This window comes from Ipomoea nil, unplaced genomic scaffold (genome assembly GCF_001879475.1).
Source record: "Ipomoea nil cultivar Tokyo-kokei standard unplaced genomic scaffold, Asagao_1.1 scaffold0268, whole genome shotgun sequence".
NCBI lineage: Eukaryota > Viridiplantae > Streptophyta > Magnoliopsida > Solanales > Convolvulaceae > Ipomoea > Ipomoea nil.
Window position 1 is genome coordinate 1,283,585 of NW_017616696.1, and position 53,931 is coordinate 1,337,515.

The 53,931-nt window shown below is 41.5% G+C and overlaps 3 protein-coding genes and 2 non-coding genes across 5 annotated transcripts; 3 read left to right on the forward strand and 2 right to left on the reverse strand.

The window, feature by feature from the left end:
- Positions 1-20,249: 20,249 nt before the first annotated feature.
- Positions 20,250-23,666, forward strand: LOC109147786 (probable glycosyltransferase STELLO1). The gene is made up of 4 exons (XM_019295448.1): positions 20,250-22,273; positions 22,750-22,876; positions 22,956-23,424; positions 23,538-23,666. Exons 1-3 carry the CDS (start codon positions 20,577-20,579, stop codon positions 23,421-23,423), a joined length of 2,292 nt encoding a protein of 763 aa, XP_019150993.1. The 5' UTR covers positions 20,250-20,576; the 3' UTR covers position 23,424; positions 23,538-23,666.
- Positions 23,667-25,799: 2,133 nt separating this feature from the next.
- On the reverse strand, positions 25,800-37,859 carry LOC109147795 (alpha-N-acetylglucosaminidase). The gene is made up of 19 exons (XM_019295455.1): positions 37,493-37,859; positions 36,686-36,759; positions 35,938-36,149; positions 35,097-35,218; positions 32,370-32,458; positions 31,955-32,049; positions 31,527-31,608; positions 31,199-31,305; positions 30,825-30,855; positions 29,849-29,966; positions 28,940-28,990; positions 28,059-28,168; positions 27,860-27,962; positions 27,599-27,697; positions 27,407-27,517; positions 26,957-27,204; positions 26,486-26,723; positions 26,316-26,394; positions 25,800-26,211 (listed from the first exon to the last, which is right to left on the reverse strand). The coding sequence occupies exons 1-19, from the start codon at positions 37,742-37,744 to the stop codon at positions 25,976-25,978; spliced, it is 2,457 nt and encodes an 818-aa protein (XP_019151000.1). The 5' UTR covers positions 37,745-37,859; the 3' UTR covers positions 25,800-25,975.
- Positions 34,063-34,135, forward strand: TRNAR-ACG. Its single transcript has one exon. It is a non-coding gene; the product is annotated as a tRNA-Arg (tRNA).
- Positions 34,487-34,561, forward strand: TRNAR-ACG. Its single transcript has one exon. It is a non-coding gene; the product is annotated as a tRNA-Arg (tRNA).
- Positions 37,860-39,219: 1,360 nt separating the features above from the next.
- On the reverse strand, positions 39,220-43,693 carry LOC109152193. Its single transcript, XM_019299771.1, has 2 exons — positions 43,274-43,693; positions 39,220-42,792 (listed from the first exon to the last, which is right to left on the reverse strand). Exons 1-2 carry the CDS (start codon positions 43,691-43,693, stop codon positions 39,220-39,222), a joined length of 3,993 nt encoding a protein of 1,330 aa, XP_019155316.1.
- Positions 43,694-53,931: the final 10,238 nt, after the last annotated feature.

Below are 53,931 nucleotides of genomic sequence, written 5' to 3' on the forward strand. Positions count from 1 at the left end.
AAATCCCGTAAAAGAACTTCGGTTCTGGTTCATGTTGAATGATGAGGATTTCAAGGATCAAATTTGTCAAAAATTAGAATAACCATACAATCGTAAGCGTCACAGCTCGAGTGTTGAATATTTTAAATAATATTCTGAGAATGATAATATGAGTTTGATTCAACTAGTCTGAAATTTGGTTGATTTGATAATGTTAATTATGTTAAAATTAACTTGATCAAAATTCTAAATTATACTAGTATGAAATGTGATTTGAGACAAATTGTTGGAACGTCAAATTAAGCTTGAGCTTAACAAAAAATGCTAATTAAACTTAGCATTGTTGAAGTGCTAATTGTAATGCTTAATAGCACTGGACGTCTAAAATGTCGAATTAGCACTATACAAAAGGCTAATTAAATTTAGCATTGTAAAATGTGCTATGTGATTAGCACGAAAGGAGGTTTGGTTAATTGTGTAATTAACTAATAATCCTAGTGCGAAGTAGCATTGTAATTATAAATTAAGCAACCGAATGTTGCTGTGAGTTTATAGTTTAAAGCAATAGAGATTGCTTTGGAATCGGTGCGTTAGGTTGGCAGCAATGATTCGTGCTTTGTGTAGCATGTTTCGTGCTTCACCACTAAGCACTGATTCGGGTTTGTGGCCTTTCAATCAAAAACCGAATGGATTTGTAAAGGCTAATCTGTTAGCTTCTACGAGATGTGCTAACGAGTAGCACATGTTTATTCTTTATAAGAATAAAGGGGGAAAAAACAAATTAATCGTGGATTAATGCAGTTACGAACAATCGATGTGGTGAAAAAGAAACACCTATTGGTGATTTATGCGAAAACATTGGTATCGTACTCGAGCGTACGGTACGGTATTCACCTCAATCGAGCGTTGGTACCGAACATAAATATCAAGACGTTGATAAGTTCGGGTCTACCTCAAAGTATGTAGGGGTGAGACAATACTTTGGACAAGTAAGTACCTTTTAAATAAGGTTACCCGCATGAAATTCTTACGAATTGTGGGTACGTAGGAGGTTTTCCTACTAGTGCCTGAAATGTGGGGGCGTCTTGCTAAAGGTGTGTATTGGTTCTTAGTACACGAGTCCTATTGTTTGGATGTACATAAGAACGCAATAAATTGAATCAAGAAATTCATCGTTCTTAAAAGATGCAATTTTTGAGAAAGTTCAATAAAAAGGACCTAGCACGTTGAAATGAACTTTCGACGTAGTTATAGTTGAAGGGTATGAAAGAGAACCCGAGCTCAAAGCTAGACGTAGCAAGAGAGCTAGGATTGCAAAATCCTTTGGTCCAGATTTTCTAACGTACATGTTAGAATGTGATGCGCACAGTCTAACTTGTTTACTAGAAAATGAACTGAATTTTCTAACAAGGTTGTTAGAAAACGAGCCTCAAACATATGTAGAAGTGGTGAGTTCTACGGATGGACCAACTCGAAAGAGGCTACTAAAAGTGAAGTAGATTCTATCTTAGAGAATCATACTTGGAACTGGTTGTTCTTTCTCCGGGTTGTAAAACCTCAGGATCCTAAATGGATCACGTATCGGAAGATAAAACCGGTTGGTTATATTGAAGTAAATGGCCGGGCTTGTAATTGTAGATTACATGCAACGCGAGTGCAACGATTACTTCAATATGTATTCTCTGGTGATGAGAATGAAATCCATTAGTATGACACTTGCCATAGCCGTCTAACGAGACTTGGAAGTTCATCGAAATGGATGTATCGCTTTCTTAATAGACATGGAACAACCTGAGGGTTTTGTGGTTCCACGCTGTGAAAAGAAAGTGAGTGAGTGGTGAGATCATTGTCTGGTTCAAACAATTGCCTTAGTGTTTGGCATGTGAGTTTGATCATACAATGATGACCAACGAGTTTAGTATAAACGAAAGTGAAAGTATGTCTACATAATGGATACGATAGACGGTGATATCACTATTTGTTTATACACGATAAACTCATCGTGGGTAGTAACGATCAGTTGGTCAAATCTACCCGGAACATGTTAAATTTGAGATTCGACATGAAGGATATGGGGTTGGCAGATTTAATCCTCGGGATTAAAGTCGTGAGAAGACCGTATGGTCTTGTGTTAAGCCAATCTCATTGTTTTGATTGAATCATTGTAAAGGACGATAATCAAGTGGCTTGGACACCGGTAGATACTAACGTACAACTAGCCAAAAATCACGGAAATTGTACTTCTCATGGAGAATACATTTAGATTATTGGTAGTTAAACTGTATCCAATGGGTTTTACTAGGCCGGATATTGTCTTTGCGGTTAACGAACTCGGTAGACATACGAGTAACCCTAGTGTTGTACACTAGAAGGCAATAGTAAAACTTATGAGATACTCAAGGTATGCTCGTGACTTTAGACTGCACTACGAAAGATATCTAGCTGTACTTGGAGAGTATAGCACGTTAACGGGATATCAAAGGATGCTAAATCCATTAAGGGCTACGTGTTTACGTAGGCCAGTGCAGTTGATTATATAGAAACTCTCGAAATGATTTGTGATAGCTAAGATCCATGACGGATCAAAGCTGAGAGCCTTACACTTGTGTCGCGAGCGAGTAGGCCTAATGACTATGCCATTATTTCGAGAATGTTCCTAGTGGTAATTCGTACCTCCAATTTGTGTGCATTGCGATAGTCAAGCCAAAATTGGTTAAGTACAGAATTAGATGTGGAATGGTAAGTCTAGACTTATAAGTCGTAGACAAAATACCATTAAACAATTTCTCACAACAGGGGTTATCTCTATTGACTACGTGATGTCAAAAGATAACGTAGCGGTCGCTAACTCGCTAACCCGAGGGTAAGCAAATGGTTGTGGAGAAATTGGAACGAGGAATGGGTCTAAAGCCCTTGGACTAAAAGTTCTATAGTGGATTACCAACCTAGCTGGCACCTAGGTTCAATGGAACAACTAAATTATGGAACGGAGCGTGTCACTGTGGGGGTCTCGGACTCCCTACCACTCCTCGTTAGAAACAGTGACTCCCGCACGAGGCTAGCACGTTGATGCTTTAATGATTCGAATGTCGGTTGACATATGTGAGTATGCGGGATACTCGAGAAAGAATCACCTATGTAAGAGAGAAGTGAGGGTCGCTTCAAAGGAGAATTGTTGGGCACAATTCTTTAGAAACTCTCGCAGAACCAGGAACGGTGACCCACGACCAAAATGGGCACACTCATGAGAACATAGCATGGTTGGGAGGTTCTTGTGTGAGATATGTCATCGTCTACACAAACGGCAGTCGGTTCAAAGACATCGCGTTCTACCGTACAGCCAGTAGAGTAAACATGTCTTCACAAGGGAAGGTTCAAAGGGTATAGTGACTCCCTACATATCCTATGCAGGGATTGACCGTTTGAACACAGTTGTTTCCGATTTCAAAATACCCTGAAAATCAATTTTTCATTCATGTGGGGGATTGTTAAAAAATAGCATTAAAATGGCATTTTAAGTGGCTATTTTGTAGTACAATTATCAGTGGGGTCCATTTCCGATTTGGGTCGGGTCAAAGTGGATTCGGGTTCTTCGTAGTGAGACGAAGAGATTGATATATTGTACGCTCAAAACGGATAATGGGTGAATGAGATATTGATTCTCAAAGTAGACCCATTTGAGTTGGAAAATGAAGAGAAAAAGTGAGATTTTGTCCCACATTGGTTTGGAAAGAGGATTTGACCCCCCTTTTATAAAAGAGCTCTTTTGGAGCTTGTAGAATTATATAACATAGAGGCTCTCTCGCGCCGGGGGGTGGGGGATGGGGGGGGGGTGCAAATCAAATTCCAACGAGATCGAAGAAGCTTGGTTCAAGCCTGATCTCGTGTGCGTCGGCACTTGCGGACACGAATGTCGTCCGGAAATTGGCTTGGCCTTGCAGGCTAAGTTATGCCAACTTTCGGTATCATTTTCCAACACACTATAGCCACTGGAGTTGTGTTGTTTCAGCCTTGGGCCGAAACTTGTTGTCTTCGGCCTTGGGGGCCGAAACTTGTTGTCTTCGGCCTTGTGGCCGAAACATCTTGTTGTTTCGGCCTTTGGCTGAAACTGATGTTTCGGCGATGGCCGAAACATGAAGCAACATGGGTTCGGCCTTGGGGGGTCGAACCAGCAACAGGCTACTCTGCTTTCTGCTTTAAAACCGTTGTAAGATTAAATTCAACAGGAATTAAATCCTCATTTAATTCCAATTTTTAATATTTGAATTTAAATCTTAGATAATGGCCATGTTGTTTCAGGAGTTACAAAGTTGGTTTTAATACCAATTTAAATGCCATGATGAATGCTATTCATTCTTTGATCCCTATATAAGAAGGGGTAGAGGACAAAAGTTTTTTACAACAAGAAGAACAAGCACAAGAGCTCAAATTCCAACGAGATCGAAGAGGCTTGATTCAAGCCTGATCTCGTGTGCGTCGGCACTTGCGGGCACGAATGTCGTCCGGAAATTGGCTGGCCTTGCGGGCTAAGTTATGCCAACTTTCGGTATCATTTTCCAAAACACTATAGCCAACTTTCGGTATCATTTTCCAACACACTATAGCCACTGGAGATGTGTTGTTTCGGCCTTGGGCTGAAACTTGTTGTCTTCGGCCTTGGGGGCCGAAACTTGTTGTCTTCGGCCTTGTGGCCGAAACTGATGTTTCGGCTATGGCCGAAACATGGAGCAACATGGGTTCGGCCTTGGGGGGTCGAACCAGCAATAGGCTACTCTGCTTTCTGCTTTAAGACCGTTGTAAGATTAAATTCAACAGTTACGGAATTAAATCTTCTTTTAATTCCAATTTTTAATATTTGAATTTAAATCTTAGATAATGACCATGTTGTTTCAGGAGTTACAAAGTTGGTTTTAATACCAATTTAAATGCCATGATGAATGTTATTCATTCTTTGATCCCTATATAAGAAGGGGTAGATGACAGAAGTTTTTTACAACAAGAAGAACAAGCACAAGAGCTCTACACGAAATTTTGTTTTCAAGCTTCAAAATACTTCTGCTTCTTCTCCTTTCTTAAGCCTAACTGTGTTCAAGGTTGTGCTCTAGTTCGCCGGGTCCGTTGGTTTGGGTGCTCAAACGTCGAAGAGCGTTTTATCCTGGGAAACCTAGGCCACGACGCTCCTAGCACTTTTGGGAGGTGGCAAATAAGGTTTTAAGGAAAGAGTGGTCTCTTGACTCACGCTAAAAACCCTATACCTATACACGAGCCATCTTTTTCCTTCTTTCGGTTTTGGATTATGCTTCAAAGCAAAAACCTTCTCTCTATTTGTTTCAGTTGTGGATTGGATTTATAATTTGAGGATTATTAGTTCCAATTTCGGTTGATATATATTGGTATATCTTTTTCGTATATATATATATATATATATATATATATATATATATATATATATATATATATATATATATATATATAGGGTTGAGTTCAAATGAGGACAACAATATATAGAGGACTGTGAGGACAAATTATGGGCACACAACAAATTAATACCAAGCACACAACTTAATACAAAATGGCACACAAGAATAAATGTAAACATCAGGTTTCGAACCCAGGCTCTATAAATTAACAAATCTAGCACGCGTCATACAGACTTTGGCACACGACTACATTCGGTCATGCACACGACATACCGGCTAATGGCACACACTACATTTGTCCTCACAGTCCTCTATAATATACTTGTCCTCATTTGAATACACACATATATATATATATATATATATATATATATATATATATATATATATATATATATATATATATATATATATATATATATATATATATATATATTATTTTAATGATATTAAATCGATTTTGGTTCATTATCACCAACAGTCAAGACCTGCGCGATCAAACTACAAAGTTGTTGATCAGAAATACAACTACACATGGACTCTAAATGGTAGGACCATTGTCCAAAGAATCGAAAATGTTAACATCCCAATTGAACAATTTTACACATCATTCTCAGAATTTTATTAATGCATGAAAACTTAGCTTCTAAAGAAATTTGTAAGTTAATTTTTACTATATCATTATAACAATATCTATTGTAACCATATATTTCGAATTATTTATTATCATCATCTATTGACAACAATTGTAGCAATTGTCATTTACGAACTCTCAAAACAATTTGTCTCAACAACGAATGGAAATAAAAAATCAATGACTTCATTGTTGTGGATGAAAAGTAAGTAACCCACTTTATTACTCTTATTAAATTAAATAAATTAGTAGCTATAATAAAAAATAATACATATGGATTTCGTTAATTTAGAATTAGATGTCTATAATGTCTGGTCTTTATTCAAAAAAAAAATTATTCATTATCAAAAATTTTAAAAAGATATAATTTAATTAGTTATATTATCTTTATTTTCTATAATTCAAAATTCATTAATTAATTATATTCAGTACATTTTTCATTGTCTTTTTTTTTTTTTTTTGCACTATCTTGTAATTAAATATCAAAGTTATAATACAAAATATGTTATATATTTATTTACCAAGTATTTTATTAATATGTAAGTCAATCATATTAACTACTTGAGGTGAATTTGTTGACAAATAGGGTATTCTAATAACCCAAGAAATTGAAGCAAGAAACTAGCACGTAATATCTTAATTTGGATTACGTCACAATTGTTCACTTTAAAGGTAAATCATATTTCTTTATTAAGATAATTTAAAATTGATAGTGCTAATTGCCACGTAAAGCGGTAATTAAATAAATACGAGACCAATTAAAGCAAATAAACAACTCTTATTGATCACAGTGAAGGCCCTAAGTACAATCTACTTGGTTGCTCTGAGTACCGATTGACTGCGGTCGGGATTCTCTAACAACAACCTATCGATCGTCCAAAAGTCCTTCACATTGTCGCCACGTAAAGCGGTAATTAAATAAATACGAGATCAATTAAAGCAAATAAACAACTCTTATTGATCACAGTGAAGGCCCTAAGTACAATCTACTTGGTTGCTCTGAGTACCGATTGACTGCGGTCGGGATTCTCTAACAACAACCTGTCGATCGTCCAAAAGTCCTTCACACTGTCGCTACCGCGGGTATTTATAGCCGCGGAGCCGGAGACACAAATCCGGCCGTCCGGCATGCTTCCCACGTAGCAACCACGTGTCAACGTCCCGGGTACCCTGCCTGTCAATGCGTGGAGCCCCCACGTGTTCCTCGTCAGCTATCTCGCTAAAGGGCTACCGCTCGGTGGTCGACACTGTCAGTCGGGTAACTCCCGGTCGGATCCCGACCGGGTTCTTCACAAGAAACCCGACCTGTAACCTGCAAAGACAAGAAGAAAATGACGAAGGCACGCCGGTCGGGGTAAGGCTATGTCGGTCGGGGTATTCCCTACCAAGAGCCTCCCAGCTCGGGCCTTTTTGACCGTCCGGGAAAAAACGGGACGGGATGAAGAAACCCAACCGTCGGCCACCAAACCGACCGGCCAGCTGTCATTCCCTCCCTCGCCACGTGTCGACGACTGCCGGCCTTTGCGACTGCAAGGGTCGCCTCGAAGTCAGCAACGGTCACGTCGCGCAAGTGGCCTGATTTCCCGCCCGAACGCTCTCCTATAAATAGGCCCTTGAGGCCTTCATTTGAACTTTCTTCAATCTTCTGATTCAATCGGCACACTCAGAGAGTCCCGAGCGAGCACCTCAGCAGATCAACCGAGCAAACAAACTCCAAGCTTCTCAAAGTCTCCCTGATCGGTAAGCTCTCTACTTCCTTGCTTTGCTCTTTACTTTATGCTTTACTTAGCGGTAGGACAAAACTAACTTCGGCACACATGTCCCAAGCCCTATACTAATCCCGACCGACCTTTAGGTAGAAAGAATGTCGGACTCGGACAACCAGAACGTCTCGGTCGCAGACTATGACGACGAGGTCGAGCAGGTCAGCGAGGTGGTGGACATCATGTCCTATTCTTCGGAGGTCGTACAACGACCGCAACAAATCCCCGATCGAGCCCCCGAGCAAGAAAGGTCATCAAGCTCGTCTGGGACATCGAGGTCGAGCTCCAGCGGAATGGGGAGCTCGAGCGAGGAGAGCGGGGAAACGTCCACGAGCGGGCGGAATTCCCCGGCTGAAGGCGTTCGAGAATCGCCTACGAGGGTAATTGGGGATTACCCTGAGGCTGAGCCCCAAGAGGGTAATCGGGCAGACGATGCGGAGCCGGTCGAGGAAGACCCGGCCGAGCCGGCGGCGCCAGGCGGGAACGGGTTCGAGTTCCTCAACAGCGAGAGCGTCGAGATCCAAATGAGCAAGCTGACCAAAGGCGAAGCAGCAAAAATCGCCGCAACACTCGCCGGTCGGGTCGAGTTCGACACCAGCAGGCAGCTCGGGAACATCATCGAGTGGCATTGGGGAAAGTGGCTCGGGATGCATTACGACTCCTTTATGGCTCCGATCACTTTCCCCTTCTCGGGCCTCCTCACCGCGTTCCTGGGTTACTACCAGGTGGTGCCCGGGCAGATCTGCCCGAACGCGCACCGGATGATCGCGTGCTTCCCGCAGATCTGCGGTCGACACAACTTGGCCTGCACCATGGAGCTCTTCAATTTCATCTACCAGGTGAAGGTGTTGGCAGCCACATACGGGGGCGGGTACCTAATGACCCAATCCCGGGCAGACATGTGCTCGATCGAGGGCTTGCCCGGGAACAACCGGGGACGGAAGAACCGGCTATTCTCGGTGAAGTACGAGCCGTGGATCCTCCCGGTCGAGAGGGTCTGGAGTCAACGTTTTCGAAAACAAGTCACCCCAGCCGAGACTCAGGCCCTCAAGGACGCGGCTACAAAAATATCCGGTGAGATCTACGAATACCGGATCTTCAAGACGCCCGAGAGCGACGAGGCGGCCGACTTGCCCGAGCCGGTGTATGACGTGCCTGAGAAGTACAAGCCCGAGCCTAGGGGCGTAACGATTGCAAGGATGCCCGCTCGGGGAAAGCAAAAGGGTAAAGGTCTAACGCTAACCATTCCTCCCGACCCTAACACCCCGAACGGCCTCACTTCCCGAACTAACTGCCTTGTTCTTTTTGTTTTGCAGAAATGGCGAGTTTTGGAGATGAGGATGCCCCTCTACCCCCGGTGGCCAAGATCTCGCTTGGCAAGAAAAAACCGAAGACCAAACCGGCTGGGGAGAAGGAGGTCCCACTTGCCCGACCCCTGGGCACCTCGACCGTCACCACGCCTGAAGGCTATGTGGTGGATGCGTCCGAGGTCCTGGTCGCCCGGGTGGCGGTCGGGAAAGGAAAGGAGAAGGTGCCCGAGAAGGGCGTGGCCGGGAGTGGCGGCCTAAAGCGCCGTCGGGAGCAGCGAAGCCCGAGTCCTTCGACCGAGGGAAACAGGGACGACTCGTCCATACTGGCCCGAATCGGCAACGCTGGGCCAGCCAAGGAAGATTTGGGGAAGCTGACCCCGACCCAGGTGGCCGAGAAGATCGGCTACGACTTGGCCGAGGTAAACGTTTTCTTCTTTTAACTTTTATGCAAGTGTCTTCATTCGGGCTAATCCGATCGTGCATATTCGTTGCAGATCTCCCGAGCGGCCCAACTCCTTCAGCAACGGGCTCTTCAGGCGAATGAGGCCGAGGCCCTAAAGAAGGTCGCCAACCGGCGACTACAGGAAATCCGGGACCTCGAAGCGGGTCTCAAGAAGGCGAAGGAGGACCTAAAGAAGAGCCGGGAGGATCGGGAGCTGGCCAATAAGGTCGCGCAGCAGGCGATCGGTGAGGTCGCCGAATTGAAGTCTGCGGCCCAGCAGGCGACTGGGGAAATCGCGGAGCTGAAGGCCCGGTTGAACAATCACGACGATCTGGCCCGGTTCCTTTTTCGGGACAGCGAATCGGGCACGCGATTCCTCCAGGCGGTCCGGGAGGTCACGGTCGGGGACGAGTTGATTTGGTCGTTCGGGCGATGGGCCTTCAAAAACGGCCAGAGGAAGATGCGCGAGAAGACCCAGAAGATCATGGAACAGGCGCTTGAAAGAGAAGACCTCGAGCTGGTCCTGACCATGCTTCCTCCAGATCTTCCTGACCCCGGGCCAGTGCCGTTCGACCCAAAGCCGAGGACGGCCGTACCGGGCGGGTCTGCTGCAGCCACCCCGAGCGAGGCGGAGGCTTCGAAGAAGTAGTTGTAGGCCCCTCCTTTTGTAAGTGATCTTAATCGGGAGCCCGGTCCCGAATTTGTACTGGGCACTTTTTTGGTTTAATGAAATTTATTTTTGCTTAACTTGTTCCACTCGTCCCTATTTGCACTTCTTATTTCAATCATACATGCGCCGAACCCCTAATGCTCGACCTCATGGCCTTATGGCTTGGTCATGCACTTCACGACCCCCTTAATGCCCGACCTTGTGACCTCATAGCCCGGTCGTGCGTTACTCGACTCGTTCGACACCCGACCTTGCGGCCTTATGGCCCGGTTGTGCGTCTTCTGATTGGTCTAATGCCCGAGTTGCGGCCTTTCGGCCTAGTCGTGCATCCGGGATTTCGACGTCGAGCTGGCCTGCCCGATCAGGTTTACCCGATCTCCTGGCCTTGTCGAAATTTGGAAAATAGGTAAGCCTCCACGATCGGGGTTTTCCTGAGCGACGGACCTACAGCACTTCCTTCATCCCCCAGCCCCCACACTATTGTGCCCTCGAGGCACGAGTGGGTGCGATAGTGGAAAGAAGTTGGACGGATCGGGGAATTATGCTGGGAGCTCTGGCTTTCCCGATCGGTGGTGTGACCCAAATGTCCGCCGAAGAGGAACGCATTTAACCGGTCGATGGACTCACCCGGTCGAGATAGCGTGATGATGACTTGACCTGCGTGTAATGAAGGTAAGGAAAATAACCGATCGGGCCGCCGTGTGCAAACGGTCGAGCAATCACCGATCGTATATACATTAAACCTTCCCGCTCGCAGGCGGTTGAACAAATATTTACAATGATAAATTTAAATACACATGACGACCGGGACTAACTTGCAGGTTGAGCCCCCACTTTGTCTAAAATTACAAAAATTAGGCTAATGCCTAAACATTACGAGGTGCTCGGAATTCCGAGTTCCCTCGATTATCCGACCGGTTGTTGTCTCCAGTCGGTATGTCCCCGGCCGTACGACAGCGCTGATGATGTACGGCCCTTCCCAATTCTGAGCTAGCTTTCCACCTTCCAAAGGTTGACTGGCCTCCCGTCGTCGTAGAACGTAATCTCCCACCTGAAAATAACGAGGGTTGACCCGGACGTCCTTTGAACTCTTGACTCGCATCTGATACTCGGTCATCCGCCGAGCGGCCAGCTCTCTCTTTTCCACGACCCCATCGAGAACCACGACCATCGAGTGTTCATTCTCCTCCGCATTGTAAGTTCGTTCTCGGTCGGTCGGGATCCATGCCTCGATCGGGAGTCGGGCTTCTGCTCCATAGGCAAGTGCGAATGGAGTCTCCAAAGTAGCCTCTCTCAGGGTCGTCTGATAAGTCCACAAAACATATGGCAACTCATCGGCCCAACTACGACCGGCCGAGTGTAGCTTCTTTTTTAGACCCTCTAGAATTGTCCGATTGGCGTTCTCCACTTGTCCATTTCCCTGCGGGTAAGCCACCGATGACCGGACGTGAGTCGTCCCGATCGTGGCCAAGAAATTTTGGAAATACTGGCTTACAAATTGGCGGTCGTTGTCGCTGATGAGATGCACAGGCACACCAAAGCGGGAAATCACATTGCGCCATAAGAACCGAGCACACTGCTGAGAGGTGATCGTGGCTAACGGCTCGGCTTCAATCCACTTGGAGAAGTAGTCAATGGCGACGATAACAAATTTTCTCTGACCGGAGAGCTGAGGGAAGGGTCCCAAGATGTCCACCCCCACCTAGCGAAGGGAATTGCAGTCGTGACCGGTTGATAGAAAGTAGCCGGTCGTCCAGGCATCCGGGCAAACAATTGGCATGTCTCACACTCCCGAGCTAACTTCTCACAGTCGAGCTGGAGGGACGGCCAATAATACCGGATTAGCATGATTCGACGAGCTAAGGATCGGCCTCCTTGATGTGAAGAACAAATGCCCGAGTGCAATTCCTTCATTACCAGATCGGCCTCAAATGCGGTCAAGCAACGCATAAGAGGGCCTCCATACGATCGCCTGTAAAGACGACCGTCCAAGACTTGGAACCTCAGGGCTCTAAGCTTGGCCTTCCGAGCACGCTGGGGGTCGTCTAGGAGTCGACCGTGCTCGAGGAAGTCCTTCAGATCGGTGATCCAATTGTCTTCTACCGGTTGGATGGGATTGACCGGCAAACGATGGATGTTGTGTCTCGGGATCACTAGAATCCGAGCAATCTTCGACATGTGTTCCGGGGCGTCTTGGGCCAATTTGGACAAGATGTCCGCATCGGCATTATCTAATCGGGGTATGTGCCGAACGGTATACCCCCGGAACTGGGTAAGCTTCTCCATGGCCAGGTCTCGGTATAGCTGTAGCCGTTCTCCGTTCACTTCATAATCCCCGAGAACCTGCCCGACCACGAGCGCGGAGTCCGTTTGAGCTCGAATGTATTCAGCCCCCAAGTCCCGAGCACACTGTAAGCCGTTAACAAAGGCTTCATACTCGGCTTCATTGTTGGTCGGATGGAACTGATACATAAGGGCAAAATATACCTTGAATCCCTCCGGGCTCGTGACAACCACCCCTCCTCCTGCCCCTTTCTTGCTACTCGACCCATCAGTAGCCAGCGACCACCACTCAGCCTCGGGATCCGCGACCTCGGGGGGTCGGGTATCCCGGGCGGTGCACTCGACCAAGAAATCCGCAAGGGCTTGACCTTTAATAGCTGGTCTTGGTCGGTATTCGATCGCATACTGGGTCAGCATTAACGCCCACTTGACTAGGCAATCGGATGATGAAGCAGTTCGGAGGACCGGCCCGATCGGCTGATCGGTCAAAACGCGAATCGCTCGACCCTGAAAGTAGGGAGCTAACTTCTTTGCAGCAATGTACAAGGCGTAAACGACCTTCTCTAACCGGGAGTACCGGAGCTCGGAACCATGTAGCGCGTGGCTTACATAGTACACCGGTCGCTGGACCCCTTCCGGATCGGTTCGGCACAATACTGCGCTTACTGCACGATCGGACACGGCGAGGTACACGTCTAGCTCTTCTCCGAGCTCGGGTTTCGAGAGCACGATTGGTGACATGAGGTATTCCTTTAGCTCGTCGAAAGCCGCTCGGCACTCGTCGTCCCAGACGAACCCATTAACTTTACGCAATACCTTGAAGAAAGGTAAAGCGCGCTCGGCTAATTTGGAAAGGAACCGGCTGAGAGCTGCCAACCGACCGGTCAATTGCTGGACTTCCCGAACGGTGGAAGGTGGTTGCATGTCCAGAATTGCCTTAACTTTGGCCGGGTTGGGCTCGATTCCCCTCTTGGTCATCATGTAGCCGAGGAACTTCCCGGTCTGAACCGCAAATGTGCACTTGGTCGGGTTCAGCCGCAACTGGTACTTCCTCATGATCTGGAAGCACTCCCAGAGATCCCGAGTGTGGTCGGATCGGTCCCGACTCTTGACCAGCATGTCGTCAATGTAGGCTTCCATCGTTCGGCCTAGCAGGTCGGCGAAGAGCATATTGACCATCCTCTGATAGGTCGCTCCCGCGTTGCGGAAGCCGAACGGCATCACTCGGTAGCAATACAGCCCGTCCGGGGTCACGAAGTCTGTTTTGCTCTCATCTTCATGGTGCATCATTATTTGATGATATCCCTTGAATGCATCCATAAAGCTCATCAGCTCGGCCCAGGCCGTCTCGTCGACCATCTGGTGAATGCTCGGTAGAGGATACGGGTCGAGCGGACAGGCCTTGTTGAGGTCGGTGAAGTCAATGCACATCCTCCAGGCTGGGGGCTTAGGAACAAGAACAATATTGGCCACCCACTCGGGATAAATTACCGGCCGGATGTGCTCGATCGCCGCCATCTTCTTGACCTCCTCTCTGACAAACTCGCGGCGATCGGATGAAAGGTGCCGTGTCTTTTGTACGACCGGCTTTGCTGCGGGATCGACGGCCAATTTGTGACAAATAACCGATCGGTCGATCCCGGGCATATCTTCAGGCCCCCATGCAAAGATGTCAGCGAACTCCCGGAGTATTGCCAGAACTTCCGCTCGGAGCTCGGGGGTGAGGGCCCGGCCTATCTTTATCTTCCTGTCCGGTCGGTCCTCGGACAGGGGAACCTCTTCTATTTCCTCGGAAGGCTCGGGTTGTTCCTTCCGATCTTTAGATTCCTCCTTGGTGATTGTGTTCACCCGGGAAGACGGACCGGAATCACGTCTGTTGACCGCTCGGGTGTAACACTTCCGGGCGGATTGAACGTCGCCACGGACCACACCGACCCCATTGGGGGTGGGGAATTTCATGCACAAGTGAGGCATTGAAATTATCCCACCAATCTTCATAATTGCGGGTCGGCCCAAGATAATGTTGTGGACACAGTGTAGGTTGACCACAACAAACTCCAACTCCGTCTTGATCGACTTCGAGGATGTGCCGATCTCAACTGGGAGCATTATATTCCCTTCGGGGTAGATAAGCGCCCCGGTAAATCCCGACAGTGGTACACCGACCGGAGTCAGCTCCTTCCTGTCGAGTCCAAGCTTTTCAAACACGTCCAAATAAAGGACGTTGACACTACTCCCAGTGTCCACCATAACCCTCTGGACATCCGTCCCTTTGACGTCAATCGTGACCACGAGTGCCTCCATGTCGTGGTCACCGCTGCTAGGTTGATCTTCGAGGGTGAAGGTTATGGGCTCCATCTTTTGCCTCTTCCCGGTGTCCCGGGAATCCACTATGGCGACCAGGAAAATTATCCCTCGATCGGGAAGCGTCATCCAACCCACCAAAAATGACGTGGATGGTCGGCTTTCCTGCCGGTCGGCTGCTAGATGGGGGGGTCAAGATCCCGTCGGTCATCTCGACGATCGTCCCTTCGATCGTCTCTTCGGTCCTGACCTGACCGATCGGAGCGTCCATCACGATCACAACGATCGGAACGATGGTGAGAGCGCCGGTGGTCTCTCCGATCGGTATTCTTCTTTGTGTCTTCTCTTTTCCCCACACACTTGTCCAACTTCCCAAGATTGAGCAAATCCTCCAACAGTTGGCGCAAGTGGGTACACTCCTCAGTGTCATGCCCGACACATCGATGGTAAGCACAATGCTTACTCTTGTCAGGACCGTCTTGATCGGGGCGGGGGAGTTTGATGAGATTGCAGGACTGGGCGTACTGCATGGCCTCCGCTGCGGATCGGTTCAGGGCCGTAAACTCACCAGGCCTGGTGCGGGATCGGGGATGATCATCACCCGATCGGTGTTCCGCCCGGCCGGCCGGTTTACGGGACGATGACCTGACCTCCTGCGAGCGTTTCACGGCGTTCGCCTCGCCGGCGTTGGCATAATCTGTGACCCTTCGAAGGGCCTCTTCATACGTGGCAAGGGGGTGTAAAATGAAATCCTGGTACAAATAACCCGCCCGGAGGGAAATGTGGAGCATGTGGGTGGCGGTCGCATCATCCATGGGCTCGACTTCCCCGACCGCCGCCTTCCACTTGATGAGGAAGTCGGTCAAGCTTTCCCCTTCGAGCTGCTTGGCCTTTTCCAGGTACATGTAGGGCTTCCTCACCACCTTGGAGGTGATGAACTTCTTCACGAACTTGATCGCCAGGGCGTTAAAATCAGCAATTGAGTCCGGCTGCAAAGTTCGAAACCATTCCGCCGCCCGACCGGTGAGCGTGGAATAGAAAGCCCTGCACATCACGGCGTCTGACACGCCCTTCAACATCATGTTGCCGTAGAAGTCGTTGACATGGACCTCAGGGTCCGTACGGCCATCATAGTTTTTCTCCCCGGAGACCTTCAAGTCAAGCGGGTATGGCTGAGCCATTACCTCCGCAGTGAAGGGAGTTCTCAGCAAAGAGGACTGGTCGACTGGGGGTGTCATTGGATGCGCGTTCCTGAACTGCGCAAACTCCGCCTGGAGGTTGTAGAGCAATCATCGGGTTTCGTTGAGCTCGGCCGTCTGGCCGTCTGGGTGTCGCCGACGGTGAGATCTCGACCCGCTATGCCCGGATGAAGCCTCCTGGCTAGTCTCCTGCATCTGTACGTCTTCTGGCTGCCGACTCGGGTCTTGGGGTCCCAAGCGTTGTCGCATCGCTGGTCGAAGACGGTCAAAAGCCACCGCTCGGGTAACTTCTTCGGGATCCTCCGCTCGGGCTGGAACCTCCGGTGCTTGCTGGGCCTGCCGTGGTGCCTCCATCGCATCAGCACCCCCCGACCCCAACCGCGAACGAGCCGAGCGTCGAGCCCGGGAAGTGGGCTGATGCTGCGGCTCTACATGTGCGGCCGGGTATACTGGAGGGGCGGCGGCTGGAGCCGTGTACGCAGGCGTGTAAGGTGGGTAGCCAACCGGTGGCGTGTAATACATCGGTTGACCGGGCCAATACCCGTATGGTTGAGGTGGGACCGGGTATGGATATTGGCCGGGATACGGCATCTGCTGCTGTTGGTATTGCGAACCGGGTGTTGGGTATCCCAGTTGGATGTAGTTCACCGGCTGTTGGGTGGCCGGGTATGTGTTCGAGAGGTGGGGTGGTGAGAGATTGAGATTAAGGTCCATTGTCTGACCTTGCTGCTGAGTCGCCTGGTGGTTGGATGAGCTGGCTGCATCCGCCTGATCGTCAGCGAAGTTGTTGTATGCCCACGGATACATGATTGCTAAGAGACCGGGTGCTCGTCAAGACGGTAGCTTTCTTGCACGGGTCCCCACGGACGGCGCCAAAATGATAGTGCTAATTGCCACGTAAAGCGGTAATTAAATAAATACGAGACCAATTAAAGCAAATAAACAACTCTTATTGATCACAGTGAAGGCCCTAAGTACAATTTACTTGGTTGCTCTGAGTGCCGATTGACTGCGGTCAGGATTCTCTAACAACAACCTATCGATCGTCCAAAAGTCCTTCACACTGTCGCTACCGCGGGTATTTATAGCCGCGGAGCCGGAGACACAAATCCAGCCGTCCGGCATGCTTCCCACGTAGCAACCACGTGTCACCGTCCCGGGTGCCCTGCCTGTCAATGCGTGGAGCCGCCACGTGTTCCTCGTCAGCTCTCTCGCTAAAGGGCTACCGCTCGGTGGTCGACACTGTCAGTCGAGTAACTCCCGGTCGGATCCCGACCGGGTTCTTCACAAGAAACCCGACCTGTAACCTGCAAAGACATGAAGAAAAGGACGAAGGCACGCCGGTCGGGGTAAGGCTATGTCGGTCGGGGTATTCCCTACAAAAAATGTATTAATTTTTTACTACCTTATCCACTTTTATTCATTAAATAAACTATGAATTTTTCTATCCACACGAACTCATTTAAAAAATAGTCACTGTTACAACATTCATTGATCTTGTATATAAAATACTTATTGTATATCCTTTAAATATATTATAACTAATATAAATTTACAATTCATTTCATTTTCTAGACTTAACTTGCTTGGATTAAAGAAAAAATCAACATCAACCTTGACACAAAACACTTAGTATTCGGACTACATGCAGAGTCATTATTGTTACTATCAAGTAAACAAGTTATGGAACTAGAACAAAAGGTACTACTCATGAACCTTCTACAAATATAATAAATATTAATATTTTGTTTAATACTTTAATACACATGAGAATCTACATCACACATGAAACGTGTAGGGGGGAAAACTATCACTGTCATATATCAACGACGCTTGCAAGATAAAGAGTCCATAGTATAACTAAGATTTGAGTCATATATACACAGGAAGACAAATCTAAAACTTCTTACACCATAATCTTATTGCATGACATTGCCCTTCATGCTACCATCAGCAACCCAATTGCACATGACACACTACTAACAAAAAAAAAAAAAAAAAAAAAAAAAAAAAAAAAAGAGGTCGGACAAGTACTGAATATGAAGACAATGATAATGCTACCGAAAAGAGAATTAAGAAGACTTAGAGAAATTTAAACCAAAAGTAGTATTTATTTAGACTATCATTTTTAAACTAAGTATTTAGATTAGCGTTATTACAAAGTTGCAAACATTTATTTAGTGATAATTATAATCAATATCTCATATATTATCTTGCATTCATATATACTTTGAATTATTGATTTAAATAAACAAATTCAATATTCAATTATCCATGCATGAACATCTCTTATATAATCTTATATTGATATAGTTTGAAGTATTTATTTAAAAATACTCATTGACCATTATCCCATTCGCGTAATGCGCATAAAAACTAGAATAATTAACATAAGAATAATGAGATTTCACCAACATCTATTACTTTAAAAAATTAAAAATTATATATATAATTTTAGGTAAAACAATTGATATTTGTCATTGCAGTTAATTTTGTTTAAATTTTACACTTTTTTTTAGTACTATTGACTATGTTAGTATGTTACTATTAATCACCTCCACTAAAGCTCAAACATATCACCTCCCACTTAGAAGAGCAACCGGATACCATTGGCCCACAAGGTCCTTGGTGGTCATTGGCAAATTTTACACATATTTAGTCACATGTATTATATATAATAAAAATAAAAACAGAAATGATATAAAGTTCTACAACAGGGCATTGCACGACGTCTTGGCGATGGGATTGATACCAAGATTTGGGGATGGAACTGGCTTGCGGATTCTTCAAACAAGCCCTTAATTACCCCCTGTATAGAGAGTCTACGTAATGCTACAGTGCATAGATTGTTTAATGAACATGGGCAATGGGATGAAGACATTTTTACGTGATCTTTTCCATACGGACGATGTCTCTAGAATTCTTGTAGCCCCGGTGAACATCCATTTTAAAGACTGTTGGAGATGGGTAGGTGACATTCGTGGCCAGTACACTGTCCAACACGGCTACCGGTTGCTTGCATGCGAGGGGTTGCAGACTGAAACCGAAGGTGGTTTTCACGCTTGGAAAGCTTTATGGGCATTGCCAATTCCGCCTTAGGTGAAAAACCTCCTATGGAGATACGCTCGAGGTTTGTTGCCGGTACGGGATAACTTGCGCTTGAAGAGAGTTTGGATTGGAGGGGTTGTCCTATCTGCGGCTATGCAACAAAGATGACGGAGCATCTCTTATGTGATTGTGCCTTTGCGAAGAGGATCTGGGAAATGGAGGATATACTGCAAGGGAGGGAGCTCCTCAGTTTCATGGATTATATGATCGGCAATTCGACGGTTGATGGGGCGGTGAAGCTGGCAGCAGTATTCTGGTCGGTCTGGCAAACATGTAACGACGCGGTCTGGCATGATAAGGCTCCGTCAGTGATGACGACGCGAGAACATATGATCAACCTCCAAAATGTTTGGCGTACGGTCTACACCAAACCAAGGAGTATAACTACAAGTACGAGACCTCATGTTCAATGGGCATCATCGCCAATGAATACTATCAAGTGCAAAGTTGATGCTGCCATTTTTGGGGATGGAGCTGGTTTTGGCACTGTTGTTCGTGATCACGAAGGCCGGTTTGTTGCAGCGAAGAAGGGGCGGTTAGACGGTGAACGAGATCCTTTCGTGGCTGAGGCCCTTGCAGCCAAGGAAGCACTAACATGGCTGAAGGAACAAAATCTTAATAACATAATTCTAGAATCCGACTATTTAAATTTATGCAATGCTTTCAATTCCTGTAATAATGTTAATTTTTCGTATGTTGGTCTAATTGTAAAGCAATGTCGGTCGATTGCTAATGACATTAGGACTGTGAGTGTCTCCCATGTCAAGAGATCAGCGAATTGTGTGGCTCATGAGTTAGCTCGGGCAACTGGTTTTTTGGTATTAACTCACTCTTGTAATGAAGCGATTAATTTGGCTATTTCTTTTTTTGATAACTTAATTTGGCTATTTTTACTCATCTTAAACACTAAAATGTGTAATTAATCCTTATTAAATTTTCAAAATGACATGGTCAACAACAACAACAACAAACAACATGGCATCGCCAAATAAGATGATCCTAATGCAATTCCTAAAAGTAGAGAGGATCTTCTTAAAGTTTTCAAAAATCTCAAGGATCCAAGAGAAATTATCACTAATTGCTCTACAGCTTTAAACTCACGCGCCATTTCAAGCGAGTGCTCGATGTTTCCCCAGCTTAAACTATTATTAACAAACAAGAACTGTCGGTGACTGATCTGCAAGTTTAGAAGCAACACAAATTCAGAGAGGTTTGGTCTGAGTTTAGTCAATCTCCAGGAGCCCTGATTTTCGTTTTACATTGCGGAGCCGAAAGGTGAGACAATCGTACATTTCTATATATATGGGCATAGACACTGTGTAAAGCTTGCATTTTTTGTTTGTTTCTTTAATTTTAGTTAACCTTATAGCCTGCAAATCTGTGTTGGTTTGGGAAAGGTTGTACTGGTTTAAGGATTTGCATTTAGAAACTGAACCAAAATCCCTGTTTATAGTAACTGATCCAATGATGGTCCAAGACCAATCATCCACTAGACCCTCAAAACCCCAAATTTTGAAACAAAAACAATTCTCAGAAACAAAGAATCTTGATTTCTCAACATGGGCATCAGAAAACTCTGTCAAAATCCTCATAATCTCACTCCTTACCATCACTGTTGCTGCCCTCTTCTACTTCCACACTTCCTTCACCACCCCCACTGCCTTATTTTGCTCCAAGAGATCACACCATAGTCAACCTCGAAAGCCCGAATTGCCTAAACTCGATCTTGATTCGGTCCAACCCATTGTAGATAAGGCCTCGCCTTACTCTTCGTTCCATTCTGAACAATGGGTTGTGGTCTCCGTATCGGATTATCCCTCTATTTCACTCCAAAGTCTTGTTAGGATAAAGGGTTGGCAAGTTCTTGCAATAGGAACTTCGAAGACCCCAAAGGATTGGAATCTGAAGGGTGCGATATACTTGTCGTTGGAGCAACAGGCTGATTTGGGGTTTAGGGTGGTGGATCACCTTCCTTATGATTCTTATCTTAGGAAGAGCGTCGGGTATCTTTTTGCAATCCAGCATGGTGCTAAGAGGATATTTGATTTCGATGATCGTGGGGAAGTGATTGGTGGAGAGATTGGGAAGCATTTTGATTTGGAGTTGGATGGGATGAAGGGAAAAGAGGAGAAAATTTTGCAGTATAGTCTAGAAATTGTGAATAGGAGTGTTGTGAATCCTTATATACATTTTGGGCAACGGTCCGTTTGGCCTAGAGGGTTGCCGTTGGAAAATGTGGGTGTAGTTAATCATGAGGAGTTTTACCGTGAAGTGTCTGGAGGGAAGCAATATATACAGCAGGGTATCTCGAATGGGTTGCCGGATGTTGATGCGGTTTTTTATTCAACTAGAAAGCGGGGATCGGAAGCATTCGATATTAGGTTCGATGAACGTGCCCCCAAGGTTGCGTTGCCCCAAGGGTTAATGGTTCCGATCAATTCATTCAACACTATGTTCCATTATAATGCGTTCTGGGGATTGATGCTCCCCGTTTCTGTCAGCACAATGGCTTCTGACGTTTTAAGAGGCTATTGGGCACAAAGGTTGTTATGGGAGATTGGTGGTTTCGTAGCTGTATATCCACCTACAGTACACAGAAACGACAAAGTCGAAGGGTACCCATTTTCAGAAGAGAGAGATCTACACGTTAATGTGGGTCGTTTGGTAAGATATTTAGTTTCGTGGAGATCCCGTTCCCAAAGTCAAAAATTGTTCGACAAAATTTTGCAATTGAGCTATTCCATGGCACTAGAGGGGTTTTGGAGCGAGAACGATGTGAAGTTCACCGCTGCTTGGTTGCAAGATTTGATTGCAATTGGGTATCAGCAGCCAAGGCTAACGGCAATAAAGTTGGACGGTCAAACTCGAAAGGCAAATATTGGCCCGGGGGACAGAAAGGAATTTGTCCCGCAAAAGCTACCTTCTGTACATCTCGGAGTCGAGGAATCGGGTGTGGTGAATTACGAAATCGGGAACTTGATACGGTGGAGGAAGAGATTCGGCAAAGTAGTGCTAATCATGTTTGTCAGTAGTTCGGTGCAGCAAACCGCATTAGAATGGAGACTGCTTTACGGAAGGGTATTCAAAACCGTGGTTATTCTGTCAACACAGGCCGATGCTGATTTGGCCGTCGAACAAGGCGAGTTGGATCAAATATACAAGTACGTATGCAACTTCATAAAGAAGCTTTGATTAGTTATTTAATTTAAAGCTTTTGATTATATTTGGATTTCCCATTTCACATTTTAGCTTTCCATTCTTAAATATACAAGTACGTATGTCTGTCTATTGGGTTGTGTCTGTTTATGAATAGGTGCTTAAATTAACATTTATGTGTGTGTATATATATGTACTATGTTTCTTCATTAGAAACATAGAATTATCGTAATATATTGTAATCTTTCAGTATTATATACATTTTGTCATTCCTTGATTCTTCATCTCTGTTTCCGCCTAATTGAAGCATGTGCTCCATCTCAACTAAAAGCCTAAGCTAATAGTTAGATTGCACATTAATGGTTATATGCTCAACACGCCTAACTGGCGGGTGGTTGTTATTCTCCACCCTCTAGGCCTTTGGATCTTTCAAATTCAACCGTTAAGGGCTGTTTCTAAATTCATTTTAATTGAATGGCAGATACATCCCTGGTATTCTCGAAAGATTTAACGACACCGAAGGGTTCCTCTACCTTCAGGACAACACTATATTAAACTATTGGAATCTGATGCAAGCCGACACATCTAGGCTGTGGATTACGAATAAGGTAATTTGACATTATCTAAATTGCTTTCTATGATTCTTCAAGAACGGTTTATTTTATCTCACGTGCATTATCCGGTTAGGTGCCCTTGTCCCGAACATCCATTGATGGAAAGGACGCCTCGTGGTTTTCACAACAAGCAGACCTGGTGAAGAAAGTGGTGAGCACAATGCCGGTTCATCTCCAAGTTAACTACAAAGAAAGCGGCCCGAGTGGCCAGAACATTGCGCTGTGTGGGTCCGAGGTGTTTTACGTTCCTAGACGTTTTACCCAGGACTTCATTGATCTCGTAGACTTAGTGGGTGACCTGCAAATACACCACAAGATTGCGGTGCCCATGTTCTTCATGGCAATGGATGTGCCCCGAAATTTCGACCCTCTGCTGAATAGAATGATTTACAAGACGGGAATGCCGTCTACAAATTCATTGAATATGTACTCCGCTCAAGCACCGGCAGTGAATCCATGGATAGTTTCCACCGAGTCTGACTTCGTAAAGCTAATACGGCTCATGGCAGAAGGCGATCCCCTCTTAATGGAGTTGTTCTAAGGTTTGATACTTTAACACTTGTGAATATTTGGATGCTTTGGAGATTATAAAACCAACAGAAATCATGCAATACCTTTTTCCACATACTTTCTTCAGTTCTTGATTTTTTTGCAGCAATAATCTCTGTTGTATTCTTTCACTTGTCTGTAATCTGTATATACATTGTAACATTGTGCCAAGGATTGATTTTGTTTCATCAGCATTCATTCCAATGACGGTGCGTTTATATGGGGAGATTTTTCATTTTTCTTAGTGTTAAGAGTCCCACATTTGATAAAATAATAGAGAACATATCAGTTTATAAAGTTATAAGTTACACTAGTTAATTGTTTAGATTTAGTTTCATAGTGTGGTTTAACCGTGTGCATTATAACCCAATTGAGTGACCTTAACTCAATCTTAGGGGGGTGTATTCAATCATGACTTGACTTTTTTAGAGTTTTAAAGACTTTTAAAATGATACTCCGTAATTTTAATAAATTTTGATTGATTTTCATAGAGTTGTTCAAAACTTTTTAAAACTTTATAAGACTCTATAAAAGTCTATATAAAAAAACATTCATAGACTTTTATCAACTTTTTATTTTAAAAAGTTTACAAAAGTCATTGAAATTCTAAATTGGATACATCATTACAAACATTCAATGATTTTGATTCTTATCATTTACAATTTTTTTTCAAAACATTTATAATATATCATAAAATTCTTCTTATTATATAGTTCTTCACCCACATCAACATTCTCAACATTGTTATTTTTATCCATAGTATGCTGACTTATGCTAATTACTTATATATATTATTAATAAACATCAACAAAAAAAAAAAAACAAAAAAAAACAAAAAACTATTTCATTAGAAATTCATAACAATATTGAACAATAAAATTTATAATAAAAGACTTGATCAAATAAAATATTTAAAAATATAATTACAAGTTGCATAAAAAAAAAAAAAAAAAAAAAAAAAAAAAAAAAAAAAAAAAAAAACCTAATATTAATAATATATATAAAATTATCCTTGATATATTGCTAGGCATCACGTAAAGAACTATTATTTGCAATAGCAATTTGAGCCTGCAAACAACAACAATGTGCTAATGTTTGCACCTCCAAATTGTTGTTGCGAACAGTAATTCGCTATTCGTAGTAACCTGTTGTTAAAATATATATATATATATATATATATATATATATATATATATATATATATATATATATATATATAATAAAAATCAAAATATATAAGTATTTATATGAATATTATGAAACATATACTAAGACGATAAAAAAATTGCTTTGTTCATGTATTTAGGGAGAATTAGAGAAAGTTAGGGATAAAAAATTCATAGAAAAAAAATAAAAACCAATATAAACAAGCAATAATGAAGTAAAATAATATTGTTTCAAATTTTTAGATGAAGATTCTAAAGTTTATGAGAGAGAAAAATTGGTAGAGTTTAGGTGTGAGGAAAATATAGGATAATGAAGAAAAAAATAATTTTATTGAATTTAGATAGGTTTATAGAGTTTAAATAGGGAGAAAAAAAAAATAGAGTTTAAATAGAGAGAGAAAACATTCAAAGTTGTTAGAAAGAAAATTTAAAATCTTGGGGTTGATGGTTGGATTTCAACTATTTATATTTGAGAAGGAAAAGTCTACAAAAAGTCTTAAAATTAAAAAGTCTACAAAAGTTCATAACTTTTTAAATTCCACATGACTTTTAAAGACTCTTTAAAAGTCTTAATCGAATACCACACGACTTTTAAAGACTATTTAAAAATCTTGATTGAATACCGCCTGACTTTTAAAGACTCTCTAAAAGTTTGAATTGAATACCTCCAAACTTTTAAAGTTCATAAAAGTCTTTAAAACTCTATGAAAGTCATGATTGAATACACCCCCCTTAGATTATAACTAGAAGAAGGGCTATTAACCCACCTTATAATTTGGATACTAGATTATAACTAGGAGAAGGGCTATTAACCCACCTTATAATTTGGATACTCATCACTTATTATCTTCTTAAATATGGAGTAATATTTAAATTACTTACACATAATAAAATTCACTAGTTATATTCAAATATAATAACTAAATTTTTAATATTTTTAAATAAACTTATTAGTGTAAAAAATTAGTAAAAATTTAGAAACTTGTATAATTAACTACATATTAGTACTTATTTTACTCTCTCTCTCTCTCTCTCTCTCTATATATATATATATATATATATATATATATATATATATATATATATATATATCCATGCGAGGTGGATTTAGGTGGATATCCGTATGGCAGATTGAAATTGTATCCCTAATTATAACATGGTATCAGAGTCTAGTCTAGTCCACATTCTTAGATTATAACACAGAGAAAGGAAAATATATCTATTCTCTAAATTGGAAAACAAAGAATTGAAATAAACAGATCTTTTACAGCAGTGCTAGTAATGTGCAATTATGATCCCATGGCTCCTGTTATTGCAAAATGATCTTTTATTATGTTTAGATATAGTTCCACACAGTTGTGCAATGCAATTCCAAGCCTCAGCTAAAGTACTTTTGGTACAGAGCATTTGCAATAGCTAAAGCATCACCTTGTGCCTTCACTGGGTAAAGCTCTGAACCTCTCTGCCATTTCTCCGAAAACGCAATCCACTCTTTTCTCCATTCCTCCACCTTGAACTCCACGTTTTCGTTCAAGCTCCTCGACAGATGATTGAAATACATCGAGGCTCGTGGCAGATAGTAGCTTTCCAAGAGCCCGCTCCAGAACTTATTCGCTGATTCTCAGCAACCAAGTCAAATAGTTTATGTTAACGTAAACTGAGAAGCAGATAAAAAACGATGGAACTATTGTTTACGTATTTGAAAACAAGCTTATTACCATAATCATGAAGCTTGCTCTGAACGTATTTTGTCGTATCAAACCACATTGTCACTTGTGTCCTAGCATTCCATTCATACTAAAAACATTGCATTGTAGTCTTAGTTATACCAGAATCATGAAGCTGCAAAATCGACTATATGAGTAGATTATTGTTTGAACTTTTGAACCTGTTTTGTCTCGTTAGAATTTTCTGTCAGGCTTTTTGCACTTTCAAGCCAGGTCCCGAGGAGACAACCATCATCCGCAGCAAGAAGTACGTCAATGTCTTTGATAAGTTGCAGGAACTTCTGACTATGAACACTCAAAGCTTTGGCATCCTTGTTTGTGAAAGCAGCTATTGAATCTAAATAAACCTGGTTTGCGAGCTTGGATAGTGACTGTCTGGTTAAGTCCACCAAATCATACCTATTGGAAGCAAATGCAACATCAAAGTTAGTGTAGTTCACGATGTTAAGAGTCCACATTGAAAATATAAGAGGGAACAGATAGGTTTATAAGGTCATGGGTTAAACTAGCTAATTGATTGGATTCAATCTGGTTTGGCTCATGTGCATTATAGCCCAGTTGAGTGACCTAGAATCTAGTTCAGTTTCTTGGAAACCCGAGAATTAGATACAGGTCATGTTTTGTCATTTTACCTGTAAGTGAGGCTTCCAGCAAGCTCAGTTCCTGCAGCAAGGAATAGTTTCAATGCCTTCAAGACATCCTCGGTGGAATACCATAAGTGTGGTTGAGGCAAAGATGAGCTAGTTTCTAGGAGAAAGAATCTTCTCCTCTGATGTGTCAAAACAAATGCTTTTGTATGATCATTTTCGGGCATATCAGATCCTGTAGGATCGGATGGATCCCAGTCGGGAAATTCTACTATGTAGTCTTTGTTGTGGTCCTGCATTAAATTTATTAGTACAGGATAATATTCTTAGCACAGAACAATGAAGAAGCAGAAAGGGGGGATATATAACATATAGTCTACTCAGTATAATTTCTGAAATGGAAACTTATAAAGAATCCAGAATTCTAAAAGTAATTCTTAGTTAACTACAATGGAGTAAGAATAACTTGATAGTTAACCAAGAGGAAGAACATACAGCAATTCCGTCTGTGCAATTGTATACTGTGTGATAAAGTATCTCCCAAGCAGCTTCGACTTCACCAACTGCTTTACCATATCGTCTACTAGCATAGGATTTCAACCATGCCTATCACAGAAAACAGTACTTTCAATATAAACACGTATATTTCCCTCATATTTGTTTCCAATGCAAGAAACGTTTTGTTACCTTAACGTCAAAATTGTCGCTCCTGAATGCCATTTCAGACATCAGCTCATACACAACTGGGTTGTGTTCTATCCCTTCCATGCACATGCCGACCCCAACCTGCTCAGAAAGTTGTCAAGTAAGTAACTTCAGAATCAAAATTTGCTCGAAGGAGTTCAGTAAACATTCTGGTAGAATAAGGGGGTGAAGACTAATTCACATCTTAGCTTAAGATGAACATGGGAACGAGCTTTGAGGTGCGCATAAGTGGATTTCACTCACCATTGTTGAATTTTCACTAGTACGAGCATCAATAGGGCCCGAGGCAACAGAATCCATCGTGCCATACATTTCAATATTGCCTCCAAAGTTGTGCAGCATACACCTATTTTATGTAGATGATAGGAAATATCAAACAAGGAATAGAACTAAAATTCGAGCTTCCTGAGGAGTGCTGAACACTGAATAACTTCATGCATACCATATGTAAGGAGTGCCATAAAATTGAGAAGAATTCTTCCATATTGGGTGGACATCAGCAAATAAATCAAGAACTATCATCTTCCCGAATGGAACAGAATGTAGAAGTGCCTGCCAGTATGAGCCAACGTTGAAAATGAAGTTCATAAAATCAAAGAGTTTGCACTTTCAACATTGAAAATGAAGATCAACGTTGAAAATGAAGTTCATAAAATCAACGTTGAAAATGAAGATCATTGGAACTTTCAACATCCCGGTGATCTTCGCACATGTTTTCCATTTGGCTTTACATTTAAAAGACAAAAGAATCACTATATAAGTGCATGTGCTACAAGAGGGCTAAGGTTCATGATTCACTTATAAAAGAGAACATATGCATTTATAAGCAATTGTTATCAATTGTTATGCTGTGGAACCGTGTTCATCTTGCAAGGTGAACACGGTTCTATGTTCATAATTACTGAACTATATGTTCATACCATGGACCAAGGTCCATTTTGCATTGTGGGCCCTGGTCCAAAAATTATGTGTCATATTCTGTACCTCTGAAGATTATTTTGGACCAGGGCCCACATTGCAAGATAGACCTTAGTCCATGGTATAATTTGTCCTTTATAAGGCCATGAGTTAGACTAATTAATTGATTGGATTCAATATTTTAGTGTGGTTTAGCCCATGTGCATTATAGCCCAATTGAGTGCAGGAAAATGTATCCGTGGATAGCATAATTGATAGATACACAAAACAGTCCACTTGACAACGTGGATCAACAAATAAGTAATACTGCACACACACTTGAATACATGATAAATCATCACAAGGGCAAAGACCTCAAAGACATGAAATTGATAAAAGCTTCTTCCTAATGACATAACAGCATACCTCCATCTGTGGTGGCTTCCAAAATGAGGAGTCCGAATAAAATAGCCAACCCTGCAGATTGATATATCAATTAGAACTAAATTTTTGCACAACCGAATAAGCAGATCAGAGGACAGTGTATGCTGCAAGTGAGGTTTATACACATCTATAGGAAGTTTCTCCCCGAGTCTTGAAGTACTAGCAGAATAAAAGAAAAGGAACTGCAAGTAAATGTGCCCCCAATGTGAAAATACAGTTATATCCTTACAATGAGAATTGTACAAGGAAAAGATTATTGCAAATTGCAATTGTTTCAACGAGGCTACTCTAACAGTCATGTTGATAGTTTTGTGGAGTTAAAGTGAATAGAAGGAAACATTTAGTAGAAAAGAGTTTGTAGTCACAGAAAAAGCAGAAATATATGAAGTTGAATTGCTTAATAAAACTAAGGGTGTGTTTGGTTCGCACATGGGAATCGGAATCGGAATCAAATACTTGTTAATGGTAATGGGTTTTGGTGAAAGTATTTTGCATGTTTGGCAGTATGGTGGTATTGGAAACTAATATTGATGTTTGGCTATGTATAACCCTATAATGGGAATAAATGTTTTAAAAATACAAAAACAAAAAATCAAGACAATTAATCATAATATAATGACACTCAAAGCACCAATATGAACCAAAAAAAAAAAAAAAAAAAAAAAAATCTAAAAGCACTAATCCAAACTTAAAAATCAAATTACCAATAAGATGGAATGATACCCGTTTTTAATTAGGGAATGAGGTTTTTAATTGGATGGGTAATCAAATCTCATAGTTGTGTTTCAAAAAGTTGTCAACCAAACACTAACTATGATTTTGATTCTCATTCCTGATGTGGAAACCCATGAACCAAACACGGCCTAAGAGTGGACTAGAAGATAAACATACTTGCATTAGCCACACTGCATCCTTATCTGCTTTGGACATTGCTTTGTAGACCGCAGATCCAAGAGAAGAAATATATGATGGATCGCTTGAAGGTGGAGTGTTCTCATTAAAGGTATCGCTGCATTAAATACTTTCTCGATGTCATAATATAAAGCATAGGAGGAAACATTTTGCAGGAAGCAAAAGAATTGCAACATAGGCACTCCTAGCCATCAAAGTAGCTAAATCATTATGATGAACTATACGACTTTTTTAGTTACACTGACACATAAATGCATAATACACTTGAGAAGTTCACACCAACATCCAATATTTCCAAATATTCAGTTGCTCTGTGATGGATATATCATATATTAGAGACGAATCCGGGGCAAACCGACCCGAGGAGAAGCGAGGACGACCCAAGCTTGGGGCGGCCTCAGCCCGAGGTGGCCTCGGCTTGGGGAGGCCTCGACCTGGGGCGGCCTTGGCTTGGTGCAGCATCGGCCTTGTGTGCTACACGCGCGAACACGGTCAAAGAGGATCCAACGACCCGCCCTATTCCCATGGGGGGCGGTTAGGAGGAAGCCTTAGTATAAATTAGCTCATTATTGTCTTGTTAAGACATCTTTCAATCATTTTCTCACTTTGTAATCATCTTAAATATTGTCCTATTTTATTATCCATTTATTTATTCCTATTATTATTGGGTTAAGTAATTTGGGATACCGGGTTAATTTAATCCATCATTTTGATAAATTGATTATCTAAAAGCTGTTGGTTCTTTTCTTAACCGAGTCTAAAGCTATGTATATGTTCACATTCAAAGGTATAACCATATATGGAAGATGATAAAGAAGACACCTAAGTCCTAACTTGTTCGGGTAATTTGATAGGATGAATATAAAATCAGGCAAAAAAAATTTAAGATTGGAATGAAGATAAAGTGAAAGTTAGGGACCGCCATACACGTAATTAAAGTTGAAAGAAAGAATACCAGCTGTAAATATTTGTGATGCTTCCGTACTCTGCCAAACAAAGATGTAAACAAGAAATGAACAATTGGAGTGTAGTTAACGAATCTCAAATAATACGCCATACAATAACATATCATAAAACTGTAGAGCACACTATATTTGTAGACTTCACAGTTTTCCAGTTTAGATGTTGCTTTTGAAGAGAGAGAGAGAGATCAAAAGCTTCAAAAAAGAATGGAAATGGTAACACTAAACTAGGCCATTTCAAATTTGAAGCTTTTAGTCACCACTACTTAATTAAGCCTTGAAAAACGAAATCCTGTTGTTATTGACTGCATTCAAATATAACACATAAAATCAATAGAGAGTAACAAATAAGTGACAAGTAAATCACCTTTTAACTGATGGCGAATAAATGCTTCGCCAATATCTACAAATAATGGGTCAGAAGAATCTAAAAGGAAAGTACAACACCATCGAGGGTCACCATCAACCGTGTTCCTAGGATCAAAGAGTTTGAAATTTTATCAAATTCGAGCATTCAAACACACATTTGAGTGGGGTAAATTGACAAGGAAAACGTTATGATCAAAAATCATTTGACAGAGAAAAAGTTAAAGACAACAATATAAACAATACAGTACATGTCAACAAGGAGATGGTGAAAGGAAGATGTAAAAGAGTGATTCAGATATAGAGATGAGTAGTTAGACAAGAAATACCAGTCTCCAAGTCTAGTTATATTTGCAGAGGGAAACTTCTTTTTTATTGCAGCTGGTACATTCCCAGAGAACGATGGGAGAACTGGAAAAATAAAAAAATAAAAAATAAATTAAAAAATAAAAATAAAAAATCATGGTTGTTGGTCACCTTAACTTGTTTAAGAAAAACATAAAAACATACTAGCAGGCAGTAGCTGCCAAAGTATATAAACATTTTATTTTTGGCTCTATAACTACAGATTTATAAGGTGTAAATGAGCCAAAATGAGAAAAGAGTATTTTTTTTTGTCAGACCACGAGGTATCCTGAGCAGGCCCTAACTGTAGGAGGCACCTTTAAGCCCGTACCATACTCAGACTAATCCCCGTTCGCACCGGGCCGACCCAATTAAGGAGAAAAGAGTATTTTAAGTCAAAATGAAAGTCTACCTGGGGTCATGCCTAGCTCTGTCATCCTCTGTAGTATCTGCTTCTGCAATGACAGCTGTTTATCCAACCAGTTTTGGGACAAAGGCCCACCCCATCTATTTTGCAGAGAATGATGAAACGTAAACTCTCTTGGTAAATCTAATATAATTGTTCAGTAAAGTAAACAAGCAAGAGCAAGAAAATCCCGACCATAGTTAAAGTGTCCAAGAGAGAAATAGGAAATGCATAAAACTTTGACAAATCAAAACGTTATTTTGGATATATGATACTAAATTTCATTATTCTTTTAGAACTCTTTCTAAAGCATTATTACAACCTGATAATTAGTTTAAAATTTAACTAAATCTTTCAACTAGAAAATAAATGATTTGGTCATAAAAAGGTTCTGCACTGTAATTGAGGAGGCAAGCCTTACCCATGTAGATTTGCCATACGAGCCCAAGCTAGGAAAGCAGGTCCACCAAAGAAATCATTCAAATCTTGGGCGGTCAAATTAAACTCTTGCTGTCAAACAACAGAAGTTGAAAATCAAGAAAAGGAAATGTTGAAAGGAATGTTTTTAATTTACTATTGTCTACTCTTTTATTCTGTATATTCTTCTGTTTTCAGTTTCCTAATTTCTACCAGAAATTAGTTCCCTAATTTATAGGTAGAAATAATTGTTAATAGAGGTATTAGTGGTTGCTTTACTAGGTAGTTTGTTACATTTTTTATGTGACCTTCCTTGTCTATAAATTATCGTATCCCTTTCCATTGGAGGAGTGTGAATTACATATAGTAATGATCAAATGAGACCACTTCTTCCCGTGAGTCCGGTGAGACTTTTCCAAAATGCACACAAACTACTACATATATGCACACAGACTAGATTGTGTGCAATTTGCCCAACATGAATGCGCACAATCTACCCTGTGTGCATTCGTGTAGTAGCTTATGTGCATTTATGAAGGGTCTCTTAGATAATTTGACAAAGTTTTATGCATTTCCTATTTCTGCATATATTTGAAATATTATTTAAATTCAAATCAGATTAATAGAATTCCTACACTGCCATTGCCATTTTTAACGGTAAGTATTTTCTATGGATGGTATACTGAGCCTGGGCCACATTGACCAGCCCAAGAAAGTAAATGGATCAAGAAAGCCCAAGAAGGATACACAGTACCGAGAAACCTTAAGAATTTAATAGGATTGGGCTTAGTATTCATAATGTAGTAAGGATTGGACTCATTATTCCTAATGTAGTAGGATTAGGGCTTGTTATTCCCAACATGACAAGGACTCCAATATGAGATAGTCTAGGATTCTTATTCCTTGTAGGGCTATAGGCCCATAATATGTATAAATAGACCCCATACATGGGGGAGGGGAAGCAATTTTTAATACTCACAAGCAATACTCATTAATACAAAATACCTATATTCTCTCACGGTAGTGTTGGCCTGTCGTTGACTGCCCAAAAAAGTCATAAAACCAACAATTTTTATTTATTCTATATTTGATTTATTTCAATTTTTTGTTGATTATTTCGAATATTATTGTTATTGTGCTATATTTGATCTTTTAAGAAATTTATTTTGAATTTTTGTTGATTTATTTCGAATATTAGTGTTATTTTATCCAACGCACATATTCAGGTAATAGCTGCAATTTTTTCTTCACTTAAAAAAAAAACCACTCAAAGCAACCAGTGTGGTTGCATGTTTTTATATTATAATAAGACCAGCAGGAAGGAATCCGCACAAGCAGTCCCACGGGCATGGGACTGCCTGCCCGTCTCTATACACGGGTTGTGACACGCCCATGAGACTGCCCGCCTCAATCTAATGTGATTGTGCCAAGTTGAATTTTTTATTTTTAAAAAAAAAAAATTGAAGTGGTGGGGAGCAAATTTTAATGTGGACCATGTCCAAAACAGTGTTGTTTCTTTTAATGAAAAGAAATGGCACCCGTTCCAATTGAGTACAAAAATACAAGCACACTGTCTAACCAAGAAATTTTCATCAACCTACCAGCAGAAAAAGCTGATTGATTTGACCAACCTTGCCAACACATAAAACATGAAAGTTTATATAAGTTATGGCAATACCAAATGTATAAACATAAATGACTCCATGGCCCAATGGATAAGGTGTTGGTCTACGGAACCAGAGATTCTGGGTTCAATCCCCAATTGAGTCAAAATGGTCACATTGGTATATGACTTCAAAATGCCACTCTTGTGTGATCTCATGTTGGACCAATTCAATGCTTATTATTGGATAATGGTTTGTTTTGGATAGAAACTTCACCACCAGGTTCAAGATTACCAGCTCCAAATTGGTTGACTAAAATAAAATGCCTATAAATATAAATGACTCCATGGCCCAATGGATAAGGTGCTGGTCTACGGAACCAGAGATTCTGGGTTTGATCCCCGAGTCGAAATGGTCACATTGGTATATGACTTTTTAAAATGCTACTCTCGCCACCAGGTTCAAGACTACCAGCTCCAAATTGGTTGACTAAAATAAAATGCCTATAAACATAAATGACTCCATGGCCCAATGGATAAGGTGCTGGTCTACGGAACCAGAGATTCTGGGTTCGATCCCCCCAGTGGAGTCGAAATGGTCACATTGGTATATGTCTTTAAAATGCCACTCTTGCCACCAGGTTCAAGACTACTGGTTGATTCCTAATATAATATTATGCACTTAATTTTATTATATGCATAAATGCAATCTCAAATTAAAAGAATGAAACCAAAAATTCAAAACAATAATGTGTGTTGTGTGTGTGTGTGTATATATATATATATTCCCGTACAACTCTCAGGAATGGGGATAAAACTTTGAGACTACTTGTATGGAGTCTTAGGCTTACGCTACTAGACTATGAGGTCCCAGGCAAGAATTAATATTTATTCCAGCAGCAAGTTCTCAGCTTTAAGAAAAAAGAAAAAACTGTCTGCTTAATTCATGTAGTGTGGAGAACTATTATGAGAAACCTTATACTGAAATTGCCCTAGAATTGACTATATGAATGATAAGCAGCAATTGCTATGCTAATGCTATAGAGTACAGACTTATCCATGGTAAACAGTAAATAAGCTTTCAAAGCCAAACTAGCAACATAAACTAAGAAGCAATAATGTACATACCAAGAAAACCTTTTGCCAGATGGCTTCTTGCCCGGTAAATGCTAGGGGCAGATTAATTCCTTGGAGCGCCATCCAGTCTATCTCTTTCTCCCATCTCTGCCAATCCCACCATACATAGGAATCTGCAATTGAATATTTGAATTGTGCTAAGCTGTGATACCGAGAGCAATAGAATTGCAATAAGAAATAGATGTGGCAAAAAAAAAAAAAAAAAAAAAAAAAAACTGTTTCAGACAAAAACTAAATAACCAAAGAATTTTAGTTGCTTTGTAGCCGCACTAAGGCAACCCTTCCTGAAAGCCTTAGTAACTTGTTACTTTCAACCCTTTCCCTGTTTTGTTGGCCATGTGTTAGAACTTCAGAGAAGGATTCCACTTTTTCCAATAGTAGAACTTTATGTCCCAAGACACTTGAAGATTGTTTTCTTAATTCAATAAATAAATGATTGAAAATAGCTTTAGTATGCTAAACTGACTTTGCCCAAACGCCCCAAACTGTGTTAAACTGAGGTAAAGCAAGAATTTGTTAGGGATAAGTATAGCAGACACATAAAATTTACTTAAAGATGGAGTAAATGATAAACACAATAAAAAAATAAATCCAATCCCACAAACAGAGAAGTGGGAAACTTCCAGAACATAAGACTTTCACTTACCACAGAGCATAAAAGTCCACAACATAAGAGAAAATTAACTAAGGCTGAGGTATGTATCTTTTCTCATCATTTTCTTATTCTGGGTGGAGTTAGACCAATTAAGCGAACCAGCATGGCTCCAAAATTTTGAACGGGGAACTAATTTATCTGTTAGACTGAAGCAATGAGTGAAAATGTCACACTTACAGCTAGAAGTGACAACATTTTGGTAGTAGTTCCATGGCACAGGCCGTTGAATCATCACACCCTCTGTACTTACAGAAGGTAGTAATCCTGGCTTGGGAACTGAATTTATTTGTATGCCCCCAGTCTTTTCCCATGAAATGTGAGCACCACACCAATACTTTAAGTACCAATGGAGGCCTGATGTGATTTCAATTGCTGTAGTTCCTTGTATCCTTGGAAAGCAAAAAAAAAAAAAAAAAAAAGAATCAAAATCTAATGTTAATGTTTCAGACAATATAAGCATTGACATGACAATATCAAAAAGGTGTTCTATCCCTTAACAAAAAGAATGTTGCGAATTATTTAGCTGAGAATGAAAATATTGTCATCTCTATATAAGGAAAAGAGAAATAGCCACCCAAAGACATTGTCTAGCCAAAGAATCTTCAAGGAAATGATAACAATGTAGAACTTAAGATCTGCTATTCTTCTATAATCAAAAATTCTGTAGTACTTTTGAAAAAAATCACTTTGAATAGAAAAAGGTTACGTGGATAAGATAGTGTATCAAATCATAGACATTAATTATTCAGAAATGCAACCTCTATATGCAATAGGATTGGGGACAATGTCCCTCTTCTGACCTGTTGCATAATACTCTAGAAGGCATGGCTATTTCATTTGTGAAGTCTCCAATAGCATAAGGATTAAAATTTAGGGAGAATTATGTATATAGAAATAAAAGGTAGAAAATAGTAAAAATACATACAGTATCTGAGGTGAATCTCCACTTGAGCTCTTGAAATTGGTTACTCTAAAGCAGCTTTGCCCACCACAAACATCCTACAACCAGCTTTCAAGCATATCGATTAGAATAACATGAATCCATGCAACCAGATAAAGATAACAATGACACCGAACCTGAGAAATTAAGATATGAAATTTGCATGGTTCAGCTGAAGAATAGCGTGTTACAGGATGGAGAACAGTTATGTCAAAAGAAACAGTATCTTCCTTAAAAGTTTAAAGAACAATTGAATCCCCTTTTTTTATTTCTAGTTCTTGTTTGGTGACCTACCTCTCTGTGATAATAATTCAAGCCAAAATTGTTTAATAAATGTTCTTCAAAGAAAAGTTGTTCAATATCCCAGGATATGAGATTGCAGACGAATAAACACTTTTCTATTGACACATCCAAGCAACTATTGTGGTTGCTCTAAAGACACTTCAGATTAAAGACAACAAGCTAAGTCAGCATTGAGAATCCATTAAAGGGTCAAAAATCTGAGTCTCACATAAAATTTGGGTACTCTAGACCCAATGAGATGCACTGCGTGTACTTTTCTCCACTATTATCTTCATAACTAAACATTTTTCTGAGCTATTCTATATTCTAAAACCGATTAGGCCCGCATGAATTCAAAGAATAACCAGATAATGAAAATCAACAGCGAAATTATACTAAATGAGAAAGACCATGAATTAGAAATCCAAAGAAAATGGCACTGAGTAGCTTATAAACAACCAGGATTCCAAAGAAACCAGAAATTACAGAATAGTTACAGAAATATGGTACCTTGGACACAATTTTGAGCTCAAAACTTGACAAATGGGTGGGAAGGAGCCTTTGAAGGACACCCTTGGCTGCAGATTCTTGGACTGAATTTGATGGTCTTTTGCTGTCCAGACGGCTTAGCAGGGACTCTATAGCTTCTGATTCTTGCACTGATAGTGAGGATGATGAACATAGAAGCAAAATAAGAATCAGAAACGCAAAGAAATAATTGAAATCACACCCCATATTCCAGTTTAAGTTTGGATTCCTCATCCTCTGAGGAAAGTATTGTGTGTTTTTGCTGATTCTCTAGCTCTCCACTGGCAAGTCAAAGCTTCTCTTTCGACATTTCTCCTGAATTCCTCATCATTTTTTTTTTAATTTTTTTTTTGTTTTGTTAATTCTGTTTTCATCTTCAGCTTTTTTTTTTTATTTAATTTAATTTAATGACGTGGATAAAACTATCGTTTAAGAAAAGGAGTAGAAGTGAATTGGTATTTTTGTAAAGTTGTAGTTTACGAGTTTTTGGCTATGGTACAAATATTAGTACATACCGGAGTATTAGTTTTCAGGAATAAGGGTCAAATAGACCACCAAACTACACATAAAAATGCAATTAGGCCATTGAACTCAAAAACAATGCAATTGGGTCCTTGAACAATAAAAAATAATGCAATTGAGCCAAATGTGACATGCTTACCTGATAGATTGATGATGTGTAGGTTATCATACGAAAATAATTATTTTTAATTTTATTTTAATAATTTTAAATAATAAATCTAAAATTTAAAAAAAAAATCTCAGCTACTAGCACTATAGATCCTCCCACGCTATTAATGATGCTCGAGAACCATGGCATCAAACCTGAGTTCTTTGGCCCCCAACGCCGTACTGTAAGTCCTGTGGAGGACAGAGAAATTTTCGCGCAGACTAAGGCTATCAATCCGCTGAATGATCCCGACATTGCAGCGCTGCTCGAATGTTTGCCTAGAAAATCTACCGAGTTGCAGACCATGGAGGTGATCAAGACTGTGAAGTTTGTGTTTATCAGTTTATGGAGGAAGAGAGCGGCGGCGAGCGAAAAATCTCGGTAAGCCACACGGCGGCGATGGCTTTGCGCCGCTTCTTCTTCTTGCTGCGGCGGCCACCTTGTCGGCCTGGGGAACAATATTCATTGTTTCCCGCACGACTGTCCTCATGCGGTGGCCACAACCGGGATATTATTATGGGAGTTTTTCTCCTCTAGGGCCTTCGTCGTGGCTGCCTGTTGGAGTTCCATCGGCGCCGTCTCTACCAAAGAAGGATAACTCTCCACCGCCAATCCAATCTAAGCAACGTTCAGTGAGGATTTTTTTTTTTTTTAAATTGTTATCTAAAATTATTAAAATAAAATAAAATAAAAAACTAACTAACAGGTAAACAAGTCACATTTGGCTCAATTGCATCATTTTGCATTGTTCAATGGCCTAATTGCATTGTTTTTTAGTTCAGTGGCCTAATTGCATTTTTGGGTGTAGTTCGGTGGCTTATTTAACCCTTATTCCTATTTTTCACGAACACGGTAAAAATATTTTACTATCTGACCTATTAATATGAGTATATTTATTTTTAATTTGGAATGTCATCAGTCAATTCAGGGTAACAATCAATGCAATCAATTTATTAATCTTTTAGGTTTAAGTCGATCATCTATGAAAAATCTAAGTTTTTTTTTTTTTTTTTTTTGAACAAAAACCAACCAGATTTCATTAATAGATACCAGTATTGTTACATAGAGGAATGGATACAAAACGAGGAATATAGTCAAAATACTCCACACGACCCTCCTCTACACAACAAAGAGCTCTCTTGGCTAAACAATGAGACACCATAACATGTTGCCGATGAACAAAGCGAAAATTTACCGTAGGCATTTGACTTAAAAGCTCCCGGATGTCGTTCACAATTAAGCCAAAAGGTGATATATTCCGTCCCCCCGCCACCGCCGTTGTGACTAGTTGAGCATCGGTCTCAAGGACCACCCGCTCCCACCCCTTTCTCTTAATCCAACTTAGTGCCTCTCTAGCTCCTAAAGCTTCCGCCTCTTTCACCGTATGCAACCCATGCTTTGCAAACATTACCACTCCCCTAACCGTGCCATCCCAGTTAAAGACACTCCATCCAAACCCCATGCGCTGTCTTCTATAATCCATTGCAACATCCACCGTAACACGGATCCACCCAGGGTCATACACCCTCACCTGCCCGTCCTGAACACTAAGCAAACCCCCCCTTGCAACATCACCATCCCTTCCCCTGATCTCACGCCAATTCTGAGCATAGGACAACGCATAACACACCATAGATTGAGGGTCCGTGTCCTTTTGATGCCAAACCATAGAGTTTCTAGCTTCCCAAATTGCCCACGCCACCATCACCACCTGCTCAATCATCATAATAGATAAGCTTCCAGACCACAATTCATCTAACCACCCATGAATAGACTCAATATACCCCATATTCCATTCCCCATTTAACACACGCCAACTCTTATGCGCAAATTCACAATTAGCAAAAAGATGAACCGTGCTCTCATTTGCTTTTCCACACAACACACAAACAGGATCACAAGGTACGTGTTTTAACAGTAAAGCATCTTTGGTGGGTAGCCGAAGCGTGCATAAATTCCAGAAAAAGCATTTAACTTTTGGTGGCACTCTCATCCGCCATATACCCCTCCATACTACCCCGTCCCCCTGTCCAAACTCCCCCGAGGCCAACCTATATGCGCTACACACCGAATACAGTCCATTTTGCTCCTGACTCCAAAAGAGAGAATCACGACCCCCCCCCCCCCTAGCCGACAAAGGTACACTCAAAACCAAATTTGCATCCCGCTCCTCCAAAATATCTCTTACCACCCCATGATCCCACTCATTTCCATCAATACGCATCAAAGAACTCACCCACGGATCCCCCAAGTATTCCTGACTCGGTGTAGTAACATAAGGATTACCCCCATCCGGAAGCCAGGGGTCGCCCCAAACTTTAGTCCCCTCACCATTTCCAATCCTCCATCTAACCCCCTTCCTCACCAACTCCTGTGTTTCCCAAATACTAGACCACACATATGACGGATTTGAACCTCTTGTTGCCTGCAAAAAAGTGGATTTTGGGAAATATCTCGCCTTAAAGACCCTTGTAACTAGAGCATTTGGTTTAGTAAGAAAATTCCACCCCTGTTTTCCTAACATCGCAAGGTTCATCTCCCGCACTCTCCTAAAACCCATACCACCATACTTCTTTGGCACACACAAATCACTCCACCTACTCCACCTTATTCTCCCTCTTTCCCTTCTTTCACACCCCCTTCTTTGCAAAACAGTCTTTAGAAGCACCTCTCTACCCCCTCTAGACAAGAAACGGTTCCCCCAATTCATAACCCGAGCCCTAACCCGGTCCCGAATAAACCCCAAAATTTCCTTCTTTTTCCTCCCCACATATCCAGGTAGACCCAAGTATTTTCCTTGTCCCTGCTGTTCGCCAATCCCTAAACTCCCGCAAACAGCCTCCTTATCCTCCCTATGCACATTCCGTCCAAACACTATAGATGATTTATCAAAATTTACCTCCTGCCCACTTGCCATCCCGTAATCTCTCAAAACATCCCTTAGAACCTCGGCTTCAAAATTGTTTGCCCGAAAGAGCAACAGGCAGTCATCCGCAAAGAAAAGATGGGATATTGCCGGAGCCCCTCTCACAACCCTTAACCCGTGCAGCATCCCCTCCTCCTCCCGAACTCTCAACATAACACTTAAGCACTCCGCTACCAAGATAAATAAATAAGGTGATAACGGGTCCCCCTGTCTTAGCCCCCTCTCCGGTACCACTGGCCCCCACTCTTTCCCCTCTACCAACACCGTATAGCGCACACTAGACACACACTCCCTCATAATCCCCACCCATTTGTCACTAAACCCCATCTTCGTAAGCACTTGACACAAAAAACCCCATTCAACCCGATCATAAGCCTTACTCATGTCAATTTTTAGGGCCCCAAAACCACCCCTATCCCCAGGTTGACGCTTCAAACAGTGAGCTGACTCAAACGCAATAAGCACATTATCTACAATCGACCTCCCCGGGATAAAAGCACTCTGGGCAGGGTCAATAATAGAGTCCAGCAACACACGCAGGCGAGTGGCCAGAACCTTAGCAATAATGCGATAAATTAAATTACATAAAGAGATAAGGCGAAACTCAGACATATTTTCTGGGGTTTTACATTTTGGAATTAACACAATATGTGTATCATTTACCCGCTCCGGCATCTTTCCAGTATTCATAAACAGACGACAAAAGGAAACTACCTCAGGGCCTAAAATAGACCAATAGTTCTGGAAGAATCCTGGAGATAAGCCATCCGGTCCTGGAGATTTATCCGGATACATCGCGAACAAGGCAGCCCTCACTTCCTCCTCCGTGACCTCGCTCACCAAAGCCGCATTCTGAGCTTCATCAACCCGATTCTCCAAATAATTAACAACCTGACCCACATCTCCTCCACCAGCCGTGAACAGGGCAGAAAAATACCTCACCATGATCCCTCCCATCTCCCGTTCATCTCGAATCAGCACACCCCCCTCATCCCTTAGGGCCGCAATTCGATTCCTCCTACGTGTTGTATTCACCGAGTTATGAAAAAATCTGGAGTTACTATCCCCCTCCCTATACCACAACTCTTTCGCCCTTTGCCTGAACTTGTCACTCTGATTTCGTAAACAGCCCAAATATTGACGTTGGACAACCCCAAACCGCCGTACACTCTCCCCATCCCGTAAACCCCGCAACCTTCCCATCTCATTTTTACACCGCCGAATCACCTCAACCTCCCCCTTGTTCTGCCCCTTACCCCAATTCCACACTCCCCGACCACACTCGATCAACCTCTCCCCTATCGTACAGCCCTCCAATCTATCCCATTCCCGTTCCACAACCTGCCTGCACTCCGGAATATGTCCCCAACTATTCTCGAATCTAGGCCTCCGCGCCACTCTCACCGGGCCACCCCCCTCCACCGTCAATAGTAACGGCATATGGTCACTCGTGCTGCCCTCTACCGACTTTGCTCTAGCGTATGGCCATAAATCTCTCCATTCACCCGAAACCAATATTCGATCGAGCTTTTCCCTCACCCAATTGCATGTACCCCTCCCCTTCTCCCAAGTATACTGGCACCCATCAAACCCAAAATTGGATAATCCACTCTCCCTAACAGCATCCCCAAACCCCCTAAGCAACCACCTAGGGTACGGCAATCTCCCTTCTTTCTCCCAATCCCACTGTAAATTGTTTAGATCACCCAGCAAAACCCAAGGCAAATTATTTAGAGTGGATAAATACCTCAAGAGATCCCAAGTCTCACGCCTCCGACTTTGATCAGGTTCCCCGTAGCAACCCGTGAGTCTCCAACATGACCCCCCCCCCCCCCCCCTCCATCACTCTTGACCACTGTATCAATGTAGTGGTTTGAATACCCCCTTACTTCAATATCTACCCCCGCATTCCAGAGAAGCGCGAGCCCCCCCCCCCCCCCCCCTCTTCCCGTAGCATCCACAACAAAGCAACTATCGTACTTAAGTTTTACTCGCACCCTTTCAAGACGTCAGGCATCCATCTTCGTTTCACATAAAAAAATAACTTGGGGCTTCTTATGATAAACTAAGCCCACCAAGAACTGAACTGCCAATGGGTTTCCAAGCCCACGGCAGTTCCAACTTAAAATATTCATTGGGCTGGGTGGGCCTGGATCCCAGGGCCCACCTCACAAGAAAAAGAGTCTTGCTGCTCAATAGTCATAGGACTAACATCATTTAAATTCCTCCCCTCACCATCCGTACGCCTTCTTTTAGCCTCAATTATGACCACCCCCTCACTTTCTCCCTCACCATTTAATCCCTCATTTATGACCCCCTCCCTATTCAAACCCACACTCATTGCCCCAACCGTTACTCCCTCTCTCCCAGTTTCAATCCTCCCCACCTCTCCTTTCTTTTCGAAAAAACGGCGCTCCATCACAGCCCCCTCATAAATCTCATTAAACACACCATCCGTTACGCTCGCAACCGCCTGTCCCGCCACCTCCGGCTCCTCCAGTACAAGCCACCTATTCTCCGGCGCCACCCCCGTTCTCCGGCCACCCGCCCTCAACCACACACCATACAGCTTACTTCCGCCATCCATAGGCTTATCCGCCGCCGCCGGACAGAATTTATCCGCATGCCCGATAATCCCACACTCGAAACAAAAAGACGGTAGTCGTTCATAGCGGAGATCAACCCAGAACCACTCCCCCCCCCCCCCCCCCCCCCCCCCCCCCCCAGTTTCTTCATTTTCATTCTTGCTTTCAGAGGCTGCTTAATATCCACCTTCGTCCGAACGCGCATGAATTAACGTTCACTTCCATCAAAATTCCGTTTGTCCGATTGCTCAAACTCCCCCACATAGTTGCCCACGACTTTCGCCACCTTCTCAGACATGAACCCCGTAGGTAGTTTATGAACTTGGACCCAGAAGGAGACCATATCCAGAGGAACTTCCATAGGATCCTCACCATTTACCACCCGGCGAAGCAAGACCAAATTCTGGTCGAACGTCCATGGCCCATCATTCATAACTCTGGAAATGTCCCTTTCATAATAGAAAACAAACAGGAAACGTTTTTGCCCCAGTTCACGAACCAAAATCCCTTTCATTGGCCGCCATGCCGTAGCCATGACATCCCGGAAAACTACAAGTTTCACCGGTCTTTCAGTGACAACACGACCCACCGCCGCAAATCGGAGATCGTAGCTAGGCTTCGGGATCTCGTCAATTTCAACAATCACGCCGTCCTCATCATCATCAATGGCCAAAGCTTCATACGCTTCCGCCAAACCACTAGTACCACCTTTCTCCATGGAAAACGCAAGGCACAAAGCTCAGAAAACCTAGACAAGAAGGCACTCACAAGGAGAGAGGAAAACACTCACAAGGAGAGAGGAAAAACCATCCTATGTAAAACACTCATTTATATTGTTTGTTTTAAAAAAAAAAATCTAAGTTAGTTTATCTTTTTGTAATTTTTTATCGGTTATAGTCACAATGCGTTGTTCACCCGTGTACACCCTTTGAGTAATGAATACAAGTTTTTCTTGTCACCTACAAAAATTCATGGTAACAATAAATACAATTTCTTTTATTACCATGTAAGATAGTGAAAATTTTTAGTTTATGTAGCTTTATATTTATTGTATACATTTTAATTAATTAAAAATTATTTGTTTTTATATTTGTCATGTATAGAGTTGTCAAAATGGATCAAGTGATTAAAAAAAAAAAAACTAAAACTAAAACTGCTCTTTGGTGGGCCTAGGTTTTACTGATGAGAACTGTATAACTATATGAACAGTAATTACAAATGTACAAACTGTAGGAATATATACAAGAGAGAATCATATGGAGACTAGGATAGAGAATCATAATTTGACTCAAATACATAGAATCCTAATACTCCCCCTCAAACATATGGTATACTAGTAACCTGTAGCTTGTCTCTAAGGAAAAAAAAATAATCTAGGACTAGGTAAGGCCTTTGTAAAAATGTTAGCAAGTTGATCCTTTGTTGAAATAAAATTGACTTGAATGTCTCTAGAAACAACTCTATCTTTAACAAAATGATAATCAATCTCCACGTATTTTGTGTGTGCATGGAAGATGGGATTTGCACACATATATGTAGCACCAAGATTGTCACACCATAACTTGAGAACAGAGAGATACATGACACCTTGATTTCACGCAGCAATGAGAGTATCCATATTACTTAGGGGTAAAGTACAAATAAGCCATTGAACTATTTGGAAAATGGCAATTAAGCCATCGAACTCAAATAACCATCAAATAAGCCATTGAACCCGGAAAAAAAGAGCAAATAAGCCATTGAACCCTGAAAAAAAGAGCAATTAACATTTTTTATAAGTTAACTCCAAGTTTTTGCTGATTGGATTGCCAAATGTTTATTTTATTTACGTTTATTATTATTTTTATTAATATTATCCACTTGGATAGTATTATATTTTAAAATAATTATAATCAAAATAGTTTTATCTTGTCGAGATTTGATTTGTTTATTTATTATTATTTTTTCACTAGATCTTTTGTTTAAAAAAATAATAATAAATAAATAAATTAGATCTAGACAAGATAAAACTACTTTGATTATAATTACTTTAAAATATATTACTATGTAGATGGATTATAATAATAAAAAAAACGTAAATAAAATAAACATTTGGCAATCCAGTCAATAAAAACCTAGAGTTAACCTGTTAAAAATGTTAATTGCTCTTTTTTTTCAGGGTTCAATGGCTTATTTGGGAGTTATTTGAGTTCTATGGCTTAATTCCTTTTTCCCAAATAGTTCAGTGGCTTATTTGTACTTTATCCCTATTACTTATGCACAAACATCTGCTAGAGCTTTGTATTTTGCATCGGTAGAAGATCTAGCAACAGCTCTTTGTTTCTTTTTTTTTTTTTTGAAAGGTATAAACTCAATGCATTAAACAACAACCAAATGGGAAATACAGGATGGTCGCACAGCAAGCCACGACCCTAGGACAGAAGTAGAACCAGTTACCTGTGCTAACACATGAGCGACATGGTTCGCTGACCTTTTGACATGGTGAACGGACACGTTCCCAATGTTATTAGCAATACTACGACATTGCTTAATAATCAAACCAACATAAGAATGGTTTACCAGAGATGAATTAAAACAATTACAAAAAATAAGAGAGTCCGACTCTAACAATACATTATTAAAACCTTCGGCCTTCAACCAAGTTAGCACCTCATTTGCTGCCATAGTCTCCGCCATTAGAGGATCACGATCACAACTTATCCGAGAATTAAAAGCAGCTACCAACTTGCCATTGTGATCACGAACAATCGCACCTACACCAACACCATTGTCAAAGACTGCCGCATCAAAATTGCACCACCGTCAACAATAAATAAACCTTCAAAATCCATCTTCAAATGAATGTTTTCCACATAATCTGATCTGGCTTTCGTCTCCATTAAGAAGACAAACATGGGGCGTTGCTTGGACACCATGCCCAAGAGTTCACGAACTGTTCGGGGACTCCCCAAATCCCGACAGTTCCAGCTTAATGTGCTCATTGGGTAGGGCGGGACTGGGAACCACCAGTACCCGCCAACAGCAAGTTTTTTGGAAGAGCATTTTCAACCTCCATGGACTCGTCACTACTGTCCTCAACAACATCCACTGTACGGCGTCGCTTCGGGTCTGTATCTATGATACCACCTTCCATGCACGTGACAGTATTAGATAAAATAAGCAAAACCCCTTTTTCCTTATTTACCAGTACCTGTCCATGAATCGTGCTACTAATTGATCCAGCTATGGTAAGTGAATTTCTGTTATCCGCTAGATTATTCTTTCCTTTTGGAGGCACCGTCGTAAAGTGCCATGCATGTCGTTCGACCGCCGTCTCTGGTGCAATCCATTGCATGCCTACCGATGATGTATTCATTCTCCCACCGGCACGGAGGTTGGGGCCAAAGGGTTTCTCCTGCTTAGGATCCCAAATGCGCAGTTTCACCTTTGGGCAAAATTTATCCCCATGCCCCAGCATCCCACAAACAAAGTAGAAAGTCGGGAGGCATTCGTAGCGGAAGTCCACTGCTACCCAAGCCCCATCATCCTTCCTTAAATTCATTCATTTCTTCAGCGGTTTGTTCACATTAATGCCAACTCGGATGCGGGAGAAAGTGTGTAACCCGCCATCAATGTTCTGATTATCTGTTGTATCAAGCCTTCCAATGAAGCCACATATGGCTTCCAACACTGCCTCTGATCGGAACCTTGCTGGCAATCTGTGAATCTGGATCCAGAATGGCACCTCATCCAAAACAACAGTACTTGGATCATCGACTGGGGATATGCATTTTAGGACCATGATATTTTGTTCAAAAAACCACGAACCATTCTCAATGATGTGATCGACATCCCCCTCGTGATACGAAACAAAAAATGATGGCCATCAAGTTCTCTAACATTCATACCCATCGCCGGCTTCCAGACCGACGCCATAGTGTCTCTAAAATAAAGAAACTTAACATGTTTACCAGAGACAAACCGACCCACTGCTAAGAATTCTTGTTCAGCCTCCGTAGGACCCAAGGACACATTCGCAATCTGCTGCACAACGTGATCTTCCTCCAGATCTGCCATGGACAGATGAGCATACGACGATGATGCGTGTGAACCTGCCATGATCGGGATCGTGGTGGATCCGTCGTCGACTAGAAGAACCAATAGAGAAAACACTCACACTCGGAGATGACACAACTCGCGAAGGTAGCGAGAGAGAGGGTCAGCTCTTTGTTTCTTGCAAACCCAAGATACAAGATTGGATCCAAGAAACACAGCATAACCACTAGTAGATTTACGATCTTGAGGACACCCAGCCTAGTCAGAATCAGAAAAAGCATGAAGTTCTCTTTACACTAACTTTCTTATACGTAAACCAAAATTAATTGTTCCCTTAACGTACATTAAGACTCGTTTTAGTTGCTCCTAGTGTGAGACTGTAGGAGCATGCATGTGTTGGCACAACTGATTCACTGCAAAGGATATGTTAGGATGTGTGGTAGTGAGATACTATAGCGCTTCAGCCAGACTTTTGTACTGCGTAGGATCATTATACAAATCTGCACTGAATTCAATAGATTCCGAAACAGAGATAGGATTAGATAATGCCTTACATTCTGCCATTCCAGCATGTTTCAGAATATCATTCATGTATCTTTGTTGCGAAAGTAAAATTCCATCATCGCATTTAATTGTTTCGATCCCAAGAAAAAACTAGGTTCACCAAGATCCCTAATCTTAAAAATAGCAGATAATTTAGACAACAAACGAGTCACTAAATCCTGATCACTCCCCATCACAAGTATATCATCAACATAGACCAGAAGATACACATAAGCAGAATTCTGAGACTAATAAAATAGAGACACATTTGTTTTGGATGCTTGAAATCCAACAGAAAGCAAAAACATATAGAGGCGGTTAAACCATGCTCTAGGAGCCTGTTTTAAGCCATACAAAGAACGTTTTAACATACAAACATGATTGGGATACTAAGCATCAATATAACTAGGGGCTACTTTATATATACAGTTTCAGACAGATTTCCATTTAGAAAAGAATTGTAAATATCAAGCTGTCTAATAAGCCAACCAGAAGAGATAGCCAATGATAAAAACAATCTAATCCTATGTAGTGGGTTTAACCACTGGACTAAATGTATCAAAAAAATCTTAACCAGGAACCTAATTAAATCTTTTTGCTACTAACCTCGCTTGGTGTCTTTCAACTGAACCGTCAGCCTTTCCTTTTGTGCGAAAGACCCACATACACCCAAATACCCAATGATGTTCATATCTGACCGAGAATGTACAAGACAACACGTTTGATTTTGTAGTAGTGCGTTGAACTCTTGGTCTATAGCCTCATGACATTCTGGGTATTTAAATGCCTGCGTGTAACAAGTGGGATTTGTAGGATAAACCTCAGCAGTTAAAGTTGTTAGAGGAACCTGAGACCGACTGCGAGTGTTCATCGTGTGAGTCATGGTGGTGGCTTTCACGGATTTACCCCTCGGCCGGCCACGGGGCCGTGTGGCTGCTGGCGGTCCCGCGTCTGGCTACTGACCGAACTGCCCAGTCACGGCAGCCCCGGCGCAACAGCCTCAGCAATAGGTTGATCTAGCACAGCAGGTATGGTGGCAGCGTGCTATAGACAGACCCGGCCCACAGAATCCTTTGCGAAGTTTGATGTGCTTGCAAAATATTCTTAGTGGTAAAAGGGAAAACCACTTCATCAAAACGCATATGCCTGCACACATAAATCTTATTAGTCTATAAGTCCATGTACCTATTGTAACACCCCATGTTACGGACTTTAATCCTGGATTTATTATTTTTAATTAATTTCGTTAATAATAATTAAAAAGGATTTAATTTGGTTAGGACTCCCTTTAATTAATTAATGTGGTCGGTCCACCATGGATCGTAGACCATTGCCTAAACTAGAGTCTTAAGCCTATTAGGAATAAAGAGAGTAGACCTTTTACTAGTCAGATTCTTATTAGGAATCCTAGACCAATATATCTATTAGGAATAAAGAAAGTAGGCATTTACTATTCAGATTCTGATTAGGATTCCTGATTCTATAAATAGGGGATTAGAACGCAATTATAACCCTTACCACCTATAGTTATATTACACGAAATTATTGCCAAAGAGATTCCCCACCACCAAGCCTAGAGAGATCAATCGGATGGAAATCTAAGAGAAGAACCTTAATAGCCAAGGGAGGTTTAATTAAGGTTAAGAGGTAACCCATGTCTCGACAAAACCTATTTTCCTTGTTATATCTTATTTATTGGCTCCTTTGATAATCGTATATATAATTATGTGATTGAGTCTTGATAGAGCCCTTGCATAGGATTTATATTGTGCTTATTTGATAATCTTGATGTTCTTGATATTGTGATTGACTATATGTATGATCTCGTATTTTAATTATGTCTAGAGCCCTAGGGTTTATATCGTGAATTTCGTATTATGATGTTCTTGGTATATTTGGGTGGAATCATGCATGATCGGGTGTTGAGTCTAGCCTAGGACTTGTATTTAGGACTTTGTATATAGATTGCTTGATGTTCTTGAGGTTCCGGATGCTCCTAAACCGTTATATGATTAATGTTGAGTCTTGGTATGTTTAGGAATCGTGTTAGAACGTATTTGGTGTGATTCTTGATTTAATCCCGTTAATTGAATACGTGGTGTTGTCGTTATGTGTTTGAATGTGTCTGGACATGGTTTCGGGTTCCACGAGAGATCTCGGGACCGAAAAGTTGCCTAAGTATCAGTGGGAGGTAGGTGAGGGCACGGGTACCCGCCACCTACCCGCTGGAAAATGTGTGTGGGTCGTGATGTTTTCCCCGTTTGTTGTTTTCCCCGTTTGTCGTGTATGAGTCTCGTTTGGTGTTTTGAGTACCGTTCTAAGAATTTATTTGTAGTACGTATCGTTATTGTTATGTCTTGATTGTTATTGATTGATTATGTGTTGATTGATTGAATGATGATGAGTATCGTGGTCATTGCGCAATGGCCGGTGTGACTGATGATGATGATGAGATTGTGATTGGTGGAAATGAATTGTTGGCGGTTGGCACCACTTGTGCCCGGTCATTGTACTAAAGGTACAAGCCTAGCGGTTACTGTGCTAAAGGCACAAACCCACATTCGACTAGTTTACCGTTGAGCATGGGTCAGGTTATAAGTGTTGCGGTGTCATGTTAGGGCTATATGCGATGACCCCTTGATATTGGCACTAGAGGTGCGGATCATGCGAATGGCACTGCGGCACTATCTTGATATATTGGTGGTTGAAAGGTGGTTTGTCGGTGGGGGCATGTAGTTGCCCGGAGGAATAAGGGAGGCGATATAAGGGTGGTCTGGAGGTGTAGGTTGGAACTGATATAAGGATGGAGGGGAGCTACAAGGTTGGAACTTGATATAAGGTTGGAATATGGATTGTGTGCTTTGATGATTACTTGCTAACTAACAGCACGTTTGGTTCACAGAATGAATTTGGAGGGAATAGGAATGCTATTCCACACAGAATGGAATAGGTAAGGAATAGAATATGAATTGTATTCTGTTGTTTGGTTGGCTGAAGGAATAGACTTTAGTAATTGTATTCCAGTGTTTGGTTGGTTAAAGGAATAGAAATGGAATAGGTTTTAAAGACATAAATACCCTTATATATAATAATAATAATAATAATAATAATAATAATAATAATGAATATGATTATGATATACTGAATGTTATATATATATATATATATATATATATATATATATATATATATATATATATATATTTATATTTATATTTATATTTATATACATGTATATGCATGTGTGTGTGTGAGAGAGAGAATAACAATAACAATAACAATAATTATTATAAATATTATATATTATGGACATTATTATATATATGGTAGTAGTTGTAATTGATAGTTTAATACCTTTTATATGTATTGTAATTACTTTATATTTGGTGATACCTTTGTATAAGGATTCTAACTATGAATGAGAAATCACTAGTTTTCCTCCCCACTTTCTGTCTATTCTGAATATTTATACAATACGTTATCAGTACTTTTGCTCTATTTGTGATCTCGAAATTCAGACCAGCGTCTCCGATCGTCTATGCGGCGCTACCTCTGGCGCGATCGGTGGCCGGTGATGCACTGGCCGTCTACTTCCAGCACAGAGAGAAAGGAGGAGATGAAGAAAACGAAACTGCAATCACAACTGCACGTTCTACATCGTAGTGGCCGAGATCCACTCCAAGTATTGTCGCCTATCAACCATCCGATCACGGGCAACCATTCCCATCTTCCGATCGATGACCATCGGCTGCGACGCCGGCGATCAGACGATCGAATAAGCCCTCCGTTCGAAAGTTACAATTTTCTTCTGGATCCAAATCTTCGTCGCCAGTGATCGAGACCATCTGCCGACGTGAAACAGACAGACGATGGACTGCATAGCTGTCGTCCTCGCACACCCAACTAAACGATGCCGCGTCGATCGCGATTTGAGGGCCGGGGAAGACAGCAGCGTCGGTGCCAGGAATTGGAGCTCGCTGATGGTGGGGGATGGCCTCGGATCATCGTCGCTGTCTATTTTTTCAGTCTTTTCGACCTACGACAACGACGTCTGTCGCCACCACCCCAAGAACCTCTTCCGCACCGTCGCTGTCCAAGCCCGATAATCTCGTTAATGCTCTTCTTTCTAACGTTGTGCAAACAGATAGAGGAGTTTTGTTGACCACATAACATAAGAGCATGGAAAGGTGGCTGAGATGGCTAGTGATTTGGAGAGCTTCTGTCTGTGTTGATGAACCTGTTAAGTGCCCGGCCTTTAATATTTGATCAATGCTCTTGATGAAAATGGATTCAAGTGAAAAATTAAATTAAAGGCTGTTATCACGGGATGTGTAAAACGAGGGGTGCGATTGGTAGTGGTCGGAGATCCGTCCTTACTCCGGCAAGGTTAGCTTACAGTTTTCATATAAGATGTGGAGTTTTCATTATGCATGTAGGGTTCGTTCTTTTGAGAGACGAATTCTAATTTCTCCACTATGCTTCCCCCTCCGTACGTTCAAATCAAAAAAATAAAATAAAATTTGCTTTGCTGATTTCATAAAGTGATATATATGATGTTACATAATATGCATGTTTATACCGCTATGTATCACAGTCACTATGCACTATGAGTGATAAAATTGTGCCTGAATTGAAGATGAAAGGGGCGTTTCTTTTCCTGCAACAAAAATTAGAAATAGGGCATGCACTGCACCCTTTCAATCCTGTTTTAATTATCCTATGAATAAAGTGCCCTTGCTTTATGATTTAGTGGTCATACGTATGTGCATGAGGATTTGGCCGAAGAATTTAGTTGAAATAACAATTCAATATCTGTTTGATTGAAAAGGTAGATAAGTATTAGAGAAACAGCTCTAAGTAGTACTTTCAGATTCTATTTTCAGAAACTGTGGTTCTTCTGAAAAGCGGATGATCGAATAATCCATCTTAAAGGAATATGCTAAGGAATAATAGAGCTGTACAGAGTAGGACTAATGTCTAGGAACAAGGTATGTATCATGAGTTGTTAAGTTGTTGGTTCATTTGGTTCTAACTCAATCAACATCTCAGCTATTTGTTATGTTTCTTGAAAATTCTGATTGGCGCATCTTGAAAATTAAATTTGTGAAAAATACCTATTGAACTCCTTTTGGCCTGAAAGTTTTTCTGGAGAACCTAGACTTGTGGTTTTTTATGTCTGTAAAAAGATTTTGTTAAAAATATGCTTTGGTTATTCTAGAAAAATTTGTAAAGTTTGGCAGTGTGCTGCTAGTTAATTTTTCTGCCTGGAGCAATGTTCGGAAATATTTTGGAAAAAATACTTCTACACCTTGGATTGGCATGAAAATTTTCATGTACGTTCTAGACTTGCTGAACTAAATATCTGCAAAATTTTGTGCCAAAATGTGTTACCGTTTCCCCACCAGAAAATTATGCAATCCAGGTTAAAATTCTGAATTTTTCTGCCAAGTTTCAGTTTAGCTTGTATATCTTGCTATTTTGTGATGTTTTCATACTTGTATGAAACTATGAGATAAAATGAGAGCCTGCTTGGAAAAATGTTGTTTTGACTCCCCGAAATAGGAATGAATGGGCCGAGCAACGAACATGTGCTCGTTACCCTTCGGCGAACGGTACTTCTCTCATTTTATTTTCTAATATATATATATGAATTAATAGAATA

Bases quoted from the DNA above. Each gene is read 5' to 3' on its own strand.
- LOC109152193 (XM_019299771.1), bottom strand. From the start codon at position 43,693: ATGGATGGCGGAAGTAAGCTGTATGGTGTGTGGTTGAGGGCGGGTGGC. The intron at 42,793-43,273 runs GTGGGCCCTGGG...AACAATTTACAG, and splicing joins AAGACTCTTTTTCTTGTGAG to TGGGATTGGGAGAAAGAAGG.
- LOC109147795 (XM_019295455.1), bottom strand. From the start codon at position 37,744: ATGAGGAATCCAAACTTAAACTGGAATATGGGGTGTGATTTCAATTAT. The intron at 31,306-31,526 runs GTATTTCTTGTC...CTTTGATCCTAG, and splicing joins ATAACTAGACTTGGAGACTG to GAACACGGTTGATGGTGACC. The intron at 30,856-31,198 runs GTGATTTACTTG...TTTGTTTGGCAG, and splicing joins TATTCGCCATCAGTTAAAAG to AGTACGGAAGCATCACAAAT.
- LOC109147786 (XM_019295448.1), top strand. From the start codon at position 20,577: ATGATGGTCCAAGACCAATCATCCACTAGACCCTCAAAACCCCAAATT. The intron at 22,274-22,749 runs GTACGTATGCAA...ATTGAATGGCAG, and splicing joins GAGTTGGATCAAATATACAA to ATACATCCCTGGTATTCTCG. The intron at 22,877-22,955 runs GTAATTTGACAT...TTATCCGGTTAG, and splicing joins GGCTGTGGATTACGAATAAG to GTGCCCTTGTCCCGAACATC.